Source organism: Sarcophilus harrisii, chromosome 3 (assembly GCF_902635505.1).
Source record: "Sarcophilus harrisii chromosome 3, mSarHar1.11, whole genome shotgun sequence".
Classification (NCBI taxonomy): Eukaryota; Metazoa; Chordata; class Mammalia; order Dasyuromorphia; family Dasyuridae; genus Sarcophilus; species Sarcophilus harrisii.
In genome coordinates this window covers 343,032,709-343,104,797 of record NC_045428.1, presented here as the reverse complement: position 1 = coordinate 343,104,797, position 72,089 = coordinate 343,032,709, and the positions used below count along the sequence as shown (strand labels likewise).

The following is a 72,089-nucleotide window of genomic DNA, read 5'->3' as shown; positions in this document are numbered from 1 at the left end:
TCTCATAGTTGAAGAGGGCCATGTCCATCAGAATTGATCATCATATAGTATTGTTGTTGAAGTATATAAGTACATAATGATCTCCTGGTCCTGCTCAATTCACTCAGCATCAGTTCATGCAAGTCTCTCCAGGCCTTTCTGAAATCATCCTGCTGGTTATTTCTTACAGAACAGTAATATTCCATAATGTTTATATATCACAATTTATTCATCCATTCTCCAATTGATGGGCATCCACTCATTTTCCAGTTTCTGGCCACTACAAAGAGGGCACAAACATTTTGCACATATGGGTCTCTTTCCCTTCTTTAAAATCCCTTTGGGATATAAGTCCAGTAGTAGCACTGATGGATCAAAGGGTATGCATACTTTGATAATTTTTTGAGCACAGTTCCAAATTGCTCTCTAGAATGGCTGGATGTATTCACAATTCCACCAACAATGTATCAGTGTCCCTGTTTTCCCACATCCCCTCCAACATAGCACATTATTTTTCCCTGTCATTCTAGCCAGTCTGACCTGTGTGTAGTGGTATCTCAGAGTTGTCTTAATTTGCATTTCTCTGATTAATAATGACTTGGAGCAACTTTTCATATGGTTAGAAATAGTTTCAATTTCTTTGTCTGAGAAGCTGCCACATCTTGGGTAATCCTGACTGTTACTCCTTGATATATGATTTGTTTTTGTCTGGCAGCTTGCAGTATTTTTTTCCTTGAGTTTATAGTTGTAGATTTTCACAACAATGTTCCTTGGGTTTTTGCTTGTGGGATCTCTTTGTAGAAGTAATCGATGGATTCTTTCAATGAGTATTTCATCTTCTGTTTCTAGAATGTTGAGCTATCCAGGCTCTTTTTTTTTAGGTCATGGCCTTCAGGTAGGCCAATAATTTGAAATTGTCTCTTTTGTATCTTTTTTTCCCCTTTTCTTTATTCTATTGTTTAAGGAGTTGTTTTCTTTGGATAATTTTTTTTCCTTTACTTTTCCAAACTGTTAACACTCATACTTCTCATTTCTTTTCTCATTTTTTCTTCTACCTCTCTTATTTGCTTTTGAAGTGTTTTATGAACACTTCCAAAAAGCCTCTTTGGGTTTGAGATCAATTCATCTCACTCTTTGACATTTCTTCTGTGTACATTTTATCCTCATCTGAATTTGATTTTGTTCTGCCCTGTCACCATAATAACTTTCTATGGTCAAGGTTCATTTCTGTTTCTTGGTCATTTTCTTTCTTTTTCTTTTGGTAGTCCCTCTTTTATTTATTTATTGTTGAGCTCTGCTCCTAGGGTAAAGGGGGCGCTGTCCCAGGCTTCCTGTGCAGCTCTATCCTTGGCTGTGAGCACAGCGCCACTTTGTGTTTGCAGGAGTTGCTTTTCCTGCTCTGTTCAGGACACAGCCTGGTTTCCCAGAGTTTCCTTCTGAGCTGGGACTGGAGGCTGCCCTCTGCTGTGCCCCTCTGCTGAACCAGGACTGAGGGTCTTAGTTGACCCTCTCACTGGTTTCCCAGATTCTATCTGATCTGGGCTGAACACCCTTTACTCCAGTGAGACTGACTTTTCTTGAAGTTTTTCCAGTCTCTTGAGCTGGAGAGACATTTCATTCCATCAGACTCTGTTCAGAGCCTTAGTTTCATGTGGTTGTTGAGGGAAACTGGAAGAGCTCAAGCAGTTTCTTGACTTTACTCTGCCATCTTGGCTCCACTCCTGGAACTAAGGTTCTTCATTTTTTGTAAAGTATACAATATAGAAAACCAAATGAACACTGTATCATAATTTTTTATTACAAACTATGACCACAACAACTGGGGTAAGGACTAACAATTTAATAAAACAAATCTGCCGGGAAAACTGGAAAATGGCTTGGTAGAAATTAGATACAGTATAAAATTTCACCTCATATAACAAAATAAGTTCTAAATGGCTATATAATTATATATAAAAGGTGACATTATAAGGAAATTGAAAGAACAAAGAAGAAATCACCTTTCAAATCTATGGATAAGGACAGAGCTCATCACAAAATAAATGCCAGAGAGGATTATGTAAGATAAAATGGACATATATTGATTACATAATTAAAAAAAAACTTTTGCAGAAATGAATCAAATGTGTTAAAATTAGAAAGGAAACAATTAACTGGGCGGAAAAAATCTTTGCAGCAAGTTTCTATAATAGAATTCTCATATCCAAGACATTTAAGAAGTTGGCTCAATTTAATACCAAGAGCTATTTCCCAATTGATAAATGGTCAATGAATGATTGGGCAGTTTTAAAAGTAAGAAGTTACCAACAAAAATATGAAAAAAAATTCCCAAGTCCTTAATTACAGAAATTCAAATTAAAACAGCTCGGGGTTCCTCTTCACACTCATCAGATGGCAAAGATAAGAAAAATAGGAAAATGTTAGATCTGGAGATTTTAAAAAGGTTTAGAAGTCTTCTGAGAAGTGAGGAAACTGGGAGATAAGCTTGGGGAGAAACTTCTTAAAAGGGTATAAAAATAAGATTAGTAGGGTGGGGAAGATAAGGGAGGAAATTTTAGAGGAGTGAGTAAAATAAGCAATTTGAGGATAAGGAAAAAAGATGGAGTAAAAATAAGATGGAGAGAAATTCACACACAGCAATTAGAACTTTGTCAACTCTGTAAGAATAGAATTGATAAATGGTCAAAGTATATGAACAGGCTTTTTTTCCAGTGAAGAATTCTAAATAATTATATTCATATAAAAATGCTCTAAATCATTATTGATTAGAGAAATGCAGATTAAAACAACTTTGTGATATAATTTTACAACTACCAAATTGGCTAAAATGATAGAAGAGAAAAGTGACAAATGTTGGAAAGGATATGCAAAAATTGCAATACCAATTCATGTGTTTAATATTTCTATTTTTCTGTATTTGTATATGAGGTTTTTATGACCAAATATATGTTCAATTTTTATAATAGTGTCAGGTACAGCTGAGAATATCTATCTTCCTTTCTATTTCTATTGCATATTTTTTAGAGTGTTTTCATATATAATATTTTTAACATTCTAGTCAAGTCTTTAACTTCTTTCTTATTTATTTTTTTCTTATACTTTCCTATGATTGAAGAGGAAGGAGTACGCTGAAGTCTCTAACTATTCTAGTTTCATTATTTCTCCAAGTAATTTGATTGACTTTTCTTTTAAATAGACATTAGACAATTGTATATAGGTTGTCTATTCATATTATTTCAGTCATTATGATGCCTTTGTATATAATGTGATTTCTCTATCTCACTTAACAATTTCTATTTTGTGTTGTTACTTTGTCTTAGATTATGTTTGGTAACTTTACTTTTAAAAATTCACCTGAAGTATATAAAATTGAGCTCTATACCTTCATTTCAAGTGTGTTTCTTACGAATGACTTTTTTGTTGTAGTTCTGCTACAAATATAAAATATATATTCAAATATACAGTTTTGCTGTATTCAGATACATTCAACTCTTTGTGAATCCATTTGGGGTTTTCTTGCTAAGGTATTGCAGTGGTTTGCTATATTCTTCTCCAAATTATTTTATAGATAAGAAAACAGGCAAGTGATTTGTCTAGGGTCACATAGCTAGTAAGTGTCTGAAGCTAGATTTTAATTCAGGAAGATGAGTCTACCTTTCTCCAGGCTTGATGCTCCAACCCTGTCCAATCCTTATATATGTCTATGTCTATGCATGTATAAATTGATGTATGTGGTGGTATGTGTGTATATGTTTGTGCATGTATACACCCATACACATATATCTCCATTCTTAAGTGTAACATCGTGGGAAGGGAATAATAAAGTATAAAGTATACATCATAAAACAAAATAAAATCTAAAAGGAAACAAGGATAGCTCTGAACACAATGTATAGTATTTATTATATAGACTTTCTTGAAATGGAAATTGATTACTTTATATTTTGAATCTTTTCTTATGTTCTGCTGTGCACAAGACAATTTTTTTTCTTTTCCTATTTTGCATATATACCACCAATACATTTAAAAAAATCTTCCTAGTTTTTTTGACTTTATTTAATTTTCTTCTTTTGTCCCTGAGGCAATTGGGGTTAAAGTGACTTGCCCATGGTCTCACAGTTAGGGAGTGTTAGGTGTTTGAGATCTGATTTGAACTCAGGTCCTCCTGACTTCAGGGCTGATGCTCTATCCACTGAACTACTTTGCTGACCCTTTAATTTTCTTTATATTTTTGAAGACAGTAAGATTCTGATTTGGTACTTGCTTCTTCTTCCCTTTTCAGACTGTAGATATTCTATCAAATAGCACTTTATAATTGCTCAAATATATTTATATTTCTAGAATTGTTTTGTTCTTCTATATGCAATTAAATTTCTAATCAGCTCTGGTCTTTTTTTTTTTTTCCCAATCAGGAAAACCTGATGGTTCATTCATTTATTTTCAAAGTTCATTTTTCATATCAGATAATACTAATTCAGGGTAAGTTATTCTTTGTTGTAAGACTTTATCTTTTGCCTTTTGATATAATGCATTCAAAATTTTTCTCATCTTTATCATAACTGTTGCCAAATTTTGTATGATTTCATCTGGTTCCTTGGTATTTCAATTCTTTCTTTCTGGTTGTTTTCATTTTGTTGTATTTTTACCTTTTGAGCTAGTAGCTCTTAATTTTGTTTTTGACAATCCTGAATGATTTTATTTGGGGATGTCTTTCATGTGGTGACCAGTGGATTCTTACTATTTTTATTAAATCTGTGCAGTTTTCTTTCATAATTCCTTTCAATAGGGTATTTAAGAGATTTTAAATTTTTATTTAAATGATTTTCAGGAATAAAATAATTCTCATTTTATCTCCCCTTTCTAGTTTTCTAGAATAATTTTATTTTATAGTAAATACTTGATATTTTATCCTAGCTTTTAAAAAAATCTTTTATTTTGTTTTGATATTTTTTGTTGTCTTGTGAGTTACTGAGTCCTTTTTGTTGTAGACTTTCTAAACTGTTTTCTAAGTTACTTATTTTCTGTATTTCATGGGAGACACTGGCACAGTACCCACCAGCATGACATGCCCTCATCAGAAAAGGTGCTGTGCTCTATGAGCGAAGCATTATTGAATTAACCCAGAAAAAAAATGTGAGATGCATAAAGTCAAATGGTTCATCCTAAATGTTTATAACAACTTTTTGTGTCTGACATGTGGCAGAGCATTCCAAACTCCTATTTGATCTGGCCAGTCACAGTCAGACACATTGCAACTCAACTCTAACATAATAATACTGTTAGTTTCATCATCTTTAAGAATATAGAACAATAACCAGCTATGCCTGTATTTCTCTTCTCAAAAAAAAAAAAATCTCTTGCTTTATTTCTTCCAAGTACTCTTGAAATGACTTGTCTAAGTCATTTTTCCCCCTCTGAGATTTTTTGTTATTGTGGAGTTAATCTTTTTTTTTTATGTTTACATTCTGGGCATTTATTAAGTGTAATATTTCTTCATAGTATTCTGTATATTCTTTATTTACCTATGTTTTTAATCTCATTTCTAGATTTGAGGTATTGTGGTGGTGTTTTTTTCAGAGCCAAGTTTGGATTGGATTGCCAGTTTCTGCTGATGACCTTTCCTGAGTTCTTGTTATTGCTTTCCATCTCTCCTGAGGTGATTGAGCTCAAAATACTTACAGGCTTCAGTGTCCCCAGTCAAAGCTCTGTCACCTATCCCTGGATCCTCTCCCAGCCAGGCTTTATGAACTCCTGGCTTTCCAGGATTTCCTGCACCTGAACATTGCTGTTGACTTTCATCCCATTAATATGAACTCAGATGTCTTTCCTGGTATGACATCTTTTTCATGGAATCCAACTTTAATGCTTTAATACAATTCTGGACTGGATGAAGAAGCTTACTGATTATATATCTATATATATCTGTATCTATATCTATATCTATATCTATATCTATATCTATATCTATATCTATATCTAGTGGCTGTCTTTACCATTATTTGTTTGGTGCCTTTCTTAGATCATTACTGGAATGTATATAGGAAAACTATGTTTCTCTATGACTGATTATTATCTGTTTATAAATAGAAGTTTCCAGTATTACTAAATTCAATTTAGGTAGCTAAATGGAACCATGGATAGTATTGGTTTTGGAATAAGGAAGCTTTTCCTTCTAGTACAACTTTAGATGTTCATAAGTTGTATAACTCTGCAAAAGTAACTGAAATTTAATTTAATATTAAAATTAATTTTAAATTAAAATTTAATAAATTAATTTAATATTTAAATAATTTAGTAAATAAATGAATAGAAATTCAGTTTTTTTGTAAAATGGAGATAACAGCCACATCACAGATTTATTATGAGGATCAAATGAATTAATATCTGTAAATCACTTTGCAAATATTAATATGTTATGCTATGGGTAGCTAGGTGGTACAATGAATAGAGTACTAGGCCTGGAGTCAGGAAGACCTGAATTCAAATATGACCTCAAACATTTAAAAGCTGTTAACCCTGTTTGCTTCAGTTTTCTCATATATAAAATGAACTAGAGAAGGAAATGGCAAACCATTCCAGTATCTTTGCCAATGAAATCTCAAATAGATTTATGAAGAGCCAGATACAACTCACATGATTGAACAATAATAACCAATGTAAGTATTAGCTAGTATTAGTAATCTTTAAAAGTTAGATTTGCTCAGATTACATTTACTGAGATCACCAAACCTTCTTTTTCCTCTTAGTCTTATGTATGATAAATTATAAGAACAACAATAACAATAACTAACATTTATATAGTGCTTAGGATGTGCCAGATACTGTGCTAACCACTTTATAATTATTATCTCATTTGATCCTCAAAACAACTCTGAGAAGTAGGTGCTATAATTTTCCCTATTTTACAGATGAGGGAATTGAGGTAAATTAGTTAACACAATGTACCTTAAACTGGATTTGAACACGGGCTTTAGTGACTCCTGGATCACCACTTCATCCACTGTACCTACCACAGTAGGATGCTATATACCAAATTCACTCCCTCATTTTCCTTATTTTTTAGGTCCAGAGGGAACATAGTGATCATGAATGGATGACAATCCTTGACTGCTATAAGAAAATATATCTTGAAAACTACTCCTTATTAGCGGTGGCCAAGAGAATATCCTGCAATGTAAATGAAAAAATATTCAAATTTCTTTGATATGATTATCTGACATTTTGATTAGTGGACTTCAATATATACTAAACCACATCCTCTCAGAGCATTAAATACTTCTTTGAAGTATGTTCAGCAGTTTGGAAAAGCCAGTGAGGCCAGTGGAGTTCAATTTCTTCAATAACTATGTCGATGAACTGAGCACTCTCCCTGTGATTTGAAAGAACCTTATTGACTCTAGGGAATCTGATTCCCTTTGTAAACATTTAAGCATTTCTAATCATCTTTAGTGAATACCTAAGTAGCCATGGTTACTATCAATTTATCCATGAAAATGCATGCCTGTAGTTCTGAGATTAAATAGGGTTTTTGCAATAGCATTTCTCTAAAGCCTTTTTTTTGAAAAGATTCATTTGGGAATAGATACTTAAGAAACAGTGCTTTCTTCAGAAACTAGTTTTAAAATTCCGCCCCTGACAAATAATATGGAATATGATTGTACTGTAAGAAACAACAAACATGAAACATTCAAAGACATATGTGAGACCTTGTATGCAATGATGCAGAGTGAAGAAAGCTGAATAATAGGAACAATATATAAAATGTCTGTGACTATATAAATAAAAACTTCTAAGGGCAAGGAAATAGCTCAAAAAGAATGAATAACTTAGATACTATTTATCAAAGTTAAAACACATGTCTTTCCTTTCTTTCCACAAGTATTACTTATATTAACATTTGCTTTCACTCCTTTATGCTGTTATTCATGACTGTTTTCTGGAATTTTTACTTTTTAAGGGGAGGGATGTTATATGAGTTAGGGTTTGTATCCTATCAAAACAAAATTTGCCAACTACAAAATGAAATGAAATAAAACAAACAAAACAAACAAACAAAAAAAGAGGAAAATCCTGCTCCTGATAGAGAAAGGCAATTTGGTAAATGAATAGGGAAGTTGGGAGGACTCTGGGAGTCAGAAAATGTTAAGGTCAAGTCCTGCTTCTGACACATATTATCTGTGTGACCACAAGCAAGTAATTTAATGTCCCAACGCTGTATCAAAGTTTCTAAGTTACAAGGCAATTGCAGAACTGCTTTGTTGTTGAAGGAACATATTAGGAATTCTTTCCATCGATGAAATCCCAGACCCAGACCTCACCTGGCCTTTATCCTCACCCCCACCTTCCTAGGTTGGCAACATTGTCACAGGTGGGTGAATCTCACCTCTCAGAAATTAAAATTTCCACATCTTTGTCAATGATGTTTTCTTACATTTCCAGGTAAATTCTGGTCATTAAAAATATTGATCTGAGAGAATACAGACATAATTTTTAAGCATATAGCAAGGCCAGGAATACCCACTATTGCTTTTTAACATTTGAGTTTACTTATCACCTTCCTGCAAATTAAACAATTTCCTTTAAAAACATTAAAAAATACAAACCTTTTTAAAGCCATTCTTTAAAATGGCCAAGGAGATTCCCTAGTCAATTCTAGTTTATTTCCTTCCCTCTTTTAAGAAGGAAGACTGTGTCTTGCAGATACCCTCTATGCTTTTGTGTAGATGCCAGCAAACACTGTGTTTTTTCTGATGATAAAATGTAAATCTCACTTAGGAATTGTTTTCAAAAGAGTCCGTGCCTGAGTCCTTGGAAGCTAAGTCTCAGCTCACTGCAGATCCTGATGGTTGAGTTATAACTCTCTGAAAACCAGGGGTTTAAAATGGAAGTGCTGACAAACCTTCAAGCCATGGCAGCACAAATGGCGCCTTGATAATTTATAGTCTACAGGCAGCTCTTGGGTTTATTATCACAATGACAAATGCACTGTCATTGTTAATAGGATATTTCCCAGCAAGGACTTCTTGTTATGCAAGCCAGGCTCGGTATGTCATGCAGCATGATAGCAATAAAGTCTACAAGAATTTGTAATGAACTTCAATTACTAATAGATTATGGTTAATGGGAAATATGTGCAGTAAAGATATGGGTTTTTATATGTGCCTTCTGGTATTCTACAAGGCAATGATTTATGCTACAATTTATGTTAACATTCTCCAGTATGAAAAAAGCCCAAATTGGTAGAAAGCCACTTCATCCATAACAAATATTTAAGATAATTTTGCACATGATGTAAATGAAAGTATAAATTAGATATTAATCTATTTCATTTCAGCATTTTTACTTTTATTGAAAATGAAGACTTTCTCCTACTGTGTAATGCCATTAAAAAGAATATATCCCATTAAGGTTGGCCCATGAAATGCAGTAGTGTCACTGAGATAATGATAGCATCTGAGATTTTAATATCTTTGTTCAACTTGTAATTATGGAATTGGTTAGAATTTGTTATATGGTCAAATCTATGTATACAATGCAAAATGTTTTAAGTCAAGGGATTTACAGTTATTTAAAGTGTTATAGAATTGTAACCTACATCATCACACATATTGATACATATATATCTAGCAAGTCTCATTTTCAGAAACAGGTTCATTTGTAAATCAGTAGGTGTAAGCTGGCCAAGTATAGAGAAACATATGATTGTGTTTTAAAATAATGAAGTTATCAAAAAGAAACAAAATTAATTCAAAATATTTTCATTGAGTTTTAAAACAGCAAATTAAAAAAATAAAAAAAATATTTCAATATCTCTGGAACTCAATTAAAATGTGAAAAAGATTATTAGATTAAAAAATTTAAACTCAACCTATTACCTTAATAAAAGCATCTGGGTTAACTCGAATTGAGCTAAAGCATTTTTCCCCCTAGGGTCATTCCCTACAACACAATTAAAAATCTGATTAATATCTTTGTGAAATATTCTTTCAGAGGAACACAAACAATCATTATAAATTTATAATGGACTGGAAGAGCTCTGCATTTAGGCTCAACAATGGACTCTATAATTTCTCTTGTGAATACCAATCAAACTCTTGTCAGAATGTTGGTCATATGGTTCTAAATTCTTTGGGACCACGAAATTTTTCAAGCTTAAAACTTAATAAATTAAGGGATACAAATAGCATTCATGGAGTCAGTACTGCACAAATGATCCTATGGAAACCTAAAGTGTTAAAATAATTAATTGCTTCCTAGAGTCTACATTATATTTTTTGCTTGTTTTGTATACTTAGACAAGTCTTCTCTTTTGCCTGATCCTGAACATTTTCTGCATAAAATCTGAACCTATTTCTACATCTGACCATGTAGTCACTTGCATATAGATGAACAAACTCAAAGATTGTTGTCCTTCATGCTCAAATTACTATCTTATAACCATTTCTATTAATAAGCTAAATACTAGCCAGATAGATCAACATGTTATCAATACTCCTAAAAAAAAAGAATTCATGTAAATGTTCTTTGAATCACTAGATCTTTGAAGGACCTGAAGTACTGGCTTTCTGTATTTATACAACATTAAATATTTAGTTGACCCTGGAAATGCAAAAATTTGAACTTTATGCAAGTAAAGCTTTTAGATGATTTCTGAAATTGTCAGCTTGTTATCCCCCCTTTTTTTTGGCACCATATTCTCATTATTGCATTTACTCTCCAAAGACTACCTCAATCTTGATTCCTACTTAGTCTGTCCCTGTTATCCCATGATATGGTGTATAATCTGAAGTGTTTTTATCTGTTATTTTGGGTTTTCTGTGTAAAAGGGAGACAGTATTGCTAAAAGAAGTGGGAAGACACTAAAGACAAGTTTCATTTTGTTTACATTGCTGCCAAAGACCAATCATAATTGCATAGTTTTATGAATGGATGCAATGCATTTTTTAGAAATCTCTTTATTAATAGATATCTCTCCCATTAATAAGGCCATATTTACACAGTGTCAAAAAATAGACCAATTTAGTGGAAAGGAAAAAGAGTATATAATTTAACCAAATTATTTTTCCTTAGAAAATTTGACTGTATCCTATTTTTAATTTTCCTAACATGACCTTTTGAAACAGCCATGAATGTCAACATTCTCTTCTCAAACATCCTCTTCCTGAAGATGGTTTTGAAAAGAAGGAAATCACATCAATTTGTATTCCAGCCTCAAAAAGGGAAAATAATAAAATGTTTAACCATTGGTCTAAGTGACGGAACTCCAAGAAACATGCTCAGCATGTTTAGATATATTGAAAAATAAACAAAGGATACAATGTGTTTTATATTTATAAAAAGGACCATGAAACAACTATCTCTTCTATAAAGGCCTGGAATTTATATCTAGACTCTGCCCATCTAAAATTATGGAATAAGCGCATAAAGCAGATGAAGCAAAAATGGAAAAGAGCTATATTCTGGAATGGGAATTAGTATGAAATTAATTACTCAGAAGGCAAAAACAGAGGCTCTCAGATTTTCTCATATCTTCCGATAAAATATCTTTTGAGAACTTGCTATAGTAAAACCATCCTGATGGTACATGTGATTTATTCAACTATTTTCTACCCTTAACTATATGGTTGTGCAAAGCCTGACTAGTATCATTAAGATGAAATCAGAGACTATAGATATTTTTCAAGAGGGAACTATGAGCATAGGAAGACAACACCTAAGCCCAATATCCACAACATGTCATCTCTGCTGCCAGACCCAGGTGCTGCCATATTTATTAATCTACTCCTAGTGAGATTATGGCAATCTGACATGAAGTACTAATGAATTTTTTTTTTGCACGTTTAGAAATTGTGACTGTCATTGCCCAGGAATCATCTTAAATCACTTCTGTTTTTACTACAGCAGCTTCTGCCTGGTGTATATCAAAATGAGAAATGGATTACATGACTCATAGCTTTAACTGCCCTGCATTAGTTGGTCTGGTAGTACAGATGTGTCATTGCACAGTATATGAATCATAGGGAAGTTGGGATGTAGGTAGTGAATAATTTAAACATGAAATCTAGAAGAATGAGGTTGTTTTGGGGGATGGAAAGCAAAGAAGAAGAGAATCACAGTTACTACACAAGACTTCTGATGCAGAGAGAACAAATACCTAGGACACTAGTTTGTAGCAAACAAACTTAATAAAGATTAGATATTTGAAGAAAATGTCATTTCTGCAGTTGGGATGATTACAATGAATATTCTCTGGTATTTTTTTTTTCTGTTGTTTCTTCCTCTTCTGTATTCTGATGTTCTCCCCAAATGACACAAAGCTGGAAAAAATAATTTCTGGTAAAGTATCTAAAATGAGATGGTATCATGACGTCAAGTGGAACCAATTTGGAAAAAAAATCCATCCATTGATAAAATCTATTTACTGTTTTATGTTCAAGTTCCATTAATAGATAAAACAGAGAAATAAGATCACTGAAACCACTGACTTCAAGTAGGTTAGAAACATAGATATTCATGGAAGTCAAAATTTTTGTCTTAATTTAGTGAAGATATTTGCTCCTTGTAATGTGCTATGCCTGCTATATTGTCAAGGCTAAAGGTTTAGTCTAGTTGATTTCCAGAAATCTCTTCATTAAAAAAGTCTGGCATTTTTGTTTATTATTTCAATATACTTCACCATTCTGGACTTAATATTTTTCTTTTTTTTTAACTAATCATTCCAATCTCCATTTTTGAGGTTCTTCTTATGTACTTTAATATTTTATCTCTTTCCAACTTTTTTTTTTTTGCCTGGTTTATTCTACCTATCCCAATCATGCTGATATTTCTTGTACCTGGACCTCTGGGCCCAGCATAATTTCTTCCTACTTATCGACTCTTCAATCTTCCCTCTTTTACAATCCTTATCCTGAACATAGTTTTCCCAGGATTTTTTGTATCAATATATTATTTATGCAATAGTAATTGAATCTAGAAGATGATGAAATATAAAAGATTAAATGAAAGAATTTTGCTGCAGAATCATACAAGGACAAGGATCTTTAACTTGAGAACTGTCTTCACTGTTTTAATGGATGACTTCATGACTTTAATAGTTTTCAGCCCCTTAGAGGTGGGAAGGAATTTTTATTCTACCAAGAGCCATAGACATATCATACTAAGTTTAATAATTAAAATGATCTTGCCTAATAGAGTATTTGATTGGATCAGTAGATGAAATGACTACTTTAGCTTCATTCTAATCCATCAGGATATATTTACATGTTAAATATATACAAATTACATGCATTTGGGGGAAGAAAGGAGTAACAGAAGTAGAAGTAAAAAGTTTCACTTGATCTGAGTTTTGAAGAAAACTATAGAGGTGAGAAGGGAATCATTTCTAGCCATAGGAGAAGATCTCCTCTCATAATTTGGCATCATGTACAAAGAATGAGAATGTCATGATCTCTCAAAATCTCACTTTCCTAATCTGGAAAATGAAACTGAATTAGATAATGTCCAAGTTCATGTTAGACTCTAAAACTCTGTGATTCTTTAGCTAAGAAATCATGTAATGTTATAGTACGTCTGGTCTAGTCCTTGTTACAAACTGACTGTAAGACCTTGCAAAAATTAATTAAAGTTTGTTTGTTTGAACTTCCTTACTTATAAAATGGGAATTGTAAAAAAAGGCTCACTTTTCTATCTTACAAGGTTGTTATGAAAATCAAATGAGATAATTTATGCTAAACAAAATGTAAGAAACATTTTCATTTTTGTGTTTATATTGAATATGGTAGGTAGCAGATGCTTGAAAAAGGCTAAGTGTTTCTTGGCATTTTTTTTCTTATTATGACCTTGACACATATGAACAAAGATATACATTTTCACATAAAAAAACTGAAAATGAGGATTAAATATTAAATACTACCACTACTTACTTGTCAATACCCTTTTCTAAGATTCCTTTGAATTTTTTCTGTGTAATTTTTTTCTTTTGCTTTTCACCCTCTTTCTCTCCTTCCTTCTTTCGTTCCTTTTTTCCTTCCTTACTCCATCCCTCCATTCTCTCACCCTTCTCTCTCCCTCCTTCCCTCTCCCTCCCTTCCTTTCTCTTTCTCTCTCTCTCTCTCACTCACTCTTTCTTTCTCCCCTTCCACTCATTCATTCTCTCTTCTGTATTAATTTGCATTATGCCCTATGACTCTTTATTGAAAAAAAGTCCTTCCTTATAAGAAATAAGCATAATCAAATTTTAAAAATCATATAGTTAACATGTCTGATAATATATATCTAATCCTCCACGTATCATTTTCTCTCTGTTAAAAATTTGAAAACATACTTCACCATCAATTCTCTGGATTCCTGATTGGTCATTGTTTTTACCAGATTTCCTAAGTCTTTCAAAGTTGTTCTCCCTTTACAATATTGTAGATATTGTATAAATTGTTTTTCTTTTTTGTTTTTGCTTTTGCTCACTTCACTCTGCATTAATCCATTCAAATCTCAGCGTTCCCTTAATGCACCCTGAACTTTAATAGTCTGCTATATTAATCCACCACTTCCCAAATAATGGGTATATATCTATCATTTTCTAATTCTTTATTTACTGAAGTACAGCTATAAATATTTTTATACATATAAGTTCTTTTCCTTTATCTTTAACTTTGGCAAAAATATCTCGTATGCAGTTTATTGACTTTTGGAGGAATTTTAAACCTATTTTTAGATTGGTTTGACTAATTCATAACTTCATCAGTAGTACATTATTGGGACTGTCCTCCCATAGTCCTTCCAAAATTTTCTATTTTTTCTTTTTTTTTCTAACATGAAGGGCATCAGGTGAAATATCATTTATTTATATTCTCATATTTTTTGTCATTTGGAATATTTTTCACATGGTTCTTAAAAATTTGAAAGTTTTTCTTGAGAATTGCCTGTTTAGATCCTTTGATTTGTTGAAACTGGCTCTTCTTTATTTTTTGATTTTTTTTCTGTTAATTATTTAAATCATATATTTTTCTCCTAATTCTAATTGTATGGATATTTGCAAATAGAAATTTTAAATTGTCTACAAAGTTATTTAATTGTTTATGGATCTTGAATATTTAATGTTTCCTTGATTAACTTTTTTGTTTTTCAACAAGTACCATATAATTTTGATGGTTATTACTTTGTAATATAGGTTGAGATTTGGTGCTGCTAAAACCTTTTTTCCACTTAATTTTTTTTCACTTGAGATTTCACCTTATTTTCTTCTAGATGTATTTTTTTGATATTATTATTGTCCCATAAAGTAATTTCTTTACTGGAATTGGTCTAATTGGTGTGATTCTAAACAAATTAATTTAGGTAATACCATTTTTAGAATACTGGCCTAGCACATCATGAGCAATTTATCTCTCCTATTCATCTTTTTTTAAAAGTGTTTTATAGTTGCACACTATTTAACTATATAGATTCTGTTTATGTCTTATAAGTTTAATTCCCAGGTTTGTGCAACCTTTCATTTAAAAATGAATTTTTAATCATTTAATTTTTAATTTATGGAATAAAAATAATTTCTGTAACACAATAAAAATGAATGCTCGTAAAACTGCAAACCTGTTATGTAGAAGTTGATATTTCTTTTAAAAATATAATAAATTTACCAAGTAAATTTCTTTTTTTCTTTTTTCTCTCCCTCATCCTGAAATGGTTTCTCTTATTTTTGAATAAATTTTCTTTTTCTACCTTTTCCTATTGAGTTGTGTTGATGATTTTTTAAAGCTATTATATTGATCTGCATTGAATTGCATGATTTTTAGTAAGTAACTTAATCTCTATGGGACTTGAGAAAATAACATAAGACTTATTTACCAAATCAGAAGGCCTTGGAGTTCCTCGAAGTAATGCAAATATAGATTATTTATATATTATCATTATATATTTTATATGTACTGAATTTTTCAATTTTTTTTTCTGTTGGTTTTTTGTTTTGTTTTATTTTGTTTTGTTGGCTAAGTAATATACCTGCTACTCAAAACACACTGTATTTTCTGATCCAAGCAATTCATTTTCCCCCACAGCAAGTAACATGACAGAGGAGAGATACAGATACTCATTCCTCATTTTGTTTCCCTTTTAATCACCAGTCACCTTTTTAATCACTTAAAACAGGGAAGGGTTTAACAAACATAATTAAGAGAAAAATGCAGTCATCATTGGGAGAGAAGGTGAGAGAACATGTTGCTATTTTAAATCAGAACAAGTCTTGATCCAGATAAATTACTCCTTACAATATTGATAGACATTGATGTAATAGAAGAACCATACCAGTAATCTTTGAGAAATCATCCAATTTCAAAAGTATGGCAGAAAACTGGTGATTTAACAAATGTAACAGTTTTGAAAAAGGGGGGGGGGATTGAACTTTATAAACTACACAGCATGAAATTTGGTGTAGATTTCTATGGGGAAAATTGATAGAATGGGTTGTTACATAGATGGTCTTGAGCACTTAGAAGACTTAATAGATGCTAATACAGATTCATTAAGAACTCATGCTAAAGTAAATTGATTTCCATTTTCTGATAGAGTTGCTTGATTTGCAGTTCAGAGGAATATCCAAACCACAGTGTATCTGGCTTTTAGCAAGACATTTGGTAAAGACTAGCATGTTATCCTTGAAGATAACATTGAGTAACGTGGGGCTGGAGACAATATTGCGATTTCTTGTCTGGTTAAATGGTACCTAGATAATATAGAAAAACAAATTTTAGGTCAATATTAGAAAGCAATTTGCAACAACTATTGAGGTTCAAAAATGAAATATGCTGCTTTTAAGAGTGGTGAACTCCCTTACCACTACACACCTGTCATATTGACTAGAATGACAGGGAAAGATAATGCAGAATGTTGGAGGGGATGTGGGAAAACAGGGACACTAATACACTGTTGGTGGACTTGTGAATACATCCAGCCATTCTGGAGAGCAATTTGGAACTATGCTTAAAAGGTTATCAAACTGTGCATACCCTTTGATTCAGCAGTGTTACTACTGGGCTTATACCCCAAGGAGATACTAAAGAAGGGAAAGGGACCTGTATGTGCCAAAATGTTTGTGGCAGCCCTGTTTGTAGTGGCTAGAAACTGCAAAATGAATGGATGCCCATCAATTGGAGAATGGTTGGGTAAACTGTGGTATATGAATGTTATGGAATATTATTGTTCTGTAAGAAATGACCAGCAGGATGAATACAGAGAGACTTGGAGAGACATGAACTGATTTTAAATGAAATGAGCAGAACCAGGAGATCATTATATACTTCAACAATGATACTGTATGAAGATGTATTCTGATGGAAGTGGATTTCTTCGACAAAGAGATCTAACTCAGTTTCAATTGATCAATAATGGACAGAAGCAGTTACACCCAAAGAAAGAACACTGGGAAATGAATGTAAACTGTTTGCATTTTTGTTTTTCTTCCTGGGTTATTTTTACCTTCTGAATCCAATTCTTCCTGTGCAACAACAGAACTGTTCAGTTCTGCACACATATAATGTATCTAGGATATATTGTGACATATTTAACATGTATAGGACTGCTTGCCATCTGGGGGAGAGCATGGAGGGAGGGAGGGGAATAGTTGGAACAGAAGTGAATGCAAGGGATAATGTAAAAAATTACCCTGGCATGGGCTCTGTCAATAAAAAGTTATAATTATGAAAAAAAAGAAAAAAAAGAGTGGTGAACTCTTTAGTAGAAGAGTCTAAATAGTAGAGAAATTAGTAATTAGAATTAATTCTAATTAATTTCTAATTAATTAGTAGACGTGTCTAAATAGAAAAAGGGTTCTTAACCTTATTTGGGTCATGGTATTCTCTGGCAGTTTGAAGAAGTTAAAGGACTCCATCTCAGAATGATGGTTTTAAATGAATGAAATAAAACACATTGAATTACAAGAGAAGATTAAAAGAAAATAAGTTTCTGGACCCCAGGTTAAGAACTCTTAACAAGTACAGCCTAGAGGATCATTCATTAGATATATTGTAAAAGGTGTTCCTGCATTGCAGGGTGGCAGGGAGAAGATTAGACTGATCCAATTCACTTCAATAGCCTACAAATTCCTTATAAGGCTAATGAAAACACTCATTGCCTTTGTCTATGAAGATGAATCAGGCCTCCTTCTAACTCCTACTTTTCCAGTTATATCTTTATTTCTAAATACTAAAATTCATTCCAATAATGCTGAGAGACAGAGATAGAGAAAGAGACTGAGAGAAGATGAGAAGAAAAGAGAGGAAAAGAAGGGAGGGAAGAGGGGGAGAGGAGAGGAAATGGCATTTGGGCTAGGGAAGTGGGAGATTAACTTATTTTTTGCACTGGGCAACAAAGTCATTATGTGTCTGTGGCAGAACTGACCCCAAATATCCCTAAATCTATGGCTGTCCCTCTTCATTGTACTTCTCTGCCTTATTGCCTAATATATGCTAGGAAATGGTAAAGACAGATTTCAAAATACACTTTAACTTCATATTTACTTTCATAATAAAATACTACCTTGCTTCCACAACATCTTATATTTACTTATTTATGATTTATTTATAATCATAATGTCATTCAAGGTAAAGTTATTTAAAATTATCATTGATCATATCCATCAGTTAAATGTGTTTGTGTTATCCTTTATAATCTGTAATATTAATGGTTTACAATTCACATTCAGTAATTCAAGTGGACAAATCATCACTTATGCAAAATAACATATTTAAAGAAGAAGATACATAGAGAAGAGGAAACAAAAGTTGCTCATCATTAGAATGAACAAGCTCTTTTAGATGAGTGTGGCCAGAAATGTTCTAGCAAATATCTGACAACCAGTTCAACAAATAAAAAAAATTAAATGTGTAAAGTGCTTTTAAGTTTAATTTGCATTTTAAAGCATCCTTTATCACTTTCCTAAGTCTAAATAATCATCAAAAGTAAGTCAAATCCTGATTAACATCATTTGCTGATATCCAAGGTATAAATAATTGAACTGAAATTTTAAAATTTAAAATTTGAACAAAACATAATTGGCCTTCCAGATTGTTATAGGTCTGGATTATGCTCAATTTCAAACGATATGAATGTTGTATGTTGTGCTATATTGCAAGTGTAAATGACTGATAATTTGGTACCATGTAAACTCCAGATGAATTGACTTATGTTGCATATTCTTATATGTATATGTTATTTTCTACAGAAAGGCAAAGATGTCCTTTTTTGACTTTTGAATTCTCCCTCACTTCTACCAAGAAGAGTACCTGATACACAGTAAATGCTTGATAAATGTATGCTGATTAATTATGCTTCAACCACTATAAAACTCAAGTGATTGTGAAAAAGAATCTTTCCTCTTTCTTTTGTACTGAATCCTGGTCTTTGAAGGTCTTCAATAATCTCAGCTTTAAGATCAGGTGGAGCAGTTTTGCTGAAGTGACAGGTTTCTGTTAAAAAGTCGAGAAGTAACTCTCCATTTTCATTGCCTTCAACAAAACAATCTGATATATCCATTGTAGACAGGAGGTCAAAACATTCATATTTAATTTTCAAAGTATCCAGTATTTGAGCGATGTCAGAAGATGACACATAGAGGCAGAGATCATTTTGGGGTAAGCGGGATCCATATTTTTTCCATAGTTTGTTCCAACCACTAATTTCTGTCATAGAGAGAAAAAAAAAAGTTTAAACATTGGATTACTTTGATAATGCAAATGGACCACAAGGAAAGGTGACCTCTTTTACCTTATACAGAACTTTCCCAGGGTATTAAATATTGTGGCAATAACAGATTAGTTTGACTTGTCATTTAACTGCTTCATGATATAGATGTGAGAACCTGGGAGATGTAGTGACTAGAAAATCAACTTTTGGAGTTGAAAAGATCTGGTTTTAATTCTTGCTTTTGATAAATATTGGTTGTGTCCCCCTGGGAAAATCATTTAACTTCTTAGAGCCCTGGAAAACTCACAAAGATACAAAATAGTAGGGAGGATTGTTTTATCAGAGGATCCCTATATAGATCTTGTTGGGGGGGGAAGTATAAATACCCTTGGTTTTCCCGACTAAATTATAACCCGCTTCATGAGGGATCATATCTCTAAATTCTCCATAGTACTTATTCCAGTATCACTGAACACACAGAAAAAAATCAGTGCATAATGAATTATTTGGATTGTTCATATACATATACATGTACATACATACACATACATACATCTCTGCATATATAGATATCTGTGTATATATTACACATTATATGTATGTACATATATGTATGTGTGTGTGTGTTGTTGTTGTTGTTGCTGCTGCTATTCAGTTGTTTCAGTTGTGTCTGATTCTTCATACCCCCATTTGGAGTTTTCTTGGCAAAGGTAGTAGAATGATTTCCTGTTTCCTTCTCCAGCTTATTGTACAGATGAGGAAACTGAGGCAAACAGGATTCTACACACACACAAATATATATATATATATATATATACATTTACATAATATATACACACAGAGATATACAGACACACATACATAATATACATACATACATATGCACACATAGAAAATACACATATATACATATACAGACACACATATACATATACACAGACACGCACATATAATACACACATATACAGACACATATACACATACATGATATACATATATCTATACATATCTATATATTTGTACAGTAACACATTTACACATATGCATAATATATACACACAAACAATAACATATACACACATATAGACACACATGTATACACACATACAAAACACACACATATACATATACATACATAATATGCATACATATAGATATGCAGGCACACAATATACACTACATAATACATGCATATATGCCTATACACATGCACACCATATACACATAAATATACCCACATACATAATATATACACATATACACACATGTATACACACATATAATATATATATATATATATACACACATATAGATACAGACACATATACACATACATATATAGACACAGACACATATACATACGCATTCACATACAAATATAAACGCACATACATATATAATATACACACATATATAACATGCATGCATGTATGCTGACATATCCACATATGCACATATAGGTATACAGGCACAATATGCATATACACACATAGCTATACATACATACATACACACATATAACACACATAACATGCATACATGTATGCAGACATGTACATATAGGTATACAGACACACATATATACATATATAGCTATATATACCCACATATAGACACACAGACACATATATACATATGCACACATATAAAATATATACACACATACAGATACATACATATATGATATTCACACATATAGATATACTGACACACATATACACATGCATACTATACACACATACAAAATATATACACACGTGTATGCAGTCATATACACACATCAATGCACATATAGTGATACAGACATAATCATATACACATATAATAAATACACACATATCTATGTTATACACATATACATAATATAGACACATATATATACAGACACATGCACACACATATACACATATGCACACATACAAAACATAAACACACATGTATACAGACCCACACATATAGATATACAAACACCCATATAGATACACATATACATGTCACATATACACATATATGCAGACACATACACAGATAATGCACATATAGCTACATAGACACACATGTGCATATATATGCATAACATATATATGTATGTATATATATATGCATACATATATATATATATATACACACACACATAGACATATACTCACATATAAACATACAAATGCACACATAAACATATATGTGGGTGTGGGTGTGGGTATGTTATCCAAAATGTAGCAGCCTAACACTTCATCTTTTAGGTCAAATGAAAGTGACAGCATGTGGCAAAATTTAGAATAGAATTTTTGATTTGAAAATTCTTTGAGAAGCCCTACTATTCCTTTAGAACCTTGTTCCCTGTTTTTACAGCAAATGTCAAAGTTCAACTACATAAATGAGTGAAAGCAAATGAGACAGAATCCACTTTATTTTCTTCAAGTCAGGATCCTTAAAGGTTATCTATTCAGTATAGTATTTAGAGCCCAGGGCCTGGAGGCAGGAAGATAGAAGTTCTGGCATTTGCTAGCAGTGTGTGCGACCATAGGTATATCACTTCACCTTTGTCTGCCTACCTAAGTTTCCTTATGTGTAAAATGGGGATGATTAATAGCATTTATCTAACAGAGATGTTATAAGAATCAAATGACCTAATAATAAGGTATTTAGCACAGTGCCTACTCATACTAAGCATTAGGTAAGTATTTGCTATTATCTGACCCAAAACTCCATGTTATATAACTGAGGAAACAGTCCTAGAGAGGTCACTGGCTGAAGATGATAAGGCAAGTTAGTAAAACCAGGAGTACTGCCCATGTCTCCCTAACTTGAGTTAGGTTATTCTCCTTGCCTCACTGTTAAATCTGCTCTAGTCTTCATTTTATTCAAGCAATATAATATTCAAATTTTTATAACAATAAATCAGAAAATCTTAAATAAGCTTCTGCTCTGGGCAATGTGCTGTAACGGAAACAGTAATACAACACATGCTCTAGTCCATGGCTTCTTAAACTTTTTCCCACTCATGACCCCTTTTAGCCCGAGAAATTTTACATTAGCCCAGGTATATAGGCATAGAAAACAGACATATAAATCAAACATTTATTGATAATAAATTATAATTTCATGACCCATACATTTAGCTAACTTAAAATAAGCCAAAAAAGTGAAAACAACATTTATTTTAATACATTAAGGTTTGCAAAGTAATTTGGATGCATTAACTTGGTATAGTTCAGGAAGGGTGAGGATAACCAATTAATTCAATTTAACAGATTCTTATTAAGCCCTTACTATATGTAAGGCACTGCTTTGGGAAAGCAATAGGGTTACAAAGATAATATGAAACAATTTGTGTCTTCAGAGAGCTTATAGTTTAGTGGAAAAAGAGATGTACATAGTCATTGAAAGAGTTAAGTGGTGGCAATATGATTGGCAGTTTGAAAACATGGGTACAAAGTCTACTTGCCACTTGCATGACCTTAGTTAGGTCTCTTAATATTTCTCATCTGTGAAGTTTGAAGGTTGGACTGGCTGACCTCTAAAGTTCTTATAGCTTTTCAGAATAAGTGTAAAGGAGGGGTTCAGGTAAAAGGAAGGGGGATGTTCTTTTGCATCTTTGTAGCCAAAAAACTCAATTTGGACTTGGAAGAAGGGGAGAGATTTTGATAAGTTAAGGAGAAAGATGTCCATTTCAGGCAACAGAGAATGCTGTGAACAAAGAAGTTTAGAAAAGAGAGGACTAATGGGGACAGAAAGTTGGTTGAAATACTTAGTTCTCAAAGAGAAGGTGCATGAGTTAAGGCTGCAAAGAATTTTGAGTCAAATCTTTTAGGTCCTCAGTCTCTAGGATGACAATGGGAAAGATACTATAAGACATTTTGTGTTTAATTGTTTAATTTCCAAATTAAATGACACAGCACTGAATTCCAAGGAAGAAAAGACTGTTTCATGATGATTAAGACTGTGTGTGAAGAAGGGAGGAAGGGAGAAATCCTAAATTTAAAGGACAATATAGAAATATGACTGTCTTCAAAAACTTTTCATTCAATAGCTAGCTGTTTATCTTTCTGAATAGAAATCCATCTATAAACTAGATCTTATTGGAAAATAAATACTGCAGTGGTTAAAAAATAATCTTGGTGATAATTTTTCACCTGGAGGAAAATGAGAATTAAATACTAGTTATAGAAATGTTGCTGGTGTCAGTATTCTATGACTCACTACCACTTCTGAGATGAGCTGTATACACATTGCATATTCTCTGACTGATATGTTATTATAATTGCTGTCAGTGGGTGCAACTTTTACTTTTGTTTTCAACATGATTTATGCTGGATTCCCTTTTTCTTGCATTAAAAATAATACATTGTAATTTGCATATTTTCTCAGACAGCTAAAAGAGAAGAAAATTTTAGTCTTTTTTTCTACTGAACTTTTAGTTTACAGTATTTTACAATTTCAGAGTTGGAAGGGATTTAAGAAATTGTCCAGTGTGAATAGAAATCCCTTCTCTATAACATCTGTGAAAAATAGTCTAGTTGAAGAGCCTGGTGATTTGAGAAATTTATCAAAAGGGCTTTAAAAAGAAAATGGAGGTAGGGAAGAGAAACCTGACCACATACATGCACCATTTGTTCTCACAGAAAGTGGCAGATAAAGCACAGCAAAAAGAATGTAAGTAGAGAGGCAAAGTAATTTATAGGAGACACTACCAATAAGAGCAGTAACAAAACTCATAGCCTCATATGTCTCTACATAAATACACAGGTATGGGCAATAAAGAAAGTGAAATGCATGTCTTAATGCAAAGAGGAAAACTTGACCTTGTAGGGACTACTGAGACTTGGTAGGCTGTGCTTCATGACTGTAATATAGAAACAAAAGATATACCTTACTTAAGAAGACCAGATTAGATAAAAGAGGTGATAAAGTATAAACTCATACAGTCCACAAAGTAGACCATTGTGGAGAACTTGCGTCTGAGCATCAATGTAGGGAAAATATTAACAATATTGTAGTGGGAGTGCTCAAGACAGTTCAAAGGGGAAAATGGATGATTTCAGGAAAAAAAAAAGTCTATCATGGAAGTGAATTGTAATAATGATGGGAAACTTGAATAATATAAGTAAATATTGGAATGTTTTTAATAAAAACAAAGTGGCTAAAAGCCTTATTTGTTGTGAATATTATATTCTTTAAAGTAGAATAAGCAACAAAGGGAAGTTCCAGAACTTACTGCAACAAATAAGAACTATTTGCTGAGAAAGTTTGGGAAATGGGTGGATTTCAATGAGATCAGGTAAAGAAAATATAGCATTCGTAATTCCACATTCCACAAGGCAAGTTAGGTCAAGATGAATGGAATTGTTTCAAAAAAGAATGATTATGATAAAAACATGGGAATTGTAAAGAGAGATAAATTTGTATATTATAAGAATTCATTGACCAATTTACAGTCTTAAAATATTTACATAAAAGAAGGAAGCAAACACAAAGTGACTGAGGATGAAAAAAAAATCTATAGTATACTGGTCTGATAAGAATAGTGTCAAGACAATTCCAAAGCAATGAAAAATGTTATTCACTTTTAGAAAAAGAACTAATGGAGTCTGAATGGAAATCAAACCATACATTTTTCACTCTAATCTTTTCATGCCTTTTTTGTCTATGTTTTCTTTTTACAACATAACTAATATGTAAATATGTTTTGCATGAATGCACATTTATATCACATATAAAACTGCTTATTGTCTCAGGGATGGGGTGGTGACAAGAAAAGAAGATAGAGAATCTGGAACTCATTTTTTAAAAAAAGAATGTTAAAATTGTTTTTACATGTAATGTAGAAAAATAAAACATTATTCATAAAAATAGTATATCAAGAGCATTGAATGCATAATGAACCAACAATGAATGTGAAAACAGGAAAAAATATATAGGCATAGGACCTATTTCATAGGTCTATGAAATGCTAAGGTTAATTTTTAGGTTAGAAGAGAGAGTATCAGAGAGGAGGCACAAGAAGTCCACTTTTGCTTCTGTGTTTTTTGACATGAATAATCTTTGAATTGGTAATGACAGAAAACCATAAAAAATATTTAGAAAGGAATTGAAAAACAGTATAAATAAGGAAATGACCTGAGATCACTCAGCTCCTGTTGATGAATCCAAGTCAACTGGCCCAAACAATCTACATTCCAGGGTTCATAGATATTGTCACTAAATTCCTCCCAATGACTTTAGAAAAGCAGGGGAGAACAGTAGAGATGTCTCAGAACAGCAGAAATGCTATTGAGGTGTTTTCAAAAAAGAAAGGCAGGTGAATTCTTCAGTTTATAGTACAATTAATTGCACTTTAGTTTCTGACAAAATCCTAGGATGTGTTGTTGATAAAGTGACTTGTGATCAGCTAGAAGGGGAATCAATGAGCATTAAGAACTAGAATGGTTTCATCAAAATAGGTCATACCATCCATTTCTGATTATTATCATTATTATTAGCAGAATGAATTGAAGTTGGATCATATTGGTTCTTAAGAACAAATTGTTAAATTTTCAGCATGAGGATTTGCACCTTAGGAATCAGCAAACACTACAAATAATGGCCTTATTTATAGTTTTATTCCTTTTTTAGACTTAACAACCTAATTGAGAAAATGTTATTAATGCAGCTTAAAAGTAAAAATGTGTCATGTATGTATTTTATCTATATCGTATTCACAACAAATGTGTCCATCTTTAATATTTTTCCAGCATATTTTATTATTTGTATTAGAATCACAGTATATAGCTAGATTTCTGAAAAGTACTAAACATATGATATTCTCATGGATGGATAAGACATAGTAGTGTGGGCTGGGTAATAGTATATAGATGATTCAGAATGGGTTGAATAACAGAAACAAGAACTGTAATAAATGGATTGATGTCAATCTGGAAGCAATTCTCTGTTAGAGTGCCTTAGGGACTTGTCCTCAGCCCAATATACTTTTATCAATCAGTGCATCAATCCAGCAAAAAACATTAAGTGCTTATTCTGTGACTGCTACTGGGGTATGTTCAAATTAAAGAAAAGACTGCAAATACATTTCATTTGTAGCTGATACAAAGCAGACAGGACTAACTAATATTTTGGATGAGAAAGCTTAATTTAACAATAAACCAAATCCAATCATATGATGTGGAACAAGGATCAATGTGAAATCTCATATATAGGCTGAAAAATAGATTAGACAAGTACAGGATGAGAAAAGAAAGACTGGGGGAATATTTGTGCAAAAAAAAAAAAACTGATCTTTTTTTTAAAAAAATTGTCTCACTTTTAAAATCTTTAACTGTTTCCCTTTCTCCTTCCATACCACATACTAGAGTAGGCCAATATTTTAACACAGATTTACAGATAAATATAAAATCATAATACATAGTTTTATTTATCAGTTTTTTCTGTGGGAGTATATGGCCTTTTCCTTCAAAAATCCTTTGTTTTAATTATAGTGCTCAGAATAATTTGTTTATTCCCAATTATTCTTCAAACAATATTGCTGCTACTGTATATAACTCTTGATTCTGCTCATTTCCCTTTTCATTACTTAATGAAAAATTTTTCCATGTTTTCTTAAAGTTAATCAGGTCATCAATTCTTACAACCCAGGTATATTCTTTCACAATCATATACTACAACTTGTTTAGCCATTCTCCAATTGATTGGCATTTTCCAGTTTTTTGCTACCACAAATAGAGCTGCAATAATTACTCTTGATTGCATAGGTTCTTTTCCTTTTTCTATAATCACCTTCAGTAACAGATTTAATAGTGGTATTGCTGGTTCAAAGGGTATACATGGTTCTATAACAACTCTTTCTGCATAATTCCAGATTCTCTCCAAATGGTTGAATCAATTCACAATTCCACCAACAATGTATTAATTTGTCATTGCCTCCTTCTATCATTACATTATTTTACTGGAATGAGATGAAATCTCAATTCTGTTTAAATTTTTATTTCTCTACTCAATAATGATTTAAGAAAATTTTCATATGACCATATAGTTTTGATTTTTTTCATAGAAAAACTAACTTCATATAATTTGATCATTTATCAATTAAGGAATTACTTATAAGCTAATAAATTTGAGAAGTTCTCTATATATTTGAGATATGAGACCGCTATCCAAGAAACTGTCTATAAATTCCTTCCCTCCCCCCCAATTTTCTGCTTTCTTTCTGATCTTGGCCCCTTTTATTTGTATAAAAATTAAATTCAATGTAATCAAAATTATTCATTTTATATCTTGCAATGATGTCTGTCTTCTGTTTATTCATAAATTCTTCTCCTATCCAGAAGAATGAGATTTCTTAAACTTTTTCCATTTGTAATCTTTTTTCATGAGAATTTTTTTACACTATCCTGGGCATATAGGCTTATAAAAAGACATACAAGTGAAATATTTACTCAATAAAATATAATCATATGCAATATAATATAATGATAATTTTGCACTCCCTTTCAGTTATGAGATTTTATATGGGGTTGTGACATATGGTTTAGGAAGCTGGACAATAAGCAATGTTTTCCATGTTCTAGTTTTCTTCTTATATCTTCCTACAAATCTATGTCATGTATGCATTTTGATGTTATTTTTGTAAATGGGGCAAGATATTTATCCATACCAAATTTCAAACATGCTGCTTTCTAGTTTTCCCAATTATTTTGCCAAATAGTATATTCTTATCTAAAAACCTTAAATCTTTACTTTATCAAACACAAGGTCACTATAATCATTTACCACTATTTATTGTGCATCTCCTCTGTTCCACTGATTCACCTTTTTATTTCTTAATCAGTATAAAATAATTTTGATAATTACTGTCTTATCTAAAAAGTAGTTTAAGATCTAGTACTGCTAAACCTCATTCCTTTTTTTTTCATTAATTCCCTTGACATTGTTGACCTTTTGCTCTTCCAAATGAGTTTTTTTTTTTTTTTTTGGTTCAATAAAATATTTTTGGCAATTTAATTGGAATGAAATTGTATAAGTAGATTAGACAGAATTGCCATTTTTGTCATATTGGTAATACTCATCCTTGATAATTAATATTTCTTCAATTATATAAATCTGACATTGAATTTATGAAAAAAAGTGTTTTATAATTATGTTCATGTTCCAGGGTTTGTCTTGGCAGATTTAGTTCCAGTTATTTTACAGAATCTATAGTTATTTTAAATAGGGGACTTCTCACTATTTCTTTTTGTAGGATTTTATTGATGATATGCAGAAATACTGATGATTTGGTGATTTTCTTTTCTATGCAGCTAATTTACTAAAATTATTAATTGTTTTAACTAACTTTTTAGTTAAATATCTAGGTTTTCCACATTATCCACAGAAAGTTTTATTGCCTCATTACTCATTCTAAATCTTTCATTTTATTTTCTACTCATTGCTATTACTAGCATTTATAATAAAAACTAAATACTGTTGGTGATAATAGATATCCTTATTAACTCTTGATTTATTGGGCAGACTTCTAACTTATCCCAATTATAAATAATGCTTGATAATAGTTTTAAGGTGATATTTCTTATCATTTTAAAGAAAAAAATCTATTTATAACTATGCTTTTGAGTGTTTTAAAGAAAAATAATATTAACAATACATTTTGCCAAAAGCTTTTTCTGCTTCTATTGATATAATCATATGATTTTTTTTGTCACTTTTCTAATTGATGTGATCAATTATGTTAATAGTTTTCCTTAGGTTAAACTACCCCTGAATTCATGGTATAAATCCCACTTGGTCACTCTTCATAATCTTTGTGCTGCATTTTTGTAGTCTCTTGGCTAGTATTTTATTTAGTATTTTTATATTTATGTTTACTAATGAAATTGTTCTATAAATTTCTTTGTTTTTTGCTCTTCCTGATTTAGGTATCAACAGTAAATTTGTTTTATAAAAGAAATTTCTTAGGACTTCTTTGCCTATTTTTAAAATTATTTAATATTGGAATTAATCAATTTTTAAATGGTAGAATATATTGTTTCTCTTTTCATAAAATAAACTAGTTTTATTTATTCATTCAATAATTTTCTTAAATTTAATTTTATTAATTTCACCTTTAATTTTTATGATTTCTAATTGGATATTGGGGATTTTAAATTTTTTTCTAGTTTTTTAAATTGTATAACCAATTCATTGATCTGCTCTTTCTCTATTTTATTGATATAAGTATTTATAGATATAAATTTACCTTTGATCACTGCTTTTGCTGAATTCTGTAAGTTCTGAACTATTATTTCATTGTTATCATTCTCTTTAATAAAAATACATTCTGTTTATATGATTTGTTTTTTGACCTACTCATTCATTAAGATTAGGTTATTTAGTATCAAATTAATTTTTAAATCCATGTCTTTATGGTCCCTTATTAAATATAATTTTAATATGTTATGATCTGAAAATGATGCATTTAATATTTCTGCTTTTCTGCATTTAACTATAAAGTATTTATCCCCTAATATGTGTTTAATTTTTGTAAAGGTACCATGTACTGCTAAGAAAAATGGTATATTCTTTCTGTTCTAATTTAGTTGCCTTCATGTGTCCATCATATACAGTTTATCTAAGATTACATTCATTTCCTTGATTTTCTAAATTTTTTTTGGTTAGATTTATCTAATTCTGTCAGGGGAAGCTTAAAGTTGCCCAATATTACAGTTTTGTTATGTATTTCCATCTGTATTTCATTCTGCTTTTCCTTTAAAAATTTAAAACCTATAACATTTGGTACATTAAGGTTTAGTATTGATATTACTTCATTAATTGTTTTTATCACAATATAGTTTCCATGTTTATCTCTTAAATATATTTTTAGCTTTAACTTTTTCTGAGATGATTGTTATCCCTGCTTTTTCTGCAAAAGTTGAAGCATAATAAATTCTACTCCTGCCCTTTATTTTTACTTTATTTGTATATCTCATTTTTAAATGTGTTTCTTATGAACAATGTATTGTCAGACTCTTGTTTTTAATCCATTTTGTTGTTTCTATTTTGTGGGCAAATTCACCCATTCACACTCAAAATTATAATTAATTATGCGTTTCCCTCCATCCTATTTTTCAGCGCTGTTTATTTTTCCCTTCTCTTTTCACCCTATCCCTTCCTCTAATGTCTAATTGACTTTCAACTACTGCCTTCCTTTTAAAAATTCCTCTCTAATCCTCTTCCTTTACTGTCTTATTCCTTGATCTATTCACCTTTCTAAGAGTCCCTATCTTATTTTCCCTGCTTTTAATTTCCTTCCGTTCCCATATCCTCTTACCTTCCTATTTCTTAATTTACCCACACTTCTAAAAGTCCCTTCCTTATCTTCTCTCCTTATTCTTTTATTTATTGAATTGTATACTCTCCTAATTTTATCTCCTTATCCTTCTATTTCTCTGTAAATTAATTAAATAATTTTGTGACCTTTTTGATGTATATGTTATTCCCTTTTTAATCCACTTATGAGAATAAGGTTCTAGCACTACCAGTCCTCCACTCCTTTCTTCTTCCACTGTAGCAGTTGTTCTATTCATGTCTCATTTGCATGAGATAGTTGTTTCATTTTATCTCTCTCTATCCAATTTTACTTTTTAGAATCATTCCATTATACTCAACTTAACCCCAAGTCTTCTATCTATGTATGCTCTTTCAAACTACCCAAGTAAGGATAAAATTCCTAAGAGTTACAAATAATATTTTCCAACATAAAAAATAAATATACTGACCTTTTAAAGTGTCTTATAATTGGTCTTAAATGTTTACCTTCTTATGTTTCTCTTGAATTTAGTAAGTCAAATTTACCTGAAAATTCCTTAATACTTTAAATATCCATTTTTCCCATTCAGGATAACGTACAGCATCACTGGATGAGTTATTCTTGGTTGAAAGTCTAGCTCCTTTGCTCTTTGGAATACATTGTTTCATGACCTTTGGTCTTTTCATATAAAAGCTGCTAAAATTTGTGTTATCCTGACTATAGCTCTCCATTATTTAAATATTTTTCTAGTAATTTGAGGTATTTTTTTCTTGATCTGGAAACTTTGAAATTTAGTTATGATGTTCTTATGAGTTTTTGTATTGGGATCCATTTCAAGCAGTGATTGGTGGATTTTTTTTTTTCTATTTATATTTTTACCCTCTCATTCTAAAACTTTAAGGCAACTTTCCTTGATAAACTATTGAAGTATAGTATGCAGATTCTTTTTTGAGATAATTCTTAAGTAGTCTACCAATACTTATATTGGTGCTTCTCAAACTATTTTCTGTCTGTTGCTTTTCTAATGAGATTTTTCACATTAACTTTTTTCATTTTTTTGATTTTGTTTTATTATTTCTTGGTGTCTTATGAAGTTATGAGCTTTCCCCTTGCCCAATTCAAATTTTTAAGATGTTATTTTATTCAATAAGATATTGAATCTCTTTCCATTTGGTTGGAAAATTAGTTGGACAATTTTCTTTTTATAATTTTCTTGATTTTCATGGATTCCATCAGTTGGAGAATGGCTGAATAAATTGTGGTATATGAATATTATGGAATATTACTGTTCTGTAAGAAATGACCAACAAGATGATTTCAGAAAGGCCTGGAGGGACTTGAACTGATGCTGAGTGAAATGAGCAGGACCAGGAGATCATTATATACTTCAACAACAATACTATATGATGACCAGTTCTGATGGACCAGGCCATCCTCAGCAATGAGATCAACCAAATCATTTCCAGTGGAGCAGTAATGAACTGAACCAGCTATCCCCAGAAAAAGAGCTCTGGGAGATGACTAAAAACCATTACATTGAATTCCCAATCCCTATATTTATGCCCACATGCATTTTTGATTTCCTTCACAAGCTAATTGTAGAATATTTCAGTCTGATTCTTTTTGTACAGCAAAATAACGTTTTGGTCATGTATACTTATTGTGTATCTAATTTATATTTTAATATATTTAACATCTACTGGTCATCCTGCCATTTGGGGGAGGGAGTGGGGGGTAAGAGGTGAAAAAAATGGAACAAGAGGTTTGGCAATTGTTAATGCTGTAAAGTTACCCATGCATATATCCTGTAAATAAAAGGCTATTATTTAAAAAAAAAAATTTTTTTTCTTGATTTTCTTGCATTACTCTTCTACCTCCCAATTTTCCTAAACCTCTCTTATTTGATTTTTAAGGCCTTCCAAAAATTCTTTTTTTCGGCTTGTGACCATTTTGTTTTTTGCTTTGAGATAGAAGAAGCTGTTTTAACTTCATTGTCTTCTTCTGAATTTGAACCCAAATCTTCTCTATTACCACAGCAGTTATTTATGACTGGGTTATTTCTTTTTTTTATACTATTATTACTATTACTATTATATTTCTTGTTTATTAACTTCATATATGTTAGGCTCTAATTTTGAGGAATTGGGGATACTAACTCAGGCATCAAGTTTCTGATACTATTTTTTGAGCTCTAGCCAGGGTTCTGATTTCAGATATTATCCCCAGCCCTGATCACAGCTCCTGCAACATTGTCACAGCAAATGCTCTTGTTCCCTTCAGTCCCTCCTAAAGCTGCATAGTACAGTTCATCCTTCTGCCCTGGAACCCAAAATCAAGTATTTCATGATTCTTCCAGCCAGCAGAATCCCCACCCACTGTGATCATACTCACCAGGCATGTGCTTAATACTCACAGCCATAGCCTGGGACTTCATCAAGTCATCATAATACTAGTGGAGGGTTCAGCAATATCCCCCTGATCAGCTGCCTGATACCTTAAAGCAAAAATTCCTGCCTCCTACACAGTTACCCCAGGGCTGGTTGTTTGTTGATTGAAAAGTATCTTCTCTGCCTGGAGGTTATCTGCACTTCAATCAAGTCAGCCAGAGAGAGGTCCAGTCTCTAAAGTTGCCTTAGGCTGACAATTGACTTTAATTCATATACATATGAATTATGTGTGTATATATAAATACATGTTAAATATGTATGTGTACATGTATATACATGTATGTGTATGTACACACACACACACACACACATATATATATATATATATATATATATATTTATGAAATATATGCTAGGAAGTCAATGAAGAGATAGAAGAACTCAAAGCATAGATTATTTTCTTTCTTTTCCCTTCTCACATCTTCTCTTCTGTGACCTTTTATAATTTTTTTTTTTGCTAAATCATTCTTTACTTTATCTTTTTTTATACATTTATTTCATTTGCCATCTACTATATTTTTTTATTAATCTATAATCTGATTTTAATAGCTTTCCAAAATTTTAAGTGCTAGAATAAGTTGTCTTTCTAATTTTTTACATGCCTTAAAATTGTTATATGAATTAATAATAAATAGTAGTATTATTATTCACTGGTTTATATGGACAATTTTGATGCTTGAGAGAGGAAGATTTGACAGAAATTTGATCTAATCATGTAAAGGGCTGAAACTCTTAAAAGGTGTGCTTGAATCAGACAGCCCAGCACTTATGGCTAATTACCTGTTGGACAATAACTCTATTAGCATATGTTTGGAATTTCTCTTCTCACAGTTGATGCTAGTTCAATGCTTGGGGTTAAGAGAATTGTAGGTAAGGATTAGGGGGTGGACTGAGAGAGGTGAGAGAACTTCACTTGGCCTCAGGAAGAGAAGGAGAAAAGTGTGGAGATTTGTGGAGATTCTGGACTCCAGAATAGAGGAAGGATCCTTGGCAAAAGTCCTAGCAAATTTTGTCCATCTCCTTCACTTCTCCCCCTAAAAACCAAGGACTTCTGCTTATCCTGACTCTGGCTGACCCTGAGGCCTCCAGGGAGCTAGCCCGAAACTTACATAATCATATTTTCATATATTAAAAAAAAACATTCATTTATATTATATAGATTATTTTTTACATTAATTAATTTTTAGCTATATATATATATATATATTTTTTTTAGAAAATATGGTACAGAGTAAGGAAAGGATTTGTGAAATGCATGATTTCCTCATGCATTTCTAATAGCATTAAGGAAGGGAAATAGTAAAATTAGTGAATCTCACATCCAAAGGGACTGAAAAGCTGAAAATGATATCCTAAAAAAGGAGCTACAGTGAAAACCAGATTCTCTCCTTTGCCTTGCATTGTTCAGAATCCAATGTGTCTCTTGATATTCTATTCTGTGAAGCTACATGGCCTGTTACATGCATCTTAGCACTATTTTCTAGTTTAGGCATATTGCTAACATGCCCCTCAGTGACTAGAGGTTTCTTGGAATTGAATGGAGGAATTCTTTTTAGTCACTTTGAATTCTTGTCTAGTCACTGAATATTAGCATTGCATGGGAACTCAGAAATTATCTAATGTGAACTTCATTTGACAAGTAATAAAAAAGGAGCTCTGGAATGGTAAAGTGACTTTCCCAGATAACCTTGGGTCACAATTAATGGCACAGCCTAGATTACAACCTATTGTTCTTTCCACCATATTACATGTTTTCTGCCTATAGTTCTTGATTTCTATAGAATTGTGGAAGATATAATTTAGACATTAAATATTCTTAAATACAAGATAAGTGTGAAGAAAATTCAATCTTGAATGAAGTTCACAATTATCTGGTAAAAATGGGCACTAATTGAACACCTTATTCTCTGCAGAGTTGTTATAACAAGTTTTACTACAGATCTCTACTTCAGGGCATATTTCAAAGCAACATGCAGATCCTGATGTGAAGAGACAGGTGTATATTTTAGGTAGCGGAAGCAGTCTGGTATTTAGCAATTTCCTAGCTTAGAATCATACTGTTAGATTCTGGAATGATCAAGCTAGACCACAACTATGTGCTTTATAAGCTCAAAGAAAGAGTAAGAGTATCAATATTTTGAAATGTTTGATTATAAATTCATGTTGCATTTCTAATTAGTGATATAACCTGACTTTCTTATGTTTCTTAAAAAAAAAAACTATTTCAAAATGTCTGAACAAGTACTAACATATAAATGTAAGTTTTATTGTTCTATTTTTGTATTATTGTTCTATTTTTAAAGGGTGAGTATGAAAATTTCATATTTATGTGAACTGACAGGATGTAAGAAGATGCATAATGACTATAGTAATGACTTAGTCATTTCATTAGAATGCATTTTCCTCATATTCAGAGATTGTCTCACATTTGAACTGGTATCCTCAGGGTTAGCTTAGAGACTGACATGCTAGATTTAAAAAGTTCTCTGATTGATTGATATTTGGTGAGAAGAACATTAAAAGGAAAGACAAACTTTAAGTTCTTGCATTGATTCATCTTGGTCCCAGAAAATAACTAATGAAGAATATCTCCTTCCTCTTAGCATGAAAGTGGGAGATTATGGAAACAGAAAGCTGTAAACATTTCTATACTTGGCCACTGGATTCACTGGTTTTACCCAATTGCTTTAGAGGTGGGAATATAGCTGGGAATAACTATAAAGTAAGAATAAAAATATCTATAATGGTTTTTAATGAATAGATAAAGGACTTATTTTGCAATAAGTGCATTTTCTGAAGCAACATCTTAGAGCAATTTCCTCTAAACATACATTTTGAAAGACAGGAGACTCTTAGAACAGCTTCTGAGAAAAGGGGCAGATGGAAATAAGGAACCTTCTCCTTTTGGTATATAATTATCTCCTTGATAATCAGCCACAAGAGTTAGGTACCACATAGTGCATAGAAATAAATAAATTGTAGCCATAGCTGGTTAGTGGCAACACGTGTGAATATGGGGAAAAGTGTCCCACACCGGAACACAAAAACTGTCTTTAAGGTTTCTATAAAGATCTGAAACTGAAAAATTTTAGAATATGGAGGAACATGGTCTATCCTCATCTCATTCTTATTCACTCCATATAGTATTTCTGAACCAAGTCTATATATGTAAGTTATAACAATTTATATTTATGTAGGACTTTATAGTTTGCAAAGCACTTTATGCATATCATTTCATTTTATCATCACAACAACCCTAGGAGATAGTTGCTATTATTGTCTCTTCCAGGTGACTTTCCCAGGGTCACATAACTAGTAAATGCCTGTGGTCAAATTTGAATTTGGGTTTTTCTAATTCCACATAGAGCTTTCTATCCCACTGTACCACCTAGCTGCCTTTAATTTTTCCCTCTATAATTTCTCTCATACCCATCTCTTCTCTCTACTTATACTTCTGGGCCTATTGTAATAGAATCCTATCAGATCTTCCTGTCTCAAGTGTCTTCACAATTCAGTTCTTTCTTTACATAATTGCCACTGATTTTCCTTTTGCACAGGACTCCTGATATCATACCTCCACTAAATATATTTTAAATAGCATCTTGTAAGATAAAATATAAATTCCTCAGCAATTTAGAGTCTTTTACCACCATCCCACCTTTCCAACTTTATCATATATTATCCACCTTCACATTAAACTATAGTCTAGTCTAATTGTTATTTGCACTGACTTTCTTCCATACCTGAAATGTACTACATTCTCACCAGCATAAATGTCATGTTACACATGAAACATTTTCTGACCTTCACAGCTGCTAGTGACTACCACCCCGTAAATTACCAATTATTTATTATGTATGTGCCTGTATATTTATATGTTGTATTCCCCAAATAGAATGTAAGGTCTTTGAGGGCAAGGCTTATTTCACTTTTGTCTTTATATTGCCAGTATCTAGCATAGTGTCTAGAATTTAATAGAATCACTGATCAAAATGGCCCTGAAACTCAGCTATATGATCTGTTTTACCTGGATATCCCCCTATAATTAGTTTAGATTTGTGTTTTCATTGGTGCGGAAAACTTATGGTGAGAGAGCTTATATTAAAAGAAAAATGTTAACTGCACCTTATAGTTTTAGAGTTTATTTAGGAATACTGGAATATGACATGATTTGTTCAGAGTCACAAAGCTGATGGGTATCAGAGTAAGATTTGAACTCAGGTCTTTCTGACTGCAAACTAATTCTCAGGATCAGGAATATAGTACATATATATGTATATATACATATATACACACATATATCACTTGTTTGATCAATGTATTTAATTTATTTTTATATTTTTGCTTATATGAATTTTGGCTTTTTTCATTAAATATAAAATTAACATGATTAAAATAAAATTCCATATTAATTAGGTTTTAATATGATTCTAAGTTAAATGGAAACTATTTCATTGTTCAATAATACATTTTCTTGGAGCAGAGTCCATCATCTCTCTGTCAAGAGGAAGATAGAATGCTTGCTACATCATGGGTCACCTGGATTTGTCCTTGTTCATAACTTTGGTCATGGTTCTTAAGTCTTTCAAACTTGTCTTTACAATTTTATTACTATATTTTCTTTTTACATTCTCTCATAAAATATCCTAAAGAGGGCTATGCTCATGAAAACACTTAGTGAAGACAACTTTCTGCTATCTGCATATGAATTTTCTCTGCCAAATTTTGAATTTAGGCCTGGCTTCTTCTTCTTGACAGATACATTCATAGATAGTTTCCTGCTGTTGCCTAGCCTATAAAAATGCAAGTTAATTTTAATACTAATTAGTATTGATGGATTAAATATAATTAAGAAGGTAGAGATGATACGTAGAGTTGTCTGAGTAATGATTTTATGAGAAGGAAAATGTCCTTAAAAATTGGGAATACTATAATAAAATTATTTAATAATTCAATTTAGTATAAAGCTGATTTTTCATAGCTGAGACAATTTGAGATGCAGTATGCTGTAATAGATAAAGAACTGGCCTCAGAGTCAAGAAGGCCTGGGTTCAAGTCTCACCTATCATGAATTCTGGCTATGTGACCTTAGTTAAGTCATTTATTATTTCAGTGCCCCTAGGCAACAACACTATAACAGAATAATAGCATTAATAATAGTCTGTATTGGTAGAGGAAATGATGAGAATTCCCTACAGAAATAAAATCATAGAGTTAGACCAAAAATATTAAAGGCTCTTCACCCTCAATATACCTAATTTCACCCACTGAAAGAAGTAATACAAAATATTGTGTGTTCAGGTGTTTCCCCTCATGACGGCAAAACCAAATTCTCAAGGACTACTGCCATTGTATATGAAAGTTACTATTTTTCTCCTAAATATTCTCCAAGTTCCTTTTACCTCAACCCTCAATATTCAGAGAAGCTGCAGAATAGTATGTAAAATGCACAAATAAATTTATATACAAGCAGTAAAACAATTCTAGATTGCATTATTTGCTCAGTATTATCAGTTACCTTTCTACCTTGTGGTTTTCCAGTTCCTTGTTAACCACCTTACTATTCTCCCAAACCCCCTTCCAACTACCTTTTATATGTTATTTTATCCTTAAGAATGTAGTTCCTTCCTCTCTCACTGTCTCTCTTGGTTTCTCTGTCTCTCTCTCTCTCTTTCTCCTTTTTTATTTTCTACTCCTCAGTCTTAAAGGGGATCAATTTTTATCATAGTGAATATTCCTTTCATTGATCCAGATTTCAACTTATCTACAATTTAGTAAAAGGTCTTTAAGAGTTACTATTGCCAAAAAAAAAATCTTTATATTATTGTCAACTTAGTGATAAGCCTACAAAATTTAGATAGACTGATGTTGATATGGTAGTCATATCATTAGACTCATATTTCCACTTTAGCAATACCATTCATGAACTATATTCTGTTGCCATGGTCTTAGACAATCCAGAGTCCTCTCTCTTTTCATCATGCTGGGGCTTAACAGAGAATATGAATGGAGGATGAGCACTTTGCATCACTAGAAACTGAAAATCTGTTAATCCCACGCTTGGCACTTAAAACATTTCAGAGGCTTTTTATTTAAAAGTTTTATACTTATGCAGCCACATAAATATATGTGTATATGCATAGATACATGGATATAATATATACACATATACATATATCTACTAAGAGATTTGCAGAATCAATACTTGCTATTCTAAGCATTTTTTCATGTTCACTTATTTTTTTGCACCTTGTCTACTTACTTAACCAACTGTATATATTTAAAAACTAGGAAACAAATACCCAAAGGAGGATTTAAAAGTTCTTTTTCTACATTTCTGTGCAAGCATTTCCTTGTATCTATTATGGCTAAGTACAAATCTGAGACCTGTGATTTCAGCAACACAAGGAACAAGATGAGAAAATGCCTTTTACTAATGAAAGTCGGCCCTTTCAAAAGAGAGTTTAGAGAGTTGCCTAAAGTACCAAGAGGTTAAGGGTCTTGTTTAAGGTCATCCTTATATGTGTCAGAGGTGGGAACTGAGTTCAGATCTTCCTAATTCTGAAGAGCACTCTCTATCCACAATACCATGCTGTATCTCATATATATATATAAAACCCTAACCCTAAATGTATATATATATATATATATATATATATATATATATATATATATATATATATATATATATATTATATATGAATTATTCCACATCTTAATTTCACATTCATCAGATCAAGAAATGCAGTCACAGAGTGTTTAAATAATTTCCCCCCAAAATATGTGGGAAATGTGTGTTATTTAGTGAGTGTTGACCCAAGTTTCTCCTTACTTCAGGTCCAATAGTCTTTTCATTACATCACATTCTCCTCTCTTCTAAGTACCTATTCAGTGCTTGGATTTAGTTAAAGGAGCACGTAAAAATGATAGCTTCAGTTTTCTGAACACATAGTCAAATAACTCCAGTCTGCCTTGTTTGTTTAGCAGCTCTTGTGAAGAGTTCTCAAACTAAAGCCAAGCATTTGAATTGGTCCCACATGGAAAATGCAGGGTTTTTTAGCCCACTAGAGAGCTCTCAAATTAAGACCTGCCATGAATGGCCTTCCCAATTCCCTTAAGATCAAATGACTGTCTAGCAAAAGCCATTTTCATGCAATTTAGGATGAAGTTAAATTATATAAGCCATTCCCACACATATAGATGCATACTCACCTATTTGTACTTTTAAATTCAGGTTGGAATGAGAATAACCTACCTGACACAAGAATAATAAGAATTTTGCCCTTGGTATCCAGGAGACTGTGGAAAAATTTCAGAGTAGCTCGGATATCTTTTACATAATACAGCATCTAGAAATAGGAAAAATGTGAAAACAAAGCAATCAGATTAGAACAACCGACAATTTGTCTTTTCATTTTTTTTGGAACAAAATGTTCATTGTAGAGTTTGGTTTCTAAGGTGTGTGTAGTTTTTGTTCAACAAAAGAGCAAAAGGTGAGATTCTGAATGTGCCTGGGAACTAAAAGGGAATTTTCAAGGTAGGGAGCACTAGCTATTCAACTTGAGGCAAAAACTTCCCAGGCCACCAAAGTCTTTTTGTGCCTTTAGCAAAGTCGATAATGATTGACATTTATGTTATGTATGCAGTATATACATAGTGGTTTTATACATTATCTCATTTGAATTTCACTATTCTATCCCCCTCACCACCACTCCCTGCCTGACCCACAGCCTTTGTTTCTTTCCTTTTCTTTTGATCTCTCTGTCTCTGTATTTCTCTCTTTATGTCTCTGTCTCTGTCTCTTTTCTTTCTTTCTCTGTCTCTGTCTCCTTCCCTCCCTCCTGCCCTCCTTCCCTCTCTCTTTTTTTCTTCTTCTTCTATGTCCTCCTTTCTTCTTCTTCTCCTCCTCCTCCTTTTCTTTTCCTCCTCCTCCTCCTCCTCCTCCTCTTCTTCCTCCTTCTCTCTCTCTCTCTCGGTCTCTCTGTCTCTGTCTCTGTCTCTGTCTTTCTCTGTCTCTCTCTCTCTCTCTCGGTCTCTCTGTCTCTCTCTCTGTCTCTGTCTCTCTCTTTCTCTCTATCTCTCTGTGTCTGTCTGCCTGTTTCTCTTGGCTAGGTCTTTCTACCTCAGTCAGGCTGGAAGTATAGAGACCACCCACAGGCATAACCAAAAACTGATATTCCACATGGAAACTGATCTGATCCATTTTTTTCTGACCCAGACTACTTTTCCTCTTTTTAGATAATCTGTTGACCCTCTGCTACTAGAGGCTCTCCATACTGGTTCTAGCCTTAGTGCAGATATCATACTGAGATAACACACTGTAGTTTAGTGTTCCTGAATTCAAACGACCCACCAACTTTAGCTTTCTCAGCAGCTGGGACTGTGGGCATATGCCATCTCATCCATAATCTCCATTTGACAGATGAGGAAACTGAGGCAGTGGGTTACTATGGTTCACACATAGCTTGGTGACACAGTAGATGGAGGAGGGGATCTACAGTTAGTAAACCTGAGTTCAGAAACAACTTCAGAACACCTATGAGCACATGATCCTGGGCAATCCCCCAACCTTCAGTTAAATAACTCCATCTAGCTCAGTTTCTTCATCTGGAAAATGCAAATAATAACAGTATGTATAAACCAAGATTGTTGTAAGGATAAAATGAGAAAATAATTGCAAAGCAATAAATTACCTTGCAAATTTTAAAGAATTATAGAAATACTACTAGTGGTAGGGGGAGGAGTAGGGAAAAGAGAAGGATGGTATTGGTATCAACAGAAACAAAAGGAGGAATAAGATGAATAGGAGGAGGAGGAGGATGGAGAGGAAGAGAAGAAGGAAGAGGAGACAAAGAGGAGGAACAGGAGGAGAAGGAGGAGGAAGAGGAAGAAGAAGAAGAAGAAGAAGAAGAAGAAGAAGAAGAAGAAGAAGAAGAAGAAGAAGAAGAAAGAGTATTTGAATTGGAGTCAGAGAATCTGGGTTCAAATTAAGAATTTGCCACTCACTGTCAAACAAATCGACAAAACATTTCAACTTTGTGAGCCTTAGCTTCCTTATTTGTTAAAAAAAAAAAAAAAGACTAAATCATCTAACTTCACATATCCCTCCTTCAAATCTCTTCTAAGCCCAGAGGATTATAGGATCCCATTCAAAGAGAATTTAAATTACTTTCAGTGATTCTACATCTCATCTTCTGAACCCAAGTTTTCCTGACTCCAAATGTCACACTCTCATTTCTGCACCACGTAACTTCTCAGGTATTGGTAGAGTAACCAAGAATAAGGTACCTACTCCATGCTTTTTTCTGTCTTTTAAAAGTTGTAGTATTCTTAAAAGAAAATGGTACCAACACAATAAAATCAGGTTCCATTTCATGGAACACTGCTTCAAAATAAAGCCCTTTGCACTAGCTCAACTGTTTGTGTTTAATGTCTCTTTAAATCACAGAAAATATGACAGCTTTGGATATTATTGACCAATTCTCCATTAAATTGGCTTAGGGCCAGCACAAGGTAAAGTGCTTGCTTATTGGGAAAGATGTGCCAGCCCACTCAACATGAATAATCTTGTATTGATCAATGGGAGAGCACTAACTAACTGCCATCATTCTGACAGTACCAACATTGTCCAACAGCTAATTTGCTCTGAAAGGATCCTGCCTAGACATATATGAACTCTATTGCGGAAGAACCATGGGGCAGCTACTTCTCAGAACTCCTAAATTGCTGCCCTCTGAACTATTCAGTGCAACTAGATAATCAGTAAAATAATGAGGTGAAATTAGTACAGGAAGCAAAGCAGATACAGTTCAATCCAATAACCCAACATGAAGGCTATTCTATCTCAGAGGTCACTTGGACCTTTCCCTGGTGACCCATCGGACAGCCTTTTTCACTAATTTTTCTTAATCTTCAAATCCTAAACCAGAGAGTCAAAAGAGCAGAGTCTAGATGGGCATATTACCCAGGTAATGAGAACAGCTGAAACAAATGCCCCTGAAGAAGTCTTCACAGTATTCCTTAAATCTAGCAAAGACTTTTAGCAAACAAGTATGTCCCTTATGGGACATAAGGGAAACAATCACTGAAGAAAACAGAAATCTCCAAATTTAACTTCCATGTGGGAAAGTGTTATAATAATAACAAAACTACTGAACTTGAGGGAAAATGCTTAGAATCATCAAGATTTTTGTCTTCAATTAGGATGGATTAAGGTCACTTGTAAAATTAAGTCTCAGAAGAATTTCACTGTTCTAAGGGCTGGAGTATGCCTTGTTCCTCATGTATATTTCTGATAAAAAAATCTTCCATTTGACAGCATATTATCATAAATAGATCTGTACCTGAATCATGTGAATAAAGTTCCATTTCTGAAGCTCTTTTTTCTCTGTTATTCTATTTTGATATTCAGATGATGTCTCCTGATGCCAAGCAAACTTTACATTCTTGAGGTTTGATGCTGTGGCTACATGCTCTAAAATACAGAGAGAAGGGAGCACACTCTTGATTTCAATTGCAAATGTGAAATCCACTTTCATTTAGAATTTTAATGTAATCAAAGTTACATACACAACAGGTATAAAGAGCATTTTTCTTTTTCATAAAACTCCTGAAGACCACTGATCTTATCTGATTTAAATAATAATAATAAACTAAATTAAAGGCACAAAGAAATCAATGGCAAAAAACAATGATGGAAGTCATGGTCAGGTGAAGATTGATCTTTTTTTGGATGAATCTTTTCCTTTTTTTCAAGTTTTGTTTTGTTTTTGTATTATTCCCTTAGTAGTTTCTTGTAATGAAGTAAAACAATTAAGTAAAACCACCTCATCTGAAAATACATCCAATATTGCACATCTGGACCAACCACCTTTTATTTTCAATTGTCTTTTTTCTCTCTGTCTCTCTATCTTATTGGAAGAGAGAGAGAGAGAGAGAGAGAGAGAGAGAGAGAGAGACAGAGAGAGAGAGAGAGACACAGAGAGACTTAGAAAGACAGACAGAGACACAGAGACAGTGAAAGACAGAGACAGAGGGATGGAAAACAAATTCTTTGTAACAAATATGCTTAGTCAAGCAAAACAAATTGGGAAATCTTATCAATAAAAAGTCAATCTATTTGATTCAGAAGACACACAGTTGAACACATCTCAGATTATACAATTACATAAGATTAAATGACTCAGAGTTGAGGGTAGGGAATAATGGAATAGAGTTCGAGGTTTTTGTAAATAAACAACCCTTAGGGGTTTTACTAACCATTGCTTAGTTTTCCAGGGACTTAAGCTCGCCAGAAAGCAGGTTTAATTAGGCTTCTCTCCTTATAGTCTTAGAGCAGAGCAATCACAAAAGCCATACTGTAAATGATTAAGGGGATAAAAGGAAATATGACATAGCAGATATGAAGGGAAAAAAAAAAAAAACTAGAACGAGGAAAAACTAGTTTCAAATGGTGTCTCTACTGTATGACCATGGACAAACTAGCATCTCAGTACCCCCAGGCAACATAATAAGACCATAAATTATCAATAAGGTATAGACCTACTTCCTAGAAAGAACAACATTCCTAGGGAGAAATGATGGGGGAGATAGGAGTAAAGGGAGGTACAGCAGGTGGAGGAGAAACCAAAGAAGAGAAAATTTAAAAATAAAAGTTTGCAAATGGTCACTCTAATGAAAATTATCTTTCCGACAACCTGCTCTCTTTAAATTTTTCTAGTTTTTTGCCCAGTTCTATTTGTTTTTAACTGGATAAAATACTACACCTTTGTATTTGATGATTTGTTCAGCATTTGGTTCAACCACTTCATTGTTGATGTGACTATCTGGATAGTGAGCTTGAACTTGAAAGATTATTTGAAGGTCAATTTCTCCTGGAAGACAAACAAGAAGATTAGGATAATTTAAGACAAGAAAGAAAAATACTAAGGATAATTTGAGTTGATTAACCTGCTTCCTACTACTCTCTAGGATACTGGTTCTCAAATTATATCCCAGGGACTACAATGTAAGATTTTATTCAGTGAGTTTCCAATGATATGGCATTTACACTTAGAACTGCATGAAAGCACAAGAGTCTCACTCAATTTGAATGAAATTTATTCTTGTAATTTCATTCATAAATCTGGATTCTCTGATATTCCTGTGGTGTGTGTCCCAGGGCTCTTGGTAGTGTGGTAAAGACTATGAATCCCTTACTAGAATAATATTTTTAAATACAGAAAGTAAAATACACAGGACTACTATGAAAAATAATGATATTGAAATAAATACTTAAGATTTATTTCCCTATCCAAGTTCATGGACCCCCTGAAATCTGTACTAGGTTAAAGTCTCCCTATGATTCACTGGAGCAGCCCAAGCTGCTCTTATAAATAGTAAATTGTAAACACAGTAGCAGCTAAAATTTGCTACAAAGTTATCTGAAAATATGAACTAATCATTTTGTTACCAAATTTGTCTTGCCAGTGGGAAAATACAAGTACAAGTTTTTCTAAGGCCATTTCATTCTGAGGTTCTGTGAGGATCAGATTTTATCCTTGTCATTTATTCTGCAACTCTCTCCATCTTCCTCTTTGAAGCTAATATAAGCTAATGAAGAACAGAGTCCCAGAATTTGTGGGAAAGTTTGACTTAATGTAAGAGGACTAGGCCTGTGCAGAAATGAAATCAGTTAAATGAGTGGCCATGTGGTATGATCTAAAGAGTGCCAAGAGATCCTTTAGTCTACATATATCTCCCCTCAAAGCTGAGGGGATACCTAAATTCCTACCATTTGAGTTTCATAGAATAGAGACAAAAACCTGTGTTTTCAATGCTATAGAAAATTCTTGATAAGGAAATTCCCTCTACTAATACAGGCTGATATCTTCTCTGAAACTGTAGATTCTATGTAGATTTAGAGAACTACTTAGAGCACTGACAAAATTAAGTGACTTTTCCAGTCACACAACTAATGTGTATCAGAGTGGAGACTTGAACCCAGGTCCTTCTTGGTATGAGTCCAGCTGTCTTTCCACTAAGCTCCTGACCATATGTTTTAAGAAGCACTAGGAAACACTTTCAGTTTAAAACAATCACTTCTCTCATGTCTTACTAATCCTGAAATTTTTAATCATTTGGGCTTCATACTTTTAGGATATTTATACTCTTCCTTCTTAATCTGAAAGAAGGAAGAGACAAGAATTTACTAAGCAATTATGTGCCAAGCAGTCTAAGCACTTTACAAATACTATCTCTTTTGATCACAACTCTGTGAAGCAGATGTCATTATTAGTCCCTTATATTATTGAAGAAACTGAGGCAGATAGAGGTTTTGACTTGTGTAGGGTGACCTAGCCACTCTGTGTGTCTGTATGAGTCTGAAGTCAAATCTGAATGTCAAGTCTTCTTGACAATAGGAGCAGCACTCTATCCAGTGAGCCATCTAGCTGTTAAAAATTATAAAAGTTCCTAGTCATTAATGTCTTGATGTGAATTAGTTTACAGGATTCTCCATAAATCACAATATGCTGACAGCAAACAGAGAAACAGAATAATTCATAGAACAAAAATTTAAAGATTTATGAGTGCAAGAAAGGTTGTAAAAAAAAAAGTCTTATGGTAGTCAAAGGGTTAAATTACCTAAAATATTTTGGGTAGGCTGATAGCGATGGACAGTGACTGACAAGATTCATATATTCTCTTTGGAAAATACTCACTAACCTTGAGACTTATAGATTTAGAACTAGAAGGAATCTTAGAGATTACCTGTTCCAATCTTGAAGATTATCTGTTCAATCTCCTCATTTTGGAGACAAAATAACTGAGGTCCAGCATGTTTTTTTTCTTTTTTGTGGAAAGAATAGCTATGAAAGAAAAATCTATAAGCTGCATTTTAAGCATGTGTGCCAGATCCAAATTTTGTTACTTTAAAATTATTTTAATCTAAGCATTTCATTTTAGAGAGATCCAAAGATGGACAAAGCTACCCAGGATTCTGAAAATTTCAAGCACATTTATTTTGAAAAGAATTTCTCAGATTCTTGAATAAAGACTATTTCACAGTTAAGATAAAGCAAGAATTCACATTTTGGGTAACAACTGATTGAATAGCTTGCTTCCTCAAATCAAACAATGGCTGCTTAAACCTTTTGGCCACACTTTTAGACAATCACTTCATTTCAATTCAATCAAAACATTTCAATTTTTGACCTCTCCCTTCAATATTTTTCTTTTCCAGCTGTCAGTGGTGAACAAAAGAGATACATCTATTAACTGGAGTAATCAAAGAGGCTTCTTCATTACTGTGGGTGGATTGTTACCTCAATCCATTCAGAGCATGAGAAAAGGCAATCTTTTATATCATATCATATGCCTCAAATCACATCACATAAACATTTAAGACCTGACTATAAATTTAAAGCACTGGTATCCAAATAAGATAAAATGGTCCACTACTGGGATTTCCTGCCTTTCCTGTCTCCTTTTATTCTTCATTATAAAGGACATCTCTCTAGAAAGTATGAAAGAATACACTGGGAAAAATAATCAAAAGGCATGCCGATAAATATTTAACAACTGGTTCCCAAGAAGAAGAAAAAAAAAGTTTACATACTTTTAAGCCTAATCTGCAACATTAGCATTTTCTTCATCAATTTCTTAAATCTAGACAATCAACAAAACAATAAACCATGTCCTAATTTGTAGCATTTGATATCTGAGGTGTAAGAACTCCCACTGAAAATTTAACAATCAGATCTCACTAGCCTATAGGAGCTGGCTCCAACACAAAATTATAAAGATGATGAAAAAACAATAAATATCAGTAATTTTTAAAAAAATATGTTATGACTTTTTAAAAATGTTTCAGGGTGATGAGAAAATTAGAAACTAGTATCTCTATAGAATGGTTAAAGGTATAGCTTCCCTTACCTTAAAACAGTAGGTTAGCCAGATAGGTCAAATTAGTGGCAATCAACAGCAAAACCCCAAATCCTTATTCGTGAAGCACCAAAAGATGAATCACATTTTGTCTCCTTTTCCTGAAACTTGATGAATGTTTGCTTTCATGTAACTGAGCTAGATATTGTGGGTCTGCTTGTTACAAGCTGCAAGCTGCATAGAATCAGGACTTTCATGCATCATTCAGTCATTCGTATCGATTTCACTATATTCTGAACTCAGTGGTTCCTACTAGAAATTCATTAATAGAAGATATATGGCACATGATGCTGGAGATAGGACTGAAGGATGGAGAGTGTTCCTAAATATGTCAAGTCAAAGAAACAAAGAAGCTCTTTCTTCTTAGTAGTCCTGGTCAAGGTATATATCTAATGAAGTCTGTTAGCCTTTACAATCTGTACCAACTGTTTTAGCACTTATCATAGGCTACTTTATATTATATTTAACTTTCATTAACTTATCTCCTATCTTCCCATTGAAATTATCAATGGCTTCAGACATCCTTGAGACACTTTGTATCTTTGAGCATCCCTGATATCTAGTCTAATGTTAGGTATATAGCAGAACTATCAAAAAAGCACATGAAGTGTGAAATACCAATTTTTTTAAATGGTCAAGACTCATAAGAACATAAATTTAGAGTGAAAAAGGGCAAGAATTACAAGTTTCCCCATTAACCATACCTGACTCCTTAACTAATTTCTCAGACAAAATTCCTCTAATCCTTCCCTGAAAACCTCCTCTTTCTACTCTAATTTCTGTTCAGCAGTTCTGATTTCAAATCTCAATTCACCCTTGAACACATCTTGTATTGCACATTTTTTTGGAAACCCCTTGTCATCATTAACAACTTTGTTTTATGTAAAATCACTTCTTCATCGATTTAACGAGCAGTTGCTAAGTTTCTACTTAAATGTTAAGGCACTATATTAATCAAAATTACAAAGGCAAAAATAAAACAGCATCCAACTTCAAAGAGTTTAGACTGTAAACTAAAAAACAGCTTCTCAAATATGGCAATTCAAAATATATACAAAGTCATTTGGGGAATGGGCAAAAGTACTAATAATGAAAGGGAAAATAGCAAAGACCTCCTATGAGAGGGAGAAGAGGGAGATTTCAGTCATCCCTTGGAGGGAGCTTGAGATACTATGAGATAGAAAGAGAAAAAGAAATGCATTCCAGGCACAGGGGACAGCTGATAGAAAGGCATGGAAGCAGGAATTAGAATGCCAATACCTTATAGAAAGCGGGCAATTGCATTTGGAACACAAATGATGAGGAGGAAAAGGATAATAAGAAATCAGTCTGCATAGGTAGATTGGCACCAAATTGCAAAGGATTTTAAATGCCAAATAGAGAAGTTTATATTTTATCTCTAGGCAATAGGAGGTATTTAATTTCTTCTACAGAGGACTGAATGGTCAAAACTGTGTTAAAGCCGTATTAATGTGGCAGCTCTGTAGAGCATTAATTGAAACAAAGTAGAGATAGGAAAAATAGGAAGCTAAAACATTATCTTAAACAAAAAGTGGTGAGGATCAGTACTAGGGTTGTAGCTTTTGAATGTGCCTGGTACATAATAGTGATGAGGGGACCTGAAACTCTAAAGCTCCTTTGAAGGAGAGAGTCCCAGAAAATCAAGTAAAGTCGTTTATCTAGATGGGGCTAGTTGAGTCCAGAGCTGGAGAATTCCAACACATTGAATTGAAGAAACACCCATTCAACTCCAAGATTGTATATTCTGATTCCAGATCAAACCACCCACCAGCCCCCATCAAGAGCAAACCTCAGCTTGTAGCCAAAGCTTTTATTATAAAAAGAACCAATTTTAAACTCGGTCTTGCAGAAGACCTAACATGTCATTCTATGCTATGCTATACCATGCTATGCTATGCCAAGGAAACCTTTGCTGCTGAAATAATATTCTCTTTCAGCATTACTCTTTCTTTGTCCTCACCTATTTTCTTAATGAAACTTTATATCACTCTGTCAGGATTTCTCTACTAGAAACTTTACTTCTCTGTCAAGACCTTGCCACTAAGGAATTCAATCTTTCTATTCATGCATAGCAAAGGCTGACTTCCCACTGCCTCTAATAAACTTCTTCTTATCAGTTTAGCTTTTCAGGTTTGTAAATTCCTTTATGAAGGACCTCTGTGCCACCAGAAAGGGGTTCCAACAATTCCCTATCCTATGTCAAATCCTAAAGGGGATTTAGGGGAGCCAAACCTCTTCATTTGGTTCCCTGAACCCTAAAGCTGCACTAACATCATCATTTAACTCCCTGACCACCTGGAACCCTAATCTCATCATTTTGGTTCCCTGACTCTAATCTCATCAATAGGTATTTAATAAATAATACTGAATGATTGATTGAACATAGAGAAGGGGGCACAGACAAAGCATGTAAGGAAGTAAAATTATTAATACTTGACAAAAGCTTAGATATAAGAATGATAATGAGGAAGAATAAAATTCAAAAATGACATGGTGGTGAGTTCAGATGACTTAAGTATGGTATAGTAATATCCTTAACTGAAATAGAAAAGTTAGTAACATGCTACACTACTTCCACTTTCTCATATTAATTGAAATTTGACTTCCTCCTGAGGAATATACCATTCTGGCAACCTTCTTTAACACCAGCTATTCCCTTCTCCAACCTCCCATGTGACCTGTACCTAGCATCTTTAAATGGCACAAATTTTCCAAACCATTGGAAGTTTTTGCTACCATCATCTACCAGCTCTTCTTTGAACTTCATTGCATCCCGTTATTCAAATTCTTCATAATTATGTACAGTGGTGAAAGAGACTCAGTACAAGAAAAACAAAGGGAAAGAAACTATTTAGTGTTTCTCAGCATAATTCTTCACGACAGGACTAGTAATACTTTATGTTTAGTCCAGTGCCCAACATATTAATTCTTTATAAATAACATAAAACACAAAATCAAAATACCAAGTTGAAACATGGTGTAAAAAGGAAACTAGAAGCCACTAATGTAACAATTTTTGGCAATTTTAGAATAAGTTGGGGGGGGGAAGAAATCTGAAAGCATGCGAGCAGGCTTTATTGTTCATTCTTGAGCCATCTGGGACCCACAATTGTGAGATCCAAAAAACTCTGTGCAAGTAGAATGAATCTATGTATTTATCTATTATTTGTATGTATGTATGTATGTATGCCAGTTTTCATCATCTTTTAATGGAACCATATCCTTCTACCACATGATCACTCAATAAAAATTAATTGATGATGATTTTGACAGCTCTAGACTGTCAAAATATGTGACCTTGCAGACTTTCAGCAAACACAAAAGCCAGCAGTTATTTGGGTGCACAAAATCCTTATTAAGCAGTGACACATTTAAGTATTTCCCCTAAAGGAACAAAATCTGCAAAGGTTTACATGACTGATGGAAGGGGTAGCAGAAATAACAATAATTTGGCTATTTTTACAATTCACCATTTCCTATTCCCTCTCCTCCAACCTTTGGTGAATAACAAAGCAAAATTAAGTGGTACAAAAACTGCTGTCTAAAAATTAGGGGGATGTCATGATAAATAACTGCATTTTTTAATTTATTAGTATTTGCCAAATTTGTGGAACTACTGCACTTACAAATGTATATTAAAATAACCTGATAGTCTTACAGTATGTCATCCAAGTAGCCACCATTAATTTTTAACATTCCTCTTCCCCATCCAAATCATTTTGTGTCATAATTTAACCTCTGGTCTTAATTGACTGGGCTAGTTCTTTTATATGTAAATGAATGTCCTGAGGCATTTATAGTCAAATATGTGGCAGCTTGCATTATCAACAATTTGGCATTTAGGCTATAGGAATTATTTAAACTCTCTGGGATAATTACCTTTTAAAGGCTACCACGATGTTCACCATTTAGTTTCTAATTAAACATGTTAAATAAAGGGACAGCTTAGAACAGTATTGCTTTGCAGAGCAGTAGATAGCTTCTAATTTTAGAGTTGGAAAGACTTTTAGGGATCATCTAATCAAATGGTGTCAACCTCAAAAAGAAAGGGGAGAGAGACTAAGGTCCATTAATTCGTACATAAATATCTTTTGGTCTCATATTGAGTTATAAAATGCAATGTTATCTGTTTTGTTGTATTTTTATTTATTTTTCTATTTTCCCCAAACATTTTAATCTGTTTGGGGCCTTACTTATGATACCTATGTTCTAGTACAATCCTTCATACTACATGAGTCTCTTTGTGGTGGCAAAGAATTACACAATCATACAAACAAAAGGGAAAAATTAAGAGAAAAAAAGTGGAAAAAGTGAAAATAGTATGCCTTCATCCATATGCAGATTCCATAGTTCTTTCTCTAAATGCCAGCAGCATTTTCCATCATCAGTCTTTTGGAATTATCTTAGATCATTGTATTGCTGGGAAGAACAAAATCTATCAAAGCTGATCATCTACATAAAGTTGCTGTTACTGTGTACAATGTTCTTCTGGGTCTGCTCAGTTCACTCAATATCAGTTCAAATAAGTCTTTCCAGGTTTTTCTGAAATCCACCTATTCATCATTTCTTATAGAGCAATAGTGTTCTATTACATTCATATGCCACAATTGTTCATTCACCAATTGATGGGTATTTCTTAGATTTCCAATTCTTTGCCACCACAAAGAGACTGCTATAAATATTTTGTACATGTGGGTTCTTTCCCATTTTTTATGATCTCTTTGGGATATAGACCTAGTGATGGACTAAAGGGTATGTACAGTTTGATAGACCTTTGGGCATAGTTTCCAATTGCTCTCCAGAATGGTCGAATCACTTCACAATTCCACCAACAATGCATTAGTGTTCCAATATTCCTCTCTCCACTATTTCTCATTTTCCTTTTCTGTCATATTATCTAATCTGATAAGTCTGAGGTAGTACCCTTGGAGTTGTTTTAATTTGCATTTCTCTAATCAGTAGTGACTTAGAGCATTTTTTATATGATTGTAGATGGCTTTAATTTATTCATCTGATAGCTACCTGTTTATAGCCTTTGATCACTTGTCAGTTGGGGAATGGCTTAAATTTTTATAAATTTGACTCAGTTCTCTCTGTATTTTTATAAATAAGACCTTTATCAGAAACAATGTCTATAAAAAATGTTTCACAGCTTTCTACTACCTTTCTAATCTTGGTTACATTGACTTTGTGCAAACCCCTTTAAATTTAATGTAATTTAAATTATTCATATTGCATTTCATAATGTTCTCTACCTCTGCTTAGTAATAAATTCTTCCCTTTTCCAAAGTTCTACTTGGTTTTCTAATTTGCTTATGGTATTACCCTTTATGTCTAAATGATATGCCCATTTCAACCTTATCTTGGTATACAGTATGAAATTTTGTTTATTACCTAGTTTCTACTATACTATTTTCCTGTTTTACCAACAGTTTTTGTGAAATACTGAATTTTGATCCCAGAAGCTAGAATCTTTGGATTTCTCAAACAGTGGATTATTATAGTCATTGACTATTGTGTTTTGTGCATGTATTACATTCCATTATCACCTTGTAAAGATTTCAACAAAGCATTTGACAATCTCCTGGCAGTGTAGTGGTACAGTGGATAAAGTACCAAACCTGGAGACAGAAAAACTCATCTTCCTAAGTTCAAATCTGGCTTCAAATAGTTACTATCTATGTGACCCTGGATAAGTCACAATGCTGTTTGTCTCAATTTCTTCATTTGTAAAATGAACTGGAGAAGAACATGATAAACCACTTCAATATTTTTGCTAAGAAAACCCTCAAGGGGCAGCTAGGTGGTGCAGTGGATAGAGTATCAGCCCTGAATTCAAGAGGACCTGAGTTCTAATCTGATCTATCAGACACAATACTTCCTAGCTGTGTGATCCAGGGCAAGTCACTTAACCCCAATTGTCTCAGGGAAAAAAAAGAAAGAAAACCCTCAATAGCATCTTTAACAATTGAACATAATTAAAACAACAACATAAAGAATTACAGAAGTTATGAAAGTGAATGAAGTTGTTGGAAGATAACAACCATAAAAATAATAGTAACCCTGAGTTAGGGGAGGGGGGATTATGTACATAAACTTTTAAATTTCATCTGAATTAAATTATTTATATTTTCTTAGGTCTAGACAAGCAACAAAACACATTTTGAACACTTTTGTGCACAGTATAAGATTTTACACACCACTGGCATACCCTTTAATCCTCAAGGTCAAGCAATCCTAGAAAGAAGAAACAGAGACATTAAGATACTCCTCCAAAAACAAAAGAAAGGGGGAGCCATGGGTAACCCTAGAAAATTTCCAAATTTAGTTCTCTATACCATTAATTTTTAAATTGTTGATAAAGATGCACTGGCTCCAGCAGACAGTGTCCAGTGTCCAGAAGAGCAGTGTCCAGTGCAAGCAGCTCCACTATCTTTAGATAATCGCCAGGTGATGTGGAGAGATCCAGAAAGTGGTGAATGGAAGGGACCAGATATGTTAAATGCTTGGGGAAGAGGATTTATGTGTATCTCTATAGGAGGAGAAGGAATCAGATGGGTGCCAATGAGCCGTATTCACCTTGACCATCAGAGAGAAACAGAAAAAGAGAAAAACCTCAAAACAAAGGAGAAAATTTAAGAAACATCTGACACAGCAGGAGCATGGCTGACAATAAGACTTTTAAAATAACTTTAAAATCTTCATGAATCATTGGATTTTCTAACACAAGATGAGTCTATTTCAAGTTGTTGAAATGTGCTCCTCTCTGACACCAGTCAATGTTCTCAAGAAAAACTCTATCCAGCTCTAAGAGCTTCCTGTATATACATGATCTCACAAAGGTTAATTCCTCCTTCTGGAGAGAGAGGGATTTTGGGTTATCTCCCAGAGTACTCTCTGGCCCTAAGGGAGGTGTGAATTCGGATATCTCTTTCTAAACCCTGAACTCTCCCAAACGTGTGAACTCCATTGAGTACTTAGATACTTATGAGCTCTCTAAAGGTGTGAACACAAGCATCGTTTCCATCAGTTGTACTTAGTACCTTGTTTCAAGTTCTGGCCCAAAATATCTCCTTCTAAGATCAAATCAATCATATTGAACCATGCTAAATTAGATAATTATTGTCTCTATCAACTCTAATGGCTTAACACTTTGTAAAGATTCCAACACTATATTATTATTATCATCTTGTGGGGGAAGAGAGCTCTAGATCTGAATTTCTATTTGTTTGGCAGTTGCTTGTAAGAAAACTCCTACAAAAAAAGAATAGTTATATATGTATAAGAAATGAAGACAAAGGCCTATAATGGAAGAAGAGGGAATGTCTGGGGGGAGAGTTATAATTTAAAAAGCCTCTGAATGTAGAGGGCCACAGACAGTGTGGGAACTCTGGGTGAGAGATAAGTAAGACCCTTCAGTCCAGAGAGAACTTGCTGACAATGTCTGGTTTAGTTGTCATCTCCCCTTGGGGTGCGTCTCAGCCTTCCTGACTTTAGCACATGTGCAGTGTGTTGTAGTGATATAATTGTACTAAGGTATTTAAAGCTGAGAGAACTTGAAATAAACTAATTCCATGTTTGACTATCCATGTGGGTTCCTGCCTCTTCACTCTTATTCCAAGATCAAGAACTTGAGCTGGTAAAGAGATCCTCCAGGGAGCTAGTGCAGATGGTACATCTGAAGTAATCACATTTCCTAAAGCTTTTCTTACAGGGGTTTCTAATTATCTTTATGATTTGGACAAATCAGTTAATAAGTTCTAATATATAAAATGAAAGTTTTTAACTAGATGGCATCCTAGATCCCTTCTAGCCATTAAGAGTCAAAATGACTACTGTGTATGCTGCAGGGATTCCCAAACAGTGGATTTTATCTTGTTGACACAACTTTAGGATTCTTATAGAATTGAATTACTGAGTAGATAGCTTGGTCTTTCTGAACTCTGATTTTTCCCATTTGCTCTAATAATACTTGGTCTATCTCATAGATATTGTGAAGATGAATTAAGAAAAAGTAGATGGATGTTAGGTGAAATGAGAAGAACTAGGAGATCACTGAAAATGGCAACAGCAAGATTATATGATGATCAATTCTGATGGATGTGGCTCTTCTCAATAATGAGATGATTCAGAACAGTTGCAATGATCTTGTGATGAAGAGAGCCATGGACACCCAGAGAGGACTGTGGGAACTGAATGTGGATCACAATATAGAATTTTCAATTCTTCTGTTGTCATTTGCTTGAATTTTATTTTCTTTATCTTTTTTTCCTTTTTGATCTGCTTTTTCTTGTGCAGCAAGATAATTATATAAATATGTATGCCTATATTGGATTTACATATATTTTCACCATGTTTAACATATATTGGATTGCTTGCCATCTAGGGCAGGGGTTGTGAGGAAGGGGAGAAAAAATTGGAACACAAAGTTTTGCAAGGGTCAGTGTTGAAAAATTATCCTTGCATATGTTTTAAAAATAAAAAGCTTCAATTAAAAAAAAGAAAAAGTAGATGAAAAACATTAAAATTATTTATTAAAATCATTACTATATTATTATTGTCATCTTATGGGGAAGAGAGCTCTGGATCTGAATTTCTATTTGTTTGGCAGTTGCTTGTGAGAAAACTCCTACAAAAAATGAACAGTTATTTATCTATAAGAAATGAAGACAAAATCACAGAGATAGTTCAGTGCAATGAAAAGTGAACTAACTTGCCAAGGTCATACAATCAGTATGTGTCAGGAAAGTCTTGAACTGAGATCTTCTTGGTAATGAGTCCATCTTCCTATCATGAAGTGATATTGCTTCTCTAGCATCTTATTATTATCAACATTAGTTTGTAACCTATAAAACATACAGCAAATCAGAAAGATTTATGAATCTGTACTTACGTCATTTCACCACATCATTTTAAAATGTATATGAATTTCTTAGATTTTTCTATTGGGGTGGAGGATAAAAGATAATTTCTCTATTATTTGCTGTATTAAAATTATTCCTTATCTGGTGTCTGTTACAGGTCTCAACCTAGAATATTCCTAGGATTTAGAAGACTGTAGATGACCAGAGAAACTAATTTAGATTATAAGTGTGGAACCAGAAGATGTATAATCTGATTTGGTCTGCAATGAAAAATGTATCTGTCTCACGTGAGGGTAGTATATTCTTTTCTTGGTATTTCAGTATTGATGTAGTTTTGTCAATGTGGGAGGTTTGCAGCAGAATATTAAGATGGCTACACAGTCCAAAGGGAAGAACTGTAAATAAACATTCAGAGTCAAAAGAGCACTGACATTTGCTTTCAGATGTCTCCTGGCATTTGTCTCTGGAAAACTTCTGCCCTAAAGTTATGAAAGTGAATGAAGCTGTTGGAAGATACCAACCACAAAAACAACTTATGGAATGGAAACATTAAGAAAGATGCCATAGATGGATGGGTTTGAACACCAAAGGGCAGCTAAATTGATAACTTAGGTATACCAAAGAAATTTTTAAAAAATAAAATATTTACATCTCTAAAATCTGGGCTTCATGTTTATTTTCAACTTATAAATGGTACAATTTGCACATTAGTTTTATCACCATAGAGGGATGTAACATAAAGATATAAGGGAAGATTCTGAAGCATATTTTCAAAACTCTCAGTGTTCAGTAAACTTTAAGGACTGTAATGATGGGTTAGCTCCCTCTTCCCTATCCTAGCCTGATTCAGAATTGTAAACTTTAAAGTCCCTGATGTCCCTTCCAGCTCTATCCCTATATTTCTTTCTTTCTTTGTCTCTTTTCCCCTTCCTTCCTTCCTTCCTTCATTTCTATCATATATATGTATGTATGTATACATACACATTATATATTACATACATGCACTTATATGTGGATTGTATCAATAAGAAATTAGTGAATATGAGCATGATTGTCTTTACAAAGAAATAGCTCCATGATTTCAGAGCTATTGGGAAATCTCTATCCCCTAATTATGGTCCAACCATTTAGAAATAACTGAAGTACTTCACCAGTTTTATACCTTCAGTTTAAAGTTTTGTCACCAGTTTAAAAAGAATTATTCTTCTTTATGGGTATAGATTACATATTTTTAGAGAAAAATTCAGATTTATTAGAATAATGTTTTCATGAAGATATCTATGTTAAGACATTGTATTTCTCCCTGGTCTCCACCTTGGCTTCCCAATATTTCTATTGATTTTTCATATTAAAAATTCCCCTTTGTTGCTGGACTTTTGTTGTTGAGCATGATAGATCTATGCAACTATTTTTCTCCTATCCACAACATAGGAAAGCTTTACTTGGAAAAATATAAAGTTGCCCCACCATGTGATGAGCCTCTGCTTTCCTGATGTAGCTCCTTAGCTTTCTAGTATCATACAAACTCCCAGGCTGCCTATAGTCTGGGCATTGTAGACTAAGTGAGAGCCCAACATCAAACTCTGGATTCTATTATCTACACTAGTGTTTTCCAATAGAGAGGAAGGAGGATGGATCCAGAGTACCTAAATGTTACTGTATATATTCTCTAAGCATGCACCATAGTTTTGTAGATGGTTATCAAGAATGTATATAGAGACCTGTGAAGGTTACTTTTCTTCACCTTGCAGACTGAGACTTTTGGCTTGTTTTGCCCGGTGTTACAATTGTTTCCTAGCATGTATAACACCTGTCCAGGCTTCTCTTATTCCCAGATATCCAGACTTTTTTTTTTAATTGGGCTCTTAGTTCCAAATCCCCTGGGATTTCTTACTTCTTTTATATTTATGACTAGTGAAAACGTGAAAACAATATTTAAGCTAAGGCTCAATTTTGTAGGTGTGATTCTAATATATAACACTCAGTTTAGGTTTTAAATAGGTAACTCCAAATTATTGAAGTTAACTAAAGGAGATTTACTTTGTCATAACACAGCAAGGATATGCTGTGAGCTATATTTCATAGGAAGACAGCAATTGATAGAGCTTTCAAGAACCCTGGGTTACTTCCTCATGATAATGGATGTTATCAAAGGAGAATTTCACTGCACATTAAATGTAATCAATGGACAGGAGGAAATAATAGGTCAAATAGTAGAACATAATTAGGAAAAATTCATTGTGTACATATAATAGTACATTTTGATATATTTAAAATTCTCACAATTAGAAGTACTTGCTTTAGGTCTTAATCTATAATTACTTAAGGAACTAATTTTAATAGGTTACACAGTAACACTACACCAGAACCCTTTATACGATGAGCAGGTATTAGTGTCTTTCTAACAGGATAGTCACTGCTCTTGCTTAATTCTTCTCTTGATATGGCTTAATGTCATTAAAATTATTTTATTCCCTTTGAGTTATAAGAGACGAGGAGCTATTCTGTGGAATTTAAAAGCTATCCAGGTGTTTAGATGTCTTAGTCAGTTTCTAACTGCATCCCAGTTTTGTACATAGTAATTAAGTCAAATAAGGAATGTACATGGACACTTGGGAAAGTTACATCACCTTGTAGACTGAGTTTTTTGACTTGCTTTTGCCCAATATTACATATTGATTCCTGTCATTTATATCCCTACCTAGTCTTCTTCTTCCTACTCCCAGATTCCCAGACTTTTTTTTTTTTTTAAATTGGGCTCTTACATAATTTCAAATCCTCTGGACTTTTTCTTTATTAACCCTGTCTCATTTAACAATACTAGAATTTCTGGAAGTATTAGAGTATCATCAGTTATCTTATAAGAGGTGGTCAAAATTAATATAAAAGACATAAAGCTACTCTGATCGTTCTGAAGAATCCTATTCTTGGAAAATGAAATCAAATCTTTTATTTTATATCTGCTTACTAATGCCCTATATAAGAAAACAAAATTATGGGATTCTTGCCAAGATTTTTCCATTGACTTAATGAATGACCTTGAGCAAATAACTTAGAAATCCAAGACCCTGAGGAGTTTCTTGACCTTCTTTGAGAAATTAGGTAATGGTATGATAAAATGATACAAAACTTGGAGTCAAAAAAACCTGAGTTCTCACCTATAAGATGGAAAACAGTTGGATAAGAAAGCAGAATTCAACAACAGGTTGTTTAAACATAAAGATATGTGCACGCATACACACTGTTAAAATAGGGGCTGGAGTAGAATCTATTATGCTTCAGTTGAGGGGTACCAATCATGATCTCAGACAAAGCAAAAGCAAAAATAGAGCTAATTAAAACTGATAAGAAGGGAAAGTACATTTTAATAAAAGGTACCATTGTCAACTACACAGTATTTTTAAAATATAGTATAAATTTCTTAGATAATGACCTCATTTTTCAAATATGTAAGAAATTGAGTTGAATTTATAAAAACAAGAATTACTCTCCAATTGCAAATGGTCAAATGATAGAAACAGGCAGTTTTCAGAAGAAATAAATCAAAGGAATCAATAGTTATTGAAGTGATCATAAATTAGGAAATGACTGAAAAAAATTATGGTATATGATTATGATGGAACACTGTAACTGTAATGTTATAGGAAACAATAGAGGCATGGTTTCAGAATAACCTGGGAAGACTTATATGAACTGATAAAAAGTGAAATGAAGAACTAGGAGATAATTGGACACAGTAACACCAATATTGTATAGCAATATTGCAATAATTACTGATTCTGAAAGACTTAACTTCTTTGAGCAATACAATGATTCAAGACAATTCCAAAAGACTCATTATGAAAAGTCCTATCCATCTCCAAAGAGAGCAAAGATGAACAGTGGAAATTGAAGTGTAGTTTCCTCACTTAAAATTTTTTTCTTGCTTTTTTTGTACGGAATATACATGGAAATGTGTTTTGCAACATTTCACATGCATCACTGGGTAGGCAAGGGTGAAAGTGAATTTAGAATTTAATTGTTAAAATGTTTTTAAAAAGTAATAAACCTAAAAAAAAAAAAAGAAGACCTGATTTCAAGTCCTACTTCATATATGTTTACTAAGTGTGTGATTCTAGACAAATCACTTTACCTCTCTGTACCTCAGTTTCCTCATCAGTAAAATGAAGATAATAATAGCAGCTATCTCACAGTATTGTTTTGAGGATCAAATAATTTAACATATATAAAACATTTTGCAAACCTTAATGTGCAACATAAATGCTAGCTAGTACAATTATTTTATTACTATCTTTTAAAATAAAGGTGGTAGATTATCTCCAGCTTCCTTTCAAATTCTAAAATTCTATGAACTATAGAATTTGCATAATTGCTATGTGTACTTTAGATAATTCACTAAGAATGTAATGTTTATATTCTTATACACAAGCCAAAAATATCTATTATGTGTTAGGGTATTTGGTGAAACTGGGTTTGAAGTTATACAATGTGAGTTTGAATCCCCTCAGTGTGACCTTGGGGAAGGAAGCTACTTAATCTCTCTAGACCTCAGTTTCCTCGTCTATAAAATGAAGGAATCAGATTAGATTGCTTCCAAATTATAGATCTATGGTCTTATCTTCTCTGATCTCATGTATAAACATACATATATGGGTTATACTATGACACTGGGTTCTGTCCCACAATGGGTTAAATAAAAATCAGCAGAAATTTTAGTACAGTGAATTCATCTGAGTTGCACTTCAGTCCATTTCTTATTAATCTCTTGAGTAGTTGGACATATGCAAGGAACAGCAGGGCAGATAATGTGGTTCTCCTTAAAGCAGAGCCTAGAGCAATGAGAAACCATTATCCCCTTCTGGGATTTTCCTTCCAGGCATAATTTTATATAAAGTTATAGCATCTTACCTATCCAGGAAATGTATGGGCTTTTTTCCTCTCTCTCTCTAAACTATCAACCACATGGATAATTTCAATAAATGGTGAATAATAATGAAGTTACAAGGGGCAGTTTCATGTTAGGAAATAGTATTGAGGCCACTTCAGAAAAGACATTGAAGGAGATTGGGCATAGGGAATAAAATAATTTTCAATATTTCAAAATATGCTGTTGAAATCAAAATTAAATGAAGAATTTGGGAAACAAAAAAATAATTCTGAATAACAACAACAATGAGAAATTTTGTTTCAACTCTTTAAAAAGTAGAACTTCACTTTTTAGTTTAGGTCCTATAAATCCAGCACTTTTAAAGCTTCTGTTGAAGATTTATTTCCCTTCTGATCTATTACCTTTGTTTTTCTTCCTACATACACAAAAAGAATGGACTTTGCACACCTTGCTACATTAGAAAGTATAATCTATGTACCACAGTACCTGCTTATCTGTAGTGTTTTATTGATGTGAGAGATTACTTGAAGGCCACATAAAAAGGTTATCATTGATTTCCTTTCTTTTGGATTGCTCAAGGCTGTAGCTCTTGCTTAACTTCCACAAAGAGTTGCTGAACATCTTTTTAGGAAGCCTTGATGTTTTTCTCAACTGGCCCATCTATTTTAACCTAAATTAAGGTTGGCCAGTTGATTTTTTTAAAAGTTCTCAAAATAAGAAGTTTACTGACCAAAAGACTAGTCTTCTCAGATTGCCTTTGTTTAAGACATGCCCACACTTCTTTTTGCACTGCAAATTATGTAGGAAACAATGACTAATCCTGACAAGGCACCCATGTTGCCCCAGGTACCTAGCTTTTCTTAATCTGCTCCAACCTGAGCACACAGTTCAGAGTTAATACATTTGAATGTAGCAAGGTTATCAAATGCATTTCAAAAGCTTTTCTGATAGCTTATATTTTTTTTCTGTATAGTTCATAAATCTGTCAATGGAAGAGAATCAATAAACATGGGTTATAGATAATGGGTTTCAACCAAAGTATTAAAGTTGACAATTCTCTAAAGCAGAAGTTTTAATAACATCTTTATGCATTGTCAAACTCTTTGGAAGTCTGGTGAAACCTATGGAAACCTTTTCAGAATAATGTTTTTCAAAGCAAGTATTATTCTGAAAATGGTTCCATACATGGAATTGGAATGGAAATCAATTATATTGAAAACCAACTATCTGTCTCTGCTTCTCTGTCTTTGTGTGTCTGTCTGAACAGGTAGCTATGTGGCACAGTAGATGGAGTGTTTCCATGAACTTGAGAAGACCTGAATTCAAATCTAACTTCAGAAGTTTATTAGCTGTGTGATCCTGGGCTAGTAATTTAACCTTCACTTGTTCCTTTTGCCTCATTTGCAAATTGGAGATACTAATATCACCTCCCTCCCAGAGTGGCAAGGATCAAATAACATATATGTATATGTATATGTGCATGTATATATTTACATATATATAGAAATGTGTGTGTATGTATGCATACATATATATGGGTGTATATATATATATGTGTGTGTATATATATATATACACACACATATATATATATATATATGCTTACATATATTTCTACAATTAAATTAATGGTTCTCAAGTTAAGATTTCTTCAAAAGGGCAATGGAGAGATACTTGTTTGTCACATGAAGGCTGCAAATACCTTAGAAATCAGCAATTACACAGGCTATAAAAGATGCTATTAAACAAATGTACAATGGGGGGAAATTAAAGATGGAATCACTCAGACATTCAATCAAATATTTATTAAGTGGCTTTACTTAAGGATAAGTAAACATTTAATGTGTGACAGGTACTGGACATAAAGATAGCTCTTACATACATGCTCAGGCAACAACAGTGGGGAATGTGGAAAGAATGTCCATTTGTTTTATAGTTAGTCATACAATACATAGAAAACACAAAAGAGGTTCTCAGGATGTTGGTTGGATTCTGTGGAAATTTGTGAATGAACATAGATTAGAATCATGTAAATCTGGATGGGTTGTTATCTATTGGAGAAATCACATAATCATTGTATGTCCAAAAATGCTACTGTGAGGAGATCACAGATCACCAGAGATTTCAGAATGTTTTCTTTTTTATACTTTCCATAAGAACCCCCAAAAACAAAAATAAAAAAACACATCACATTTGATTTTAAGTAGTCACCAAGGAAAAGAAATCTAATTTGAAATAACTTGAGTTCCTGTGGGGTATTTCTAATGCATCAAATTCATACCTTGGGGCGAATTAAGTTACAGCTCAAAGTGACCCAAAAGGTCATTCATATCACACCTGGAGGAATTCGTGCTATTAATATAGTGTTTAATTTCAGTCAGGTTCAAATCTCTTGCAGTTAGTTGTTTCTCATGTTCTTTGTAAGTGGTGTATGTTAGCTCCTAGATACAACTCTAAGGGACCAGTGCAATAGACAAATATTCCTTATTCCAGCTAGCTTAAGAGCATCTGGCTAAATGTACATCAGGAATTCAATTAACTTTGTATTAAGAGGTCAATTAAATTGGCCTTTGTATGGATTGTTTTTAATTACTTTTCCTTGTAATCTTTTTCCCCCTTGTCTAAGCACCAGTGAAACTGTGATATGATATTCATAGTGTCTGTTTGGTCTACGTAACTTATATGCAGAACACATAGGAAATGCCAGACCTGGTTATAATAAACTAATTAGACAATTAGTAGCTGTGAATTCTCTTGACCCAAGGAGTCAATCATCAGCAATGGATTATTTTTGGCCACAAGCTTTTGGAAAATTTCCCACCTGGCAATATTCTTTGTTCTTTGTTCCTTGAATTTTCTTGAGTCCAAGTGGCACTTCAGTTGCATTTTGCTTTCTGGGATATGAGTCAGAATTCTCTGGCTTTCTTGTGGCTATATGCTAAGCCATTTTTCTGTCAAAGAAAAGCCATTCCATTCCATAAAGGACTAGTGATGATATTTTAGTGGTAATGTGGTCTAACAACACATAGCACTAGGTAGTATATATTTACAAGATTCAAGCTAGGAATATGAGATAAATATCTGGATAAAATGTGAAAATGAATTAATAATCTAGATATGATGCAACATCATCAATCAACACATATTTATTGAGAAAATACTATCTTTAAGATATCTAGATATTTGAAAATAGTCAGATAACTGACCATTTTTAAAACCTTCTAACATTCAGTATGAAGCTGATTGTTAGGACACACACACATGTTCATATGACACACACATGCATATGTATAAATAGAAAGAGAGACAGAACAAAGAGAGGGAGAAAGGGAGAGAGAGACATAGAAAGAGAGGGAGAGACACAGAGATAGAGTCAGAGAAGGGGGGGAAGAAAGAAGGGGAGAGGAGCAGGAAAGCAGAGATGAGGAAGGAAAAGGAAAGGGAGAAGGAGGGGAAAGAGAGGAGAGAGAGAGAGAGAGAGAGAGAGAGAGAGAGAGAGAGAGAGAGAGAGAGAGAGAGAGAAACACTTTGTTCCCAGATCTAGACTCATCAGAGAAGAGGAAGAAAGTGTTGATTTGTTCCAAGAATTTTACATTTAAGACATTAAACAAATACCACATGAAACAACTATGAGAGCTGTGAGTCAGTGACTAAGTGAAATTTCTTTCAGGAGATATATTTAAAGAAAGGGTATAAACTGTTATTTTTTGGGATTGATTAGTGTGTAATTTTGGAATGATGACAAGTAATGCCTGAGATGGCTTCTTAGAATGACTTCTAGTTCTATGATCATTGGAAAAATTGTAAAAATATAGTCTTGGTTTATATCCATGTATAGATTTGGATAATAAAATTATATCTACTACTATATCACATAAGTGATATGAATACTAGCACAAAAGTTTATAATTTGTCTCAAATGTTTTATAATTGAAACAGTAGTATTATTAATAGTACTAATGATAAAACATTGTTGTATTAAGTACCTATGATTTTGCCAATATGAGAATTATTTCTGTTTACAACAGATTAAATAACAACTCATTTCTATTTTATAGGCTCAGAGACTGAATTAAGTTTCTAGGAGGTTAAATGACCTGCCTATAGTATCACAGGTAGGGTTTGAACTCCAAGTCCAGTACTCTATTATTTCAAATTTATTTGGAATTACATTAATGTAGTTAACAATGGTCTTAATTTCTCTTGTATGTTTGTCTGTCTCTCTGTCTATCTATCAATCTGTTTTATCTTTAGTATATGGAACTTTTCTTGGTAATGAAACTCTTTATCAACACAAATAAACAACTATTCTTAGAAAGTCATCCTGGCTACTGAGACTTTAAGTAACTTGTCAAAGGTGGCAGGACTAAAACCCAGAGTTTTTGGTCCTGAGACTAGACCTGCATCCACTATGTCCAGCTGACTCATCATATCATCACCATCATTATCATCAAGAATAAGAGTATAAGACAATAATAATTCAATTTGTCTAATGAGGGAAAAGAAAAGGAATTACTATGGCATTGACATTTCTATTGAATATAAATGTTTCTTTGCAGAAAATAGACAAATCATAAAACACAAATCTTTATTCATACCTGCGCCACCACCTATGCTTAGAATGTTAATTTCGGAATTTGTGTCTCCAATCCTGGAAATAAAAGATATATGTTTTAAAATGGGTGCTAGGTGCTATGGACAATGTGATTAGAAAAGTTACTTGTAGCAAAAAAAAAAAATCACACACACACACACACACACACACACACACACACACAAAGAAGATGGAATAAAATCTCTACAACTGTGAGGTAAAAAAAAAAAAAAAAACAAGCAAAACTCCAAAACCCTTTGATGTTTCCTCCAGTAAGTAAGTTGTACAAATATTACAGATGGTCTTAAAAGCATTTTTTTTTCTCTTTTCCATTTCTGAATCCTTCCAAGATACCTTGGGATTTACTGGCTAGATTTCTTTCTTAAGGACTAAGTCTTAAACCAAAACCAATCTGATTCTAATTCATCACCAACAGGTACTAGGCTGAGATCCCTCTGATCATTGTTTGTTTGGTTTGGTTATTGATTGACTCAGATTGAATGTAAATAGCATTCTGGTTTGGCCTGAAATTCTGAGGGTCTTCCCCTCCCAGATTTATTTCTTGATTTATTTATTTAGATTTTTTTTATTACATGAAAGAGGAAATTGTTTGCCTCAGTTGCTACCTTTTCTTAATTACTGAATGGGCATGGCCTCCATCAAACTGCGACCTGTTAAAGACCTTAGCTTAAAAAGGCCAAGGTCTCCCATTATACCCAGGGCCATTTCCAGTAGTCTTGATCCAAATCTGGCACTGGACCCAGATGGCTCTGGAGGGACATGTGAGGTAGATGACCTTGCCCAGCCCTCCCTCATCTAAATCGAATTCCTAAATTCAATTCACTTGCACATCACGGGCATTACCTCCCTGATCTCAAGGTCCTCTCCCAGAAGGAAGGACAAACAAGAACAAAAACAACAGTTACAAACAACAAGAAGTGCCTCTGGGTAAAGCACTTTCCTAACTTATAAGGACCTCAGCCCTTCTTCTCAGGGAAGATTGTACATCTTTGACTCTAAGAAGAATTTGGAGAGGTACCAGTAGTAACAGGACAAGACTGAATGACCTCTAAGTCTCTTTCAGAAATGCTATCTTAAGATTTTCCTTTCTGATTTTGGCAAAGTCCCTTTGTCTCTTGATGTCAGGTTCCTCAACTGCAAACTGAGAGAATAGGACAGAAGATTCTGCGTGGATATGGGAAAGCTGAACTAATCAGAGGGAAGAAAGTAGCAACCTCCTGGTTCATAGGACCTAAGATCAGGAAATTGTGAATAACATCTCATAATTTCTATTAAGTTTAAATATATATATATATATATATATATGTATATACATATATATGTATGTATGTATGTATATATGAAGTAAGATCATTCAACAAGATCTTTTACAGGTTGCTTTCCTTTATTCAAAATCTACTTCAAACTTCTGTTCCAAGGAAAATTCCAGTATACCTCTGTTTTATATCACCTGGTATTGCTTTTGAAAATTCTTTCTTCCTTCCTTCCTTCCTTCCTTCCTTCCTTCCTTCCTCCCTCCTTCCCTCCCTCTTCCTTCCTTCCTTCTTTTCTTCCTTCCTTCCTTCCTTCCTTCCTTCCTTCCTTCCTTCCTTCCTTCCTTCCTTCCTCCTCCCTCCCTCCTCCCTCCCTCCTCCCTCCCTCCCTCTTTCTTTCTTTCTTTCTTTCTTTCTTTCTTTTCTTTCTTTCTTTCTTTCTTTCTTTCTTTCTTTCTTTCTTTCTTTCTTTCTTTCTTTTCTTTCTTTCTTTCCTTTCTCTCTTCCTTCCTCCTTCCTTTGTTTCTTTCTTCCTTTCTCCACCCCATACTTCCACTGTGTATATCCAATTAGAATGTATATCTAATGAATAAGGCACTTTTATTTCCTTTGTATGAATAATAATAGCCCCACTGCAAATTCTAAGGACTCAATAAAATTACTGAATGATTGGTTGACTAGTAAGAAAATAAGCATCTGGTATTTCCAATCAGTAAATCATCAGATTGTCAACAATATCAGACCTTATCCCATATCATGTAGTATTCTATATTTCCCACCTGTATGAGCTTGGGCAAAATACTTTACCTCTCTGAGCCTCAGTTTCCTTGCAAGTTAAATAAATGGGTTTGAATAGATAACCTGGAAGGTCCCTTTCAGCTCTAGGTTTATATTTGTATTGTGTATCTTATATGTAATATGTTCTATAATACTTCCATAAATCTTTTTGGGAATCTGTTTTATAGTGGAGATTCCTTTCTTGTTATGACTTGTTAGACTAGATATGAACAAAAGTTCCTTCCATCTCTCAAATTCTATGATTCCATAATACCTCAAACTCTATCTTTTTCTTAGATATGGATACTGCCTCTACTAACATAGATTACCACCCTTCTACAACTTAATAGATGGTCTTAAAGAGCTAAAAATTCATCATTTTAGGCCTAATGTATAGGTAAATTCAGTTAATTTTCATTAGACTGATGCTATGACAACAGATCTACAGCCTGTCACCTAGTGTCTTAACTGAAGCTTTTCTACCATAGAAAGGCTTGTCCAAATTCATGCTCTGCTGGCATAACCTTCCAGAGCCCAGGCTCACTTACATATCTGGTAAAATATCAGAGTGAAACTTTAGTATTCTATCACAAGAAAACAAAATGCCATTTTTACACTGAACTCCTAGGGCACAATTATTTTGTCCCCAGAAATAGAAAACAGGAAACAGTTGGGAAAGGAATAGGAGATCCTATTAAAATTCAAGCCAAGGACTCTCTTGTCTGCTATTGTCAGACAGACAGGCCCAATGACAAAATTCAAGAGAAACTGGAGTGAAAACCAGGGGAGACAGAATTTAGGGACTTAGTGCAGATAAAGATAGGATCTCAGGCTCACCCATTTCCATGTCTTTTTCCTGGACCCAACCCAACACTTCGGTTAATTTATTGAAATCCACATCCTCAAGGCAGGAGATTTGATTATCTTTAAAGAGTAGGATCTAGTCCTCTCATAACCCTTATCAGCTCACACAAATTGAACACATTCATCAAAAAAAAGAAAAAAAAAAAGAATCTCATGGGTTGTAGGGGAGCAAGTCTGTTTCACTGATAATGGGGAAACTCTCCTTTTAAAGGGTCTTTCAACTAATACCAGCCTGAAAAAGATACACCGTAATGATTTTTCTTTTGGTAAATGATAAGCGAAGTGATAATCATAATAATACGTAAGGAAACACTTTTAAATGGATATTACTAAGGCTAAGGGCCATCCAGTTTTTTCCATCTAAATGCTATTTAGTGATTGTTTAAATTTCAGGCTAATCCAGAAAATATAAATGGAGGAAACCCTATCTAGTACCTAAGAATAACATGAATGATTTTTGCTCAGTAGAAACAGAACTGAACAAGTACAAACACCAGGAGAGTGAAAAATGATGTCCAGTGGAGTTGGGGTTGAGAAACAGTATTGACAGAGGGGGAAAAAAAAGAAGGAAGGAAGGAGGGAAGGAAGGAAGGAAGGAAGGAAGGAAGGAAGGAAGGAAGGAAGGAAGGAAGGAAGGAAGGAAGGAAGAAAGGAAGGAAGGAAGGAAGGAAGGAAGGGAAAAAGGGAGGAAGGAAGGAAGGAAAAAAGGGAGGGAGAAAAGGAAGGAAGGAAGGGAAAGAGGGAGGGAAGGAAGGAAGAAGGGAAGGAGGGAGAGAGTGAAGGAGGAAAAGGGAGGGAAAGAGGAAAAGAGAAAGGAATGTAAATATCTGACTTTAAAAGCTTTTTTATCTTTTGTATTCGCTATCTGGAAATGGTTAACCATAGCTTATCTACTAGAGGCTCGAAAGGCTTCTACTGCAACCTGGGCCATGGGATGGAATGTCTAAATGAAAGGTTGTACCGAAGCCTTTTGGTTGGGGGAGGGGCGGGAAGGGAGGTAGGAAACACGGAGGGATGGGGAGAGAAAGAGAAGCTCGGAAGGAAGAGAAGCTCTCTCCCTCGCCACTACATGCCCAGCCTCGGTTCCTCCCTCAGCATGCACTGATCACTTGCACGGACTGTGGTTTCCCAGGGGTCCGTCCTTCTGCAGAAAGCGTCTGTCTTTTGTTACCTTGCTATAATGCCTGGCAGCTTCTCCTCTATGAAATTCTGCATGCACTGGTGCTCCGTGGAATTAGCCAGAAACCGGCGAAAAGCTTCAACGTATCTGCCATGATCAGAAAGCAAGCTCCTCATGGAAGATGCCATGTTTGGTTTTTGAGAAAGGCAGAAGGGGAAGGGAAGTTTCTTTCTCTTCCCGCCACCCGCTCCTCCTCCAGGCATCCACCCTTTTCCCAGCCCCCAGTCCAGAACTGAGACTTGTGGGGAGCAGGTCACCAGTTCCTGACTCTGGAGCGGGACTCATTAGCATATAAAATGCCCCGCGGGACTTGTTACTGAGACTTTAACCCCTGCTGATTTGTTATTTTAGGGAAAGAGGAAAAGGTAGTTAAATCAGGCAGTAAATCCCAGTACTGAAAGTTTTGTTTCAAACCTCAGGAGGCTTTTTTTTTGCCAGACCTATAAAAATCAAAATTCCTTTGGCTTCATTTCCTGTTTCTCCTGTGGCTGTCCCAGGAAAGTCAGTTCCAAACAGAAAAGCTAAATGTCTGAAAAAGCCAAAGAAACCTCAAATTTAGGAATGCATTGGCCATCATAAATACAAAATCATACACTAAAAGCAGAACGGATGGATTGATTGTCTTTCTCCAAACGTTTGGAGGAAAATACTGGTTTTTTTTCCCCAATTCTTTAGATGGGAAAAGGTTCAACAAGTGACATTTTAATGTTAATTTGACCTGTAGAAAAAATGATATTATATAAAAAATGTGGAACTCAAGTCATATTTCTGCTCATACCAGACTAGTCTTGGAAAGCAGGAAGAAATGAAGTCATAGCTATAATTTTTTTTTTTTTTTTTTTTTTTGCACAGGGAAGACATACTTGGTAGGGGAATGTCCGGGAAGCATAACACCAAGATATGAGGAATGGACAGATAGTTCAGCAAACCAGCTGTAGAAGTACCTACACCATGAGAAGGGGAGGCAGATGCCTCATTTTGTGTGTGTTAGGGTTAGTAGTAATACTGACTTAAGGCCACTGCTAAAATCCAGATGAATAATGTTGCAGAACAGGGAGCTCACCCCAGCATGGCAAAAGATTTTAAGTATTATCAGGACCTTATAAATTTGTCATTTTGGGAAATAAACCCACTTGCCTCATTCTAGATAAGCTTAGATAAAATGATACCATGAACTGTTGGAAAAAAGGAGACTGGCAAGGGAGGTTGGAGGAAGTAGGTATTGCCAGTAAATCCCAGCCCTAACGAGATGTTCTGGTTTCAGACTGGCTAAGTGCTAGCCTGCCTATGGTATACTTTGTTTATCCATATCTTAATTAATTTATTCAAT

General features: G+C 33.4%; 1 protein-coding gene across 1 annotated transcript; it reads right to left on the bottom strand.

Annotated features, from left to right (window-relative positions):
* Positions 1–18,463: 18,463 nt before the first annotated feature.
* On the bottom strand, positions 18,464–71,042 carry HNMT (histamine N-methyltransferase). Its single transcript, XM_031960026.1, has 6 exons — positions 70,751–71,042; positions 66,669–66,721; positions 45,141–45,248; positions 43,719–43,849; positions 40,631–40,724; positions 18,464–19,646 (listed from the first exon to the last, which is right to left on the bottom strand). Exons 1-6 carry the CDS (start codon positions 70,960–70,962, stop codon positions 19,291–19,293), a joined length of 954 nt encoding a protein of 317 aa, XP_031815886.1. The 5' UTR covers positions 70,963–71,042; the 3' UTR covers positions 18,464–19,290.
* Between the last annotated feature and the right edge of the window lie 1,047 nt (positions 71,043–72,089).

What these genes read in the sequence shown, in the direction of transcription:
- HNMT (XM_031960026.1), bottom strand. Translation starts at nt 70,962, where the DNA reads ATGCCTGGAGGAGGAGCGGGTGGCGGGAAGAGAAAGAAACTTCCCTTC. An exon ending in AAGCATAGGTGGTGGCGCAG is followed by an intron (nt 45,249 to 66,668) that starts GTATGAATAAAG and finishes TTTGTCTTCCAG; the next exon opens with GAGAAATTGACCTTCAAATA. An exon ending in ACTTTATTCACATGATTCAG is followed by an intron (nt 40,725 to 43,718) that starts GTACAGATCTAT and finishes TCCTATTTCTAG; the next exon opens with ATGCTGTATTATGTAAAAGA.